Raw genomic sequence first — 72,089 nt, 5'->3', positions numbered from 1 at the left:
TCAATGTAAATCACAAATAGCTTGTGGATTTTTGTTATTATCAACATTAAGATTGTGTGTAAACAAAGATGATTCTTTACCTCCTCAAAATACCTTTGATAGCATAACAATAGCCTGATAACCTAAAGTTTTGGTGTTTTCTAATAAAACTTTATTTACTAAGATAGAAGCCTAACATAAAAGATACAATAAAATGGATGTGATAAATGAATCTATAATAAATGTTTGCATAGATCAGTATGCAAAGTTGGCTATTTTGTCTGAAGCCTGTGAAAAGACCTTCTATGAAACAAAAGGGGCAATACAGAAAGATTAAATTTCTCTTCATGGCTGCACAAAATGTAGCCAACACTCCTGAAAAAAAAAATGACTGATAAGATGTAATTCTTATCGAGGTAAACACTTATGAACATTTGCTAAAACACTTTATAGCACAATTCATAAGAAATAGGTGGAAGTATCCAAGTTATTAATTTAATACTGAGGGAATACTTACTATTTGAGGCTATTTGTGGTTCTTACGTTATTGAGATCTAAATAATGGTAGGAAATTTGAAAACGTTGGATACAGATACAAGCTATGCCCCAATGCACCAATTTGGACATAACCAAATATATTTTCATACAGTTGCTGCTTTCTCCTATAGATTGTGAATATTTATTGTTGATAGCATATGTAATATGAGGGCCTAAGTCATTCAAGTACTGAATGCTATCACCTCATTACCTAAAGTGTTCTGCCACTATTCTTTCATATGTGAACAAAACCAAGGCTAAATTGCTATCACATGTGTGTTATCTATGTCAGCAGAAGATCCCTCTAAGGCCCAGATATGACTTCGACCCAAACTTCCTTATTCCTCTAGGGAATATAATACAAGCCCAAAATGTTAGACCAGTATTCCATAGAATAAGCATCACTACTAAGGAGCACAGACTAGTTGGTCAGATAACCTTTTTTTTTCCTTTGTTAACTCCAATCCCCTTCTCGATATTAAGATTTTTTTCTAGAATGAAGTATCCACCCTCAAAAAATGTAGCCATTGCACATGGTATCCTGAGCCCTATCACGTGTGAGGTGGTTACCCAGCTGTTAACAGCTCAGCAGTATACCATTTGTTTGACTGCTTTCCTCCATTATTGCTTAGCTTCCTCTCCTCTCATTTTTGAGTCCCTGCATGAAAGATTTGTTTTAATTACTATTGTAAGAAATCTAGGCCAAGACAATTGATGCCAGAGGGCACCCTAAAAATAAGTAATCAAGCCAGAATTTCCAAACTGCATGGTCTACCTGTCTGAAAGCAATAGGAGCCCTCTTGTTGGCGAGAAGGGAGCTAGTCCTTATCTAGCAACATTCCCTCAAATTTAATAGAATTACAAATTTAAAAGGTTTCAGCTGTGATTAATTAGGCTTACATGCAGGGAGAAAACTATAAAGAATCTTGTGTTTGGTGAGTGCTCTGAAGAACATGAGAAGTCTTGCAAAACTTAAATGATGAACCCAAGGTATCTGTTTTCTAATACATGCAATTCGACAAAGACAATGAATATAGATAGTAGCATTAAACAATGATCTCAGAGCACACTACATAAAATGTAAGGATTAAAAAGAACGCAGTATTGCAAAGAAGTATGACAATAAAAATTCTGAAATAAATAAAAGAGACAGACAGGCTGACAGACAGGCTGACAGACAGGTAGATGTTCTTTCAGTGAAATGGTGGAGCCCTTAGATCTATGGAAAAAAATACCTGAGCATTTTTACTTCACTTTCTCCTCCCTCATCATTTAATTGGCAGATATTACTTCTACACTGTAAGAAACTTCATTTTTACATGTTAATACATATACAAAAAGATTTTATTTGTACTTGTCACTATGATTTTTTCTCTCTTGTTCTCTGTCCCTTCCTTACATATCTTCCTTTTCTTCCTCACCTAGACTCCATTGATTTTCTTGAAAAATAATAAAGTTTAATTATTATTTGTGACTGAAAAATAACTACATCAAATAAATTTTTCCTATAAAAATTGATAGATCCTTAGGCTTAGTTCATAACTTGGTTATCATGAATAATATTGCAATAAACTTGAATAGGTAGATATTTGAATAGCAATTTTGATTCTTTGGGGGATATCTGTAAGTGTCACAACTGAATAAAGTTTGCTTTAGTTGATATGTTTTCATTGACCTCTTGGTATGAAAACAGTGGGAGTAACATAGTATCTTGGCCTCAAGATTATCTAGTCCCTTTCTCATGGTTTATTGAGCAATCAAGGTCAGCTTACAAAAACAGAAGAAAAAAAAAGAAGAAAATTGCATTCTACAACATGCCTGCTCTTTTAACCAGGTTGGGCTTTAAACCTAAAGACAAAATTGAACTTCTCAAGCACAATTAAAACAAATGGAGAACATACACAAGCAGTCAAGGACACAGAGTTTGGATATTAGTTAGGTTGATACATGCCTACAGGATAACAGCCCCAATCATCCAAATGCAGGTGAAAGAAATCTAACGCCGGAGGAAAAGGGTAGAGTTTATAAATATTAACTACAGATTTCTGTGTCAGAACAATAAGTGATGTCTAAATATGACTGGAAAATATCAGGGTAATTATGTCACACTATTTTTTATGCTCAAATTTGTGTAGGGTTTACCTGGGCAGCTTGTGAGCTCCTCACCACATCAACTGAGGAACCCAAGTGGGAGTAGCTCACACCCTGTTCTTATGACTTATTACTGCAGCTTGTAGGGAGAAAATTGCTGTTAGCTGTCATCTAGGAGCTCAGCAGGGCTTTTCCTCAGGTATTCATTTTTCTCTACACTGTTGTCTTCATTTGGCTTGTTTGACTTTCTTAATGCTATCAGCCATGGTACAAGACTAAGTATTCCAAAGAGATTACAGTAGTTCTGCAAGTCATTATTTGGCCTAGACTTGAGTCTGTTGGAGCAGTTCGCAACCTGTGGGTCATAACACTTTGGGGGTTATAGATTAGATATTGTGCATAACAGATATTTACATTATGATTGATAACAATAGCAAAATTACAGCTAGGAATTAGCAATGAAATAATTTCAATGTTGGGGTCAGTACATGAGGAATTGTATTAAAGGGTCATAGTTTTGGGCAGGTTGAGGACCACTGCCTTAGAGGGATATCTTCTTCATTGGATTAGTCAAGAAAATCACTATGAGGAAGCCACATTTTTCAAGAGGGAAATTGGACTTTGCTCCTCAAATATTGGAAAAGAAACAAATCTGTTAGGATCAACAACCTCAGTCTCGAAGCCAAAAATAACAAAGGAAACGGTTTTCCTGTACCCATCCACTCTATGGCATTTGGTGGGAGCAGGGTAGGGGCGAGGGGGTGACTGTGAAAGTAAAAGTTGGGAAGTTTCTACTACAGTATTCAACCAATCAGAACAGCACAAGCTGGAGTTCCATTGTGCGACTTCCCAGGTATTTCGACCCTCATCTACTCTCTGGGCCTGAGCTATTGCTTTGGTTTCTGATCTGGGTGAGTCCAGGAGAAAGTAAACTCCTACTGAGTCAGTCCCCAAGAGGTGTCTCCTCATATTAGACTTGGACTTGCCTCCATTACTCCTTTTGATCTTGAGACCCACGAAAGTTCTAATTCCTAAATTTAACTTACCTGGATGACAGAATTCATAACTTATAATGGGTGGAACTTTATGTAGGGCTACTAAGACATAATTCGAAAGCTATAAAATCTAGACATTTAATTTATGCAATTTAGAGAATGATGTACTGTCCTCAACACACAGTTGCATGACCATTATAACTCTGATTTTAGAACAATTCCATTATCCATAATTTGAATTTTGACCTCTGCAGTGCGGAAGAGAGGACACAGCATCTAGAGGTTAAATTGTTTACCTCCCAGCCTGTGAACAACTGTTCTGAGGTGTAGTAGTCACACATGGCCTCTCTTGAGAAGATGTCAGCACTGCGGCAGTTTGTATAGGACTTCCCCACTACTGGTCTCTCTCGACTTGTCCCAAGCTCCTTGTCTCGGGAGACACCAATATCTAACACTGTTTGTATTTAAGCTTTGCCCCAGATATGGGTAACGCATAGGGCATTTAGAAAAGGTTCACATTTTTACTTTCACCATGTCACCCTCCAACTATACATCTAAGGCATATTGCTCATTACCTTCCAAATACTTTAGGCTATTTTTCAATAGCACCTCACTTCTTTTCCTATGCTAGTCCTCCAGTCTAAGATATACAACAGACATTCATAATTATACACCAATAAAAGTCTTGGTTTTCTTTTAAAGATGGGAAACACCTATGAGTAACTTGATTTTTTAAAATTTTTCCTGTCAATTTTGCTGGCGAAGCACAATTATAGTCAGCCCTAAACAGCTGTTAGATGTTATCGCCTGCCCCTTCACCTCTCCAATATTAAGGTTGACATAACAACAAATTTTGTTTATTGCAGTCTCACTTTAATTACTTACATTCCATGTGGCATTGTCTTGTACACAGTGGGATATCAATAAATGCCGAATTGAAAATCTTGCTGCATGACAGGAAAAAAAATAGTACTTCAGATGAATACATTACTATCAATTACAAATTAGCTTTCGATGGCTACAGTCATCTTTTTTGCCCTATGGGTTTCAAGTTATTAAGCCTTTAAATCTTCAAAGCATATTTTCCAGAAGATGAACATTATTTTATTTTATTCCACTCATTTTATTTTTCTCAGCATGCAGAAAAATCATGTTGAAATGGGGAAAGCAAAGGGCTTGCTACATCCAGCTCTGTCCTAGATAAGATTGCTAAAACTTCTGTTCCACCGAAAGCTGTCTTGCGTGTGGCTCCACAAAACATCAAGAACATGAACACTGTATAAACCTCACAGAATTTCAGGCTGCCTAAAAAATATCACGCTTTTTTTCTATTAACTTTATTTTTCTCCTTATGGGGAAAAATCATACTAAAATAGGGAAAACAAAGGGCTTGTTACACCCAGCTCTGCCCAAGATAAGATTGTTAAAGCTTCTTTCCCCTAGAAAGCTGTTTTGGGTATCTCCAAAAAACGTTAAGAATATGAACATATAATAAACTTCATAGAAATTCCTGCTGCCTGAATAAATATCACAGTTTACCCAGAGTATCATATTTGTTTTTCAGAAAACTCAATATTCTTTTGCATAAAAATATATGGTTATGAGGTATTATGTGGTGTTGAAAGCTAAGCCACCCCTACAAAACCTTTTGAAGAATCCATTGCCTTTGATGTTCCCTGCTTTCTAATATTAGATAGAAACTTTGTAGCAAAGAGCTGTGAATTATTAAATTGTGCTGTGCTAATTATATTTTATTTGGGAAGAATACAGTACTTAATGGGATTTACTAACATGTTTCATTCTCATTGCCAGGACAGTGGAGAGAGCTCAATTCATTACATTATGCTGATAATTAAGTGGTGGCTCATTTAAATGATAGCAAACAGCTGCTGGTGACAATGCCATCAGTCCCTGCCTCATCCACACCACAAATTCTAATTACCTGCTACTTAGAAAGCTCCTGGTGATCACGAAATAAATGGCTCAGCAGTTAGAATCTAGTCTGTAGAGTCCTGACTGTGGGATCGGCTAACAGAAGGCTCAGAGCCCAAGTGCAGTTCAGGTCACTATTTCAAATGCTAGTCAAGAATCTTCTAAAAAATCATTCACCTCTTTTGATTTACGATCCTTAGAAGATGCCCAAGGGAGAAGCATAAATGTCTCCTTTTAGGGAAAATCAAAAAGGCCCAGAAATTTACTACGGCCAGAGAGTTATTCATGTCTCTCAACACAGATGGAAACATGAGAGAGTTTAGTCTTTACAAATAAAAGTCTTACAGTTTGGAGGACTGGATTGAATCACAAACATATTTTTCAAGACTCGCTTTGGTTGACGTTCAGATTGGATTCAATTTTTAGATGTGGAATTTGTTACAGGACACTGACCTTGACTTAAAAGTTGTAGATTACTGAGCTCATAAAAACTGCTAATCACTGCTAATTCTAAGTCACGTGTCATCCATACTTGGCCATTTTCTTTACCCTGTGGGAGCCTAGGTCTCATTCTACTTTCATTCTTTCTGAAATGTCAGTCTGAGAAAGTTGTTAATGTCAGTCCCATGAGAGCAGAAGCCTTTTGTCTATATCTAGTTTTTTTCCAAAGATAAATATCAAGTAAACAGCACAATGTCTCGGATATAATGGAAGTTCAATAAATATTTGCTGAAGGAAGACTGGAAGAATACAGGACAAAAGGTCAGAATGGAAAAAAATATTCTTGATATAGTCATTATTTTTTTCATGTAGCTATAGTTTTGCTTTAGTAGTAAGATATTGGGGAATATTAATATGAACTTATTCGAAATTTAAATTAAATAAACAGTGAAATTAACAACATGGTGGCAAAATATTTCGAGGCTTCTTGAACAATATTGAACATTTCCTATGATCCTTATTTTTGTGTTTTCTGCCTACTATGTGTAAAGCTTCACATGGGTGTTAAAGTCTTACTCGATCAATCTGAGGAAGAGAACAAAGCACAATAGCTTAGACCTCGCTTCTGGAAAGGCAAAGAACTTAGACTTTTGTCCAGCTTAAAATTCAGAACAAAAAAAACGAACATCTTTGGTTGTTCAAAGTTCTGCCATCAGTAGTAACCAGTAAGGAAAGTGACACACTGAAAGATTTATTTCCCTCAGTAGGTTAATGTAACAGATGATTCTCAAATATCACATTAAGATAAAAGAAAGAAACTAGACTTAAGCCAGTTGTCAATTCATTTCCCTACAGCTATTTAGCAGAACATTTTTCAAAATGATGTCACACCTGCTGTGTGAACGTGTTATTCTCCAGGTACACAAATTAATTTCTTATTAACATCCTGCTCACAAGAATCTTAAGGTGTATCTTTATAGAAAAGAAGCAGAAATGAATATTCGGCTGAGCCCAGAAGGTGAGAAATGCAAAACACTGTTTAATTTTAAATAAGGATTAAGATGACATTTTTGTATAGACATAACATGAAATCATTGACATTGTTGCAATGAACAAATATTGAAACATATGGCTTTTAAACACTGATTCTAAAATTGCTCTTTTCTGACATCAACAATTCACAGTTCAAAGATGGCGATGAGCAGAATGTGAACTCAACACTAGGTACCATATATTCTTATCCAGACCCAGGGTATGGGACCTCTCCTCAGTGTTTCATTTACATTTGATTCCCTCTTTTTCCAATTATATGACATTTCTGATAAGTGGGCTCTTTCCACCAATTCCATGAGGTTTTCCTTGGGGAGAGGAACATATATATCTCGCAAATTTGTGAGAACTAAACACATATAGCACTTAGCACAGTTTCTGACCAACAACAATAGCTCATAACTACCAGCTAATGGCTTGTGAATCTCAGGAAGTCTCTCTGATATCAACAAAATAACTGAAATCTAAGTTGGACTACATGCTTCTTTTATATACTGTTGGGTTATTGCAATTTCTGCAGTAAAAACAGACTTCCAAATACTACCAGATCCTTACTAGTTTTATTGGGCAGCAAAATTTTTGTAGAGACAATGACATCAAATAAAATATGATCCAAAATAAAAAATAAGTAAAGCTAATTTAATTATACTCTATAAAATAATAAATCACTTTATTACTTTATTATAACAAGTAAAATCCTGAATGTTATTAAAATACACACTTTAATATTGTTCTTTTATTGATGATTCCAGGGAACTCTATTCATATAGTTATTACCAAACTCACAATTGGTTTTGCACCGTTAGATGAAAAGATTAAATTGTATTCTGTAATTAATAACACTAATTTGTACCAAGTATCACTCTTGACCACATCCCCAAAACATAAAATCATACAGGACCACCTGGGACTATATGAGAAGCTAGAGTTCCTGAACACACAACTTATAACAAAATATCACAACTAACGTCAGTTCAAATAATTTCTATCACTAATGAATTAACTTATTGATTCATTGAGCACTGACTTTATACCTTATGCCAGTCCTTTATTTATAGTTGGTAATATAAACACACATGATAAATGGCATAGTCATTCAAGAGTATAATAAAAAGTTTGTACATATATCGGAAACTAGAGAAAAACAAGAACTTATCCAAATATATCTTATTAGTAGAAAATTCTGTGAAAATCTGTTACAATCTATTCTTAATGTATCTATGTGTGGAGTGTTCATGCATTTAGTGGTGAGTTTCTCACTTGTGCTTGAGCATGGACAGGTCCTCCTATATTTCTTTCCATGTTAATTTTTTAAAAAAAACCTTGAAGGTCACTAGTTATGCTATGTGAGCTCGCCACTGCATTCCTGTCTCTGCCTCCAGCCCAGGGGTTCAAAGGCACACTATTGGGCCTTCCACATGGTGCATTTGTCTTTGACACAACAAGCTCTGATTGATTCAGCTACCTCCTAAGACTGTAAACACGTTTTCTAAGTCTTAAGGTATAACTAAGAATTTCCCATAAATAACAAATACCAAGAACTTATATAGCTCTATGTTATAAATATTTACTTAGTGAAAGTCATTGAACCCCTAAGTTCTTGTTCTCAAGACAAATCCCAAGGAAATAACTTATAACCTTGGCATTAGTTCTTTTTCTTTAAAGCTTTATGCAACCTTCCCTCTACTAATATTGTGTCCCTGTGTGCTGTCAATATTTTTTATATAAATGTCCCAATGACCTTTACCATTTCATTAATCAAACTAATCCTTTCTGGAGGAAGATAGTGTTCCTATAATATATGATCTCATGATCAACTATTAATTATTTAAAAGTTGTCCTAAAGTATAAAATATTACAGGTGGGTTTTATAGTATTCACTACCATTGTGCTAACATAATAAAAATTCTGGATGAAAAATTAAGTCATGAGATATTCCAACCGAAAATTTACAATGGCAAAAGTGTGAAATGATACATTACTGCTAGTGGAGACTCTGCTTTTTTGTTATTAAATTATATTTAGTTAAAAACATAAGCACATCTAGCTTTGGTATGTCCATAAACAGACATTTTATCTACGGGATGTGAGAATTTTTCAGTACATTAAACATAAATATATTTTAGTGTAGCATGATACTACCAGCATGAAATACCAGTCAATATTAAGAATTGGGGAATGAAGATAAAATTGGTCAGGGTCACCCCAATCACATAAAACGTTCAGGGGTAGCCTGAGCTACAGGGGACCCACACACCTTCAGAAGAGTAAAAACCAATTGCATTGGAGGGAATTTAGTGTTCATTCCATCTATTTTATTTAAAACAATTAGTCATAAAGCAAAGTTAGAAGAGCATTACTTTGAAATGCAAAAACAAGAGTTTTTATGTAGTTTTCTTGTTACAGTATTAAGAACAACATCAAGATAATTCTGACATTGATTTTGAAGTCTCAATGTATTTGTCCTCACTGATGCCATATTGATATCTCACTTTTCATATAGAAATTTAATGATTAAAAATTTGAATCATAGGAAATTACAGAAATTGGTGGAAAAATTCATTTTATAGCTAGAATGTTTAACACAGGTGAGGAGTGGACACACAAACATGATATGGAGCCAACTAACAAGAGTTGCTGACACCTGGATGGGAAGCATGCGCTTCCTCACTCGTGAAAATCTTATTTTTCTATGATTTGGCTCTTCAGACAGTGATCTATGGCAAAATAATTGGGCGAGAGAGGGTTTGCTGAAGGAGGTTTGTGTCATGATTCGAGCCTACATACTGACAAAATTATTTTTAAGATGATTCTTAAAAAGGGTCAATTCCATACCTCAGGCCAGGATAAACTTTGAAAATAATTAGCAAACTATGTAATGCATTTATTTTTCTGTCAGCTTATTTAAATGGTCTTTAAATATACCTTAAACTTGACTACAAAAAAAATGATGTGTGTGTGTGTGTGTGTGTGTGTGTGTGTGTGTGTGTGTGAGTGTGGTGTTCCCTGATTATTTGGAAAAACAGGAAGACCAAATTGTATTTTAACTTTTGCTCATCTTCTTTTACAAATTTCTATTCTATGATATCAGTTAGTATATCAAAATTTTTATATGTGTAGAAGAATGTGTACAGTGATTGTTCACCTCTAATTTTAGAAAAAGCATACTGCCTTGCATTGTATGTAAACAATTTGAAAAATCCTGACCCACACATTACATAATACAGCAAGGATGGCTAGGGAAATTCAAGTCCTGAAAATTTAGCACACTGATAATTATTAAATAATTATTCAGTTTTAAGGGGCATTTTACTATATCTCTCAAACAATATATAATTCAATTCTATTAACGTCTTTTTAAAAAGTGCTGTACAGCTATCTCTAAGTAAATACTGTGACATTTTAAGAGGATTTTTCAAGGAATAAGTTATAATGTTATGTTTCTCTGGCAATATAAATACCTAATAATCAACATTTATTTTAATTTTGGTTGTTTTAATTATGCCAAATTATAACAAAATATTGAAATTATATCTTTACAATGCATCATAGAAAAGTCAGACTGTTTATTCATGAAGTTTATCTTGAAACTACACAGAGATTCTGCTTAGATGAAATCTAAGGTTTCTTTGATGTTAGTTCTATCCAAAAGTGATGCTAGAAGTCACATTTCAATCTTGCGTTTTCAGAAATGACTTATGTTCACTGGGTTTCAGTATCTTCACATCCAGAATCAGCAGAATTACATTTTGTTTTATTACAGTCAGCTAAATAGCCCTAAAGCCAAACCAAATCCACAGATAACATAATAGTTTTTGTATCATCTATATTTGTGAAATAGTTCAAGTAAACCAGCAAAATATACAAACACAATAATTTTGAGACATGCTTTTTTCTCATACTATGTCTTTACTCCCCATCATTCTTGCTTATTCCCAATCTCCCCTACTGAAACCATTCTTTTCAACAAGCCCTGTCTTACTTTGATATTCATTTTTATACACTTAAATTATGATTCCTTACTTGAGCACAAATGGAGGGTTATCTACTGGAACATGCACAACACCCCTGAAGAAAATGGCATCCATCTCCCAGCACCAAAATCATGAACCCTTTTTTCAAGCATAATGAAATAATTGCAGGTCCATCCAACCTGTTCAGGTAACAATTATAGTAGTGAGCACAGAAAGTGGGAGAGGAGAAGAAACAGTGGAGGGAATTTAAAACTCAGCATATATGATACAAAATTGTCAAGGAATATTTCTGAATAGAGAACTTGTTTGTTTCATTTTGTTTGTTTGAGACTAGGTTTCAGATACCTCATGTGGGTCTCAAAGTTGAGGCGATTTTGAAGTCCTGACCCTCTCCCCTCCTTCTTCAAATGGAAATATTGCAGGCATATGTCTTCATGTGCTGCTGAGGCAAGATTTTTAGTCTAAGACAAAAGTGGCTGAAGTATTACATGGGTTGGATTTCAAAGAAATGAATTTTCCCTTAAGTAGATAACAGAAAATCTATAGATTACACTTCCAGAAGTTAACAAAAAACCAAATGTATATTGTTCATCAGAATAAAATGCGAAAAAATGAGAATCCAAAGAAGTTGTGTAAATAACTTTAAAATTCTCGTGTCAAAATTTTGATTGAACCTTACAATTTGTATTTTAAAAATTTAGTTGGCTAGTTAATAATATACTAAAACCTGGGCCAAAATAGTTACAAAATCACAGATATATACTTACATATTCTTTACTTCTCTGAAGGAGTGGGTGAAATGTCTCTGCTAGTTTAAGAGAATTTTCTAAAAGAGAGACTGCATTAGACATGGAAAGCTGGGAAAAGTAAATACAGGCTGTTAAGTTAGAGACAGGGTTATACAAAACGCATATATAGTGTTCATTATGGTTTTGCCAAACCTCAGGGCCTTACCAAAAACCACTCTGTAAGAGATTGTTTAAATAAGTTTAGTTGCATGGATAAAATTTAAGGGTGTCTGAGTCTCAGAAAGTAATGGAACGTATTTTCTTCATTTGTGTGTGTGTTCGTGATTCTAGAGAGAAAACAAGTTTCTTCAGATTATCAAACCAGCCCATAATCCAAAGTCAACCTGTGCATATCACAGGAGAAAGAGAATGAAGGGGCAAATCTTTCTGCAAACCATGTGTGGACACTAGCCACGTTAGGAACAAGAAAAGTGACCAGAATGCTCATGTGGAAAGTACGTATTTTAAAATGGTTTACACATGCTTCACAGAAGTACATATCCCTCATCAAGGGAACCTCACAGCTTTTGTAGGCAGACAGAGCTCTTTTGTTACTGCATTTTAAACAAATCCTATGCTTATCATGAAGGGCATACCCTGAACCTGAGCATTAAACACACTTTACTGAGACTGGAGAGAGATGCTGTAATAAAGGCCAGCATGTTTAACTGACATGAAGAAATTGCTTCCCAAAATTTTTCAAAAGTAAAACTTCTAAGACTTTAGTTCAATGTTTTGAAAAGTATATGTATTTTCCTATTTTCATGAATCATATCCTATAGTATCACTATTTATAACTGCAAATGGTAGCAAAGCACTGAAGGAAACTTGAGATACTCTAACACAAAAGTTATTAAAGCTATTAATGATGTCTCAATTCATTTATTAAAGCACAAGAAATCCCATTCTTTAAAATAGAATGTATTCCTTTTATTAATTAATAATTTTATTTATTTACATCCCAAATATTACCCCCCCCAACTTGTAGAGTTCTTACCCCCCCTTTTCCTCCCCAACTCTGGGTATCCCTGGAGCATCAAGTCTCTACAGGATTAGGCACATCCTCTCCCACTGAGACCAGACAAGACAAGATGGTCCTCCGCAATATTTGTGCCAGGGACCTCAGAGCAGCCCGTGTATGCTCCTTGATTGGTGGCCCAGTCTTACAGATCTCCAGTGGTCCGGGTTAGTCGACACTGTTGGCTTCCTATGAGGTTGCCATTACCTTAAGTTCCTTCAATCCTTCCCCTCACTCTTCCATAGGGGTTCTGAAATCAGTCCAATGCTTGGCTGTATCTGCATCTATTTCAGTCAGCTGCTGGTAGAGCCTTACAGAAGACCCAAATTGATCAGAAAGTATTGGGTTCTCCATGGCCTTGCCCTAACTTATGAACAATCAACCTTCCTTCTCATTTGTCATAGTTAATGACTTTATATGAAAATATGTCTCTCCATCAAAGTTTACCAATTATTTTAATATATATTCTTGTGTTGCACATTCTATAAATTTTAACAAATGTATGATAAAATGAACCTATCAATATAATATCATTCAGAATAATTTCACTATCCTAAAAATCCTCTGTAATACACTTTATCTTTCGTATTTTGTCTTGGCATTTGGCTAACTCTAATTTTTTCTATCCCACCATTTTGCCCCTTTTATACATTGTACCATTAAAATTACACAGTCTCTCAGATACACTTCTTTCCATTAGTAATAGAGATCTAAGGTCCCTCCATGTGTTCTCCTGGCTGGATATATCATTTCTTCATGATGAATAATGTTCTGTTGTATTATGTAAGGTACGTGATCTGTTCATATACCAAAGGACATCTGCCTACTTCTGTGTTTGTGACTCAAGTAATTTTTATCATCATGCAATATTTAAATAACAGGCCAATAAATGCTGACTCTAAGTGTCTCTATCCAGAGGCTATGGAAACATACTTGTAAAATTTTGTCTATTTACTGTGCAAATTCTATGAAGTCTTGTAAATAACAACATTTGATGGGAAAAAAAAACTCTGCCAACATGCTCTACTACAAAAATAAGAATTACTAGAAGAATTCTTATGTAAAAGTATTCATCCTTACATATAAATAAATAGTGGATATTAGCCCAAAATCTCGGAATATCCAAGATACAATTCACAGACCATATGAAGCTCATGAAGAAGGAAGACCAAAATGTGGATGTTTCTGTCCTTTTTAGAAGGGGGAACAAAATGCGGGAGGAAATACAGGGACACAGAGTGGAACAGAGACTGAAGGAAAGGCCATCCAGAAACTCTCCCACTTGGGGATCCATCCCATATGCAGCCACCAAACGCGGTCACTATTGCTGATGCCAAGAAGTACTTGCTGACAGGAATCTGATATGGATGTCTCCTGAGAGGCTCTGCCAGAACCTTACTGATTCAAATTAAGACGCTTGCAGCTAACCATCAGACTGAGCACAGGGACCCCAATGGAGGAGTTAGAGAAAGGACTGAAGGAGCTGAAGGGGTTTGCAACCCCATAGGAAGAACAACATCAACAAACCAGACCCCACAGAGCTCCCAGGGACTAAACCACAAACCAAAGAATACATACAAATCGACAGACCGATGGCTCCAGCTGCATATGTAGCAGAAGATGGCATTGTCTGGCCATCTTCGGTAGGAGGAGAAGCCCTTGGTCCTATGAAGGCTCAATTTCCCCAGTATAGGGGAATGCCAGTGTGGTGAGGTGGGAGTGGGTGGGTGGGAGGGAAAGCAGCCTCACATAAGCAGGGGAGGGGGTATGGGAGAGGGGATAACATCTGACATGTAAATGCATAAAGTATTAAATTAAAAAAGAAATCTGCAGTAAAGCTTAGCATGATGTGGTTGTATAAATACAAAGTTTTATTAAACTGACATTGTTTTTCATCAAAGGTTTACACCTAGGTACAGTGGGCCGGATCTGTCTTTCACTGTGTGTTTTTATTAATAAAATTTTGTTGGAATGTAGCCACCATCATTCATGTATTGTCTACAGCTGCTGTTGTGGATTTAAATAGTTGTTATGGACCATCTGTCCTACAAAATATTTATTATCTGGTCTTTTACAGAAAATTTCTGCCAGCTAGTTACATGTAAAAATAACTCACTGTTAGCCATGGTGCTATTAGTGGAAGAAATAAATGGGGCCTTGTGGAAAGTTTGTTAACTAATAGAGACTATAATTATTTCAGCAGAAGATTGGTACAGGCTCCAGAATACAGACAAATACTTCAGAATCTAACTTGGTCAGATAAAGCTCCATTCAACCAGACCACATCTCCTACAGCAGAATAGGTGACTCCGTGTTTCGTGCCAGTTAGATGTTACCTCTATATTTTGATATTCTTGGGTTACACCTTCTACTTACAGTCTGAAAGCCACCTTTCACACTGAATCTTAACATTGCTCAGGAAAAATTATTAACAGTTGTGCTCTGTGTGAAATATAGATTAAAAAAAGAAAATGAAAATATGCACAAAATATTATGAAAGATGAATTCTACAACTTACTTTTCTTACTTTATCTCTCTCTCTCTGTCCCTCTCTCTGTCTCTCTGTCTCTGTCTCTTTCTCTGTCTCTGTCTCTCTCTCTCTCTGTGTATGTGTGTGTGTGTGTGTGTGTGTGTGTGTGTATACATCTTTTAAAAAGTATTCTTGCTGAAGGCCCAATGAAAAACATTCAGAAACAATTTTGTAAAGGGCTAGTCAAATTTTCACAGTTATATTTAGAAGGTCTTTTGCATTATTTTTTTCTCAAATAGCTAGAATGATTATTTTTTTTACCTTAAACAACCAAATTTATTATTGTTAGTGCACAGAAATACCAGAAGATTAAAACAACTGTTTTATATGCTCAGATCACCAGCAATTTCCATAAACTGGCCATTTGTTTGAATAACTTTACTGGTTCATAATAGCAAATATGTGTTCTCTAATGGTGACACTGTCACTCTTATTTATTTCCTGTGGAACCAAATGCTCATTGTAAATGGATGAATATTGCAGCTGTTTCTACAAAACCACTCAGTTTGTTTAATTAAATTTATTTGCCTGAAGGACATGATATGTTGTAAAATATTAGTAGTCACAGCATTTCATTTTAAAATATGTTACCTTAATTTATCTTCTTTCATTAAAATTCTCATGAATAAGCCAGAGGTTTCTCTCATATTATAAGCTCAAACTAATTTCAAGGCATCCTCTAAAGAGGCAATCTTTAAATCCAACTGCTATGTTCTTCAAAAGAATTTATTTCAACAAGCATCTTGTTTTGAAACGTTAGGACTCAAGTTTAAATAAATGGACAATACAATTTCCCTTTTGATTTTGATTCCAATTACTATAACATCAGAGAAAACCTATCAATCTTAACAGTGACAAAGTAGTAATGGAATCAGATGATTTTTGGCTTTTATTTAACTATAGCATCTTCTTTATGAATTCCTATCCATGGCCTCTGCTATACCTTCTAAAAAACAATGACAACACTGTAGTAGTATAAAATCCAACTCTGGAAAGCCAGGCTGTCTCTGCCTCCTCTTACCTTGAAGCCATGGGAAGATCAGCTTGTCTCTCTAAGTTATTTACAACTATATTAGTTAATTTAAACTGATAAAATCATTAATTTCAAAATTTGCATAAATTTCAATGTTAATTCTTTTCAGTTCTTAGTGATGTTTTATTGACTTATTTTCAAAACTACATATTTGTATTGAATTATTATTTTTACTTATTTTTTCTTAGAGTTTATATTACATGATTAAAGATTATATTATGTGAAAAAGGATTGAAATATCATGATGGATATAAAATGTCTGAACATTATTTGACTTATTTTACTTTAAACAAAAGTTATAAATATCCTATTTTCCATTTCAAGTTTCTGCTCAATGACTTACAAATATAATTTATAGTAAAAATTTATATTAAAATATACTGAGTAGCAATTTTTTTCATCTCTGTATGAAGTATTTTCTAAACACATTAAAAAAAATAAATGCATAAATCTGAAAGGTTTTGTAAGTCTTAAAAGGCACAGAGTAAGAAAATTCATTTGGACACACTATGTGCATCTACAATACACCAAAAATATAGTAACAATGCATAAAATATATTAAAAAGTCCAATGTATAGTGTAAGCCTTTGATCCAAGCTCTTGGAAGTCTAAAACTAAAAGCTCTCCAGTTCAAGGCCATCCAGGGCTACATAGGGAGACATAATAAGGACAGAAGGAACAGAGGAAAAAAAAATTCGTAATACCAAGCAGAGGGATGAAGCAGAATCAAGTCTAGGAGAACAAACAATACTTTTCACAGGAACCCAATTTCAAACTGGAGGGCAAGGATAAAAGAAAAAAGAGGAGGAAGAAGAGGAGGAAGAGGAAGAGGAAGAGGAGGAGGAAGGGAAGGAAGAAGAGGAGGAAGAGGAGGAGGAGAAAGAAGAAGAGGGGAAGGAAGAGGGGGAGGAGGAGGGGAAGGAGGTGGGAAAAGAGGGGAAGTAGGAGTGGGAGGATTGGGGAGAGGAGGAAGAAGGAGAAGGAGAGGAGAAGGAAGAGGAAGAGGAAGAGGAGAAAGTTCAAGTTAGCTGACAAATAATACTCTAGAAAAATTAAAAAATTAAATAGAAAGTTTCAAATTGATAGAGGCCTGAAGATTCATTTTATTGTTTCACAGTCTGATTAAGAGAGGTGAGTCTATACTAGCATCTCTACCCAGGCCTGACAATAACTAGACTTTACTCACAGTCTCAGTTAACTTTGTTTTACAGACATTCATATATCAGTTTATCTGACGCAGAATATTCATTCCTTTCCATTGCTAAAAATGTCGAAGATAAGCCCTATTCTAGGTCATAAATTAAATCTGAAAGAAAAGTACAGAGTGTAGATAATAGAGAGTACTTCCTTAAAATTACAGTAATTAGTAATACTAGGTTATCTATGAAAATACCAAAGGATTCAGAGAGGAGGAAGGTCGTATGTGATTCCAAATACTTGTAAGGAATTTCTGAATCAAAGAAAATTGAGGAAAGAATTTTGAAATATTTTTACTAAAAGATATTAAAATTTTGAAAATGCATTCTAAAAAGAAAATTCACATCAAAAGTGTATATAGAAAGTGTAGGGCTGGAGAGATGGCTCAGAGGTTAAGAGCACTGACTACTCTTCCAGAAGTCCTGAGTTCCCAGCAACCCCATAGACCACATAGTGACTCACAACCATCTGTAATGGAATCCCACGTCCTATTCTGAAGACAGCTACTGTGTGCTTATATAAATAGAATAAATAAATCTTTTAAAAAGAACATGCATATAGAAATCTTTGCTTTATGTCTATTCAAAAATATAATACAGAAAATAAGGCTCACTGATTCTCTCCTATAGTTTGATATATATGAAATATTGAACAAAATTGATGCATATGGTCATCAATTAGAATATGATAAATACTTTGAGGAAAATAAAGAGGAGAGGGAACCACTTTGAAGAGTGCTGTAGGTGTTTGGGTTTAAGCAAACTTCCAGCAAGATCATGCTGAAAAGACCTAAAGGAGGGGACGACAGGCGAGTGTGTGAAAAATTTATTAGGAGAAATAGGAGCAAAGGCTGAAGTGGCTTCAGTCTTTTTTAAGACCACAAACACAACAGTTGACAAAAGGAGGAACACAGGGACCGAGTTCAATAAGGAGGAGACGAGTAGGCTGCTACAGAGTCTCATGAACCATCGATGATAAAGTCAGGGTTAGGTGCCTGTGCACGGGAGAAGCCCAAGTTGGATGGTCTTTCCTTCCGTGTCTGCTCGATTTTCATTCCTGCACTTCTTTTAGACAGGAACAACTCGGAGTCAAAAATTTTGAAGATAGGTGGGTAGCCACATTCCTCAACAGGGAACCCTGTCTATATTTACTGGAGGTGATCTCTTTAGATTACATCTCCCTACTGTTGGACATTTCCTCTAACGACAACCCCAATGGGTCCTGGGAACCTCTCACATATCTGGTGTCTGGGACTTTCTAGAGGTTCTTCCCACTCTACCATATACTGTGCATATTTCTATTCATTCTCCTGGCCCTCTGGATTTCTCACCTGCCTCCCCCTCCCAGCCCCGTCCCATACCTGATCCTGCCTTCCTTTTCCCCTCACTTTCCCCTCTCCCGCCCAGGTTCCTCCCTCCCTCTGCCTCCTGTGATTATTTTATTCCCCTTTCTAAGTGGGATTAAAGTATCCACACTTGGACCTTCCTTCTTTTAAACTTCATATGGTTTGCAACTTGTATCCATGAGTATTTTGGTTAATATACACTTAACTGTGAGTACACACCATGCATGTCCTTTTGGGTCTGATGTTAACTCACTCAGGATGACATTTTCTAGTTCCATCCATTGCCTGCAAAATTCATAATGCCCTCATTTTTAATAGCTGAGTAGTATACAATTATATAAACGAACTACATTTTCTGTATCCATTCTTTGGTTGAGGAATATCTGGGTTGTTTTCAGCTTCTGGCTATTACAAATGAGGTTGCTATGAACATAGTAGAGCACATGTCTGTATGATATGGTGGAGCAGATTTTGGGTTTATGCTGGGTCTTCAGGTAGAAATATTTTCTGAGCAACCACCAGATTGCTTTCCAGAATGATTGTACCAGTTTGCAATCCCATCAGCAGTGGAGGAGTGTTCCTATTTCTCTATATCCTTGCCAAGCATGATCTCTCTCTCTCTCTTGAGTTTTTGATCTTAGTCATTCTGATTGGTATAAAGTGGAATTTCAAGGACATTTTAATAGTATCCTTTGAAATGACAGTATGCTGTACTTGGCAACTATAAATATAGGAAGAAGAGCATCCAGTAATCCAGGTCAGAGAGGAGGCAAGGTTGCAGAACACCAACACTGTTACAAAAGGAATGCAGTTGAATGCTTTGGAAATTATGAATAGAGAAAAAACATAATTTGCAGAGGTACTTAATAGACAATCTGAGAAGAGGATGTAAATTTGCAAAGACTGATTATAATGATTCTTTCAGAGAATATTTTCTGTAGAGTGAGATAGCCTGATCATCAGTAGCCGAGACTTAAGTGTAGAGGCAAATTTTAAATGTAATTTGACTATGATAAAAGTATATGGATAGTTTGAAAAATACTTATAAATGTATTTTAATATATCTCCAAAATATTGGGAAGATATTAGCATGTAAATGTTAGACTAAGAGAAGACAATCTGCTCTCACGAATGTAGTTAAATAACATACAATTAGGGCACATAGAACAAACTAAATCGTAGACAGAAAGTGATTTTTGCTTTATTCTGGAACTGGGGCACCTATCTATTTCATCCTTGAATAGAAAATTACAAGTTGTTGAGTCTTTGGAAATTTGTACATCTACTATTAGCCCCAGATTACTGGTGTCAGGTCAATGGACTAAATCATAGCACCAGCATGGCTCTGAGACCTTTGATTTGATCTCAACAGCAGTCCTTGCTTTCTGGTTTCTCTAGGAAGCTAATAGAATATTTTGGAACTTCATGTCTCTAAATACTCCAAGATTACTGGAGTCAATTCACATAATAATGCCCCTCATAATATATCTGACATTATGAGTTCTTTCCCACTGGAGAGCACTAAGAGACACACATATTAACAATGAGAAGACATTTATTTTTAAGATAAGAGAAAAAAATTACAGTTTTGTACACAGATAAGACCACTCATGTAACGAATCAAATACTGATAATGTGAGAAGGAAAACAGAGTAAAAAGTTTTCATAGCTTGTGAGGGCTATGGAATCAGGAGTACACTCAGAAAAGGTACTCTTGAGAATCCAGTGATAAACCCCAATGTAACAAAGGAGTCTTCTCTGAATTGTGAAATCTACTTAAATGTCATCTTCTTTTCTTCTTCCTCCTTTTCCTACTTCTCTCATTCCTCTTTATTCTTTTCTTATTCCTGTTCTTATTTTTTCCTTTAATTCTTCCAGTAAAATAAGGGTAAAAGAGCATATTTCCAGAAGAGAAATGGAGGGAAGAATTTATTATTAAAACAATGGCCCCTTGGTCCTGCCAAGGTTGGATCCCCAGTGTCAAGGATTGTAAAGGGTGGGTGGTAATGGAGGGAGAGGACACCCTTATAGAAGAGGAGGGGGAGAGGATAAGGGGCTTATGGACAGGAAACCAGGAAAGGAAATAAAATTTGAAATGTAAATAAAGAAATATCCAATAAAAAATAAAAATAAAATAAAAAACAATGACAAGGAAAATATGTTGAGGTCCTTTGACTCCAACTTTGAATTGTTCCTCAATGAAAATACCAGGATATAAATTTACATAGTTCTTTTTAAAACTGTCATCATGTATTTGAAATATGGGATTATTCACTGAGGAAAATTCTCTTAACATGCTTTCCTTTGGTTAGTAAAGCAAGTAATCTGGGCACTGCTGAGGAAGAATTTTGTAGATGTAAACTACCATTCCAGGTTGCTAGGAAACAGGAACTGAATGATAGACTCTTCAAAGCAGGCAGTTTCTGGTAACAGAAGAAAAAATCAAGAGAGATTCAAAATAGTAGAGGCACTTGATCTGACTTTGTTAGTTTGAATACAGATGAAGCTGGAGAAAGGAAAGCAAGTAGGCCTACTAAGTACAGGTAACTCCAGTGGACTTAAAGCCCTATGTTTGCTTATGTTAGGTGTGTATGGTAGGCTCATTGTGCACAAAGAGGGAGTTTGCAATTGAAACTCACCTTTACCTTCATCATTCTCTCGGTAGAATGAGCAGAATTTTAAAAAATGACGTTTTTATCTTATTATAGTGAATGGAATATCATCGTTTAGCATGGATTTCTAGGATAACTCACATTTCAGCCTCACCTTCACCCAGTTTACCTTAACCTGTAGTTAATAAAATATTGGTAGCTGTTCACGGGAGGAGGATGGGGAGGTGAATTGCATGTACACAATATAGACAACCAATAAGCAGTGATATTAATAATTACTAACAGCATTGATAATATCCTTGAGTAATATATTTTCCACTTCTACTGAAAACCACTTTCAATCTTCTGTTAAGTCAAGTGGAAGATCTACTGTTCTACATTTATTTCAGCTTTCTATACCTATTGAAGAGTGTTGAAAGATGAGTTTTCTCAATAGGCCTTTTAGCACCATCACAGCATCAATCATTCTGTTTCCACTTCATTTGTTCAATTTCTTCTGAGCTCTTTGTTAATCTTCATTAGTGCATTGTATGCTGACATTCATAACTAATTTACTTTACATCTTAAATGTGTCCAAGACATCCAACAGAGGACACTGGTATCACTTTGTCTGTCATTAGTCTCACTGCATCTGAAGTTTTAATAGGAAGTCTGCTTTCCAGTGTCTTACAATTCTTTTCATTGAATAACTTACCTGGGCAGCTGAATGAGATAGAATGTCAGTTGTAATGAACCTTTTCTCCCCACCCTACATTTACTGAGCTACAGGGTGATGATTTGTTGTACACAGATACTATGCCATGAGGTTCCAGTCAGGCTAATTAACATATCCATTATTTCACATAACTGCCTATGTGTTGTGCTTGTGCACCTGGGGAGAATATTTGATATTCACCTTTCACCAATAACAAGGAGACAATCCATTGTTATTAGCTGTATTAATTAAATTGTTCATTATGCTCCAAGTTAATTCATCTTACAACAGTCGGTCTGTACCTTTTAACTGTACCCTCTCCTCCATTTTCCAAACACAGATCATTAATATTTCTTTGTCACTTTCAGAACAAGTTCTTCAACTATTTCTGTAAGTGATATCATATACTTGCTGTTTTGTACCTGGCATATTTTTGACAGTAAAATGACCCTGAGTTGTGTCCATGTTTTACAAACAGAAAGATTTCCTTGGTTTGGTGGCTGAAACATGCTCTTATATTTCCTGTTCATTTGTGCATATATGCACACTAGATTTTTTTTCATACCTGAAGTATTGTGAATCATACAGAAATGAACATGAAAATGCAAATAATTCTTTACGATGGTGACTTTTATTTCTTTTGGGCAAATTTTCATAATTAGGATTGTTGAGTAATACAGTGGATCTATTTTTAAATTTTTGAGGTACTGACTTAAGGTTTCTACAATGTCTGTTATTTCCCTCCCATCCCCAGCATACAGGAGTTTCCTTTCATATACATTTCTGTGAACACTTACATTTTGACTTTCCATTAATAGACAGCTTTACTCAGATGAAGTGGTGTATTTCAGTTGTTTTTAAATGTTTCCCTGGGGGCTCCTAAAACAGAGTAGGTTCATTTCATAGGCCCGTGGTAATTTAGGTATGTCCTTCAACAGACGATTACTTATGGCAATTTTTACTTAAGTTGTTTTCTACTACTGAGTTTTATGAATTCCTTATATATTTTGGATATAAAGTCTCTGTTGGTTATATGATTTTCAGATATTTTATCTACTCAGCAAATTTCCTTTTTGTTAATAGTTCGTTGTGCAAATCAGAAAGACTTTAGTTTCATGTAATTTTACTTTTTATTTTGCTTTTATTACCTACACATTGCTATAATGCCCAGGAGGACATTGCCAAGGACAATTATGACTGTCTTTTCTTATAACAATTTTACAAATTTTGGTCTGATAGAGAAGGCACACATTTAGTTTGAGTTGATTTCTGTGTGTTATAAAAGTCAAAATTGAATCTTTAGTATGTGGTCATCAAGTTCTCCCATGGCATTTATGAGACTAGCCTTTCCCAATATGTATTTGGAAATACTAAAAAAAACAATCAATTGATGTGTTTAAATATAGAGCTATTCTAAATTATCTATTATTTCCCATTGGTCTAATATTTATTTTTTTACCTTTGTAACACAATTTGGAACAAAAAGTGTAGTGCAATATATTTTGTTCTTGCTCAAAATGACTTTAATTTTTAAATTCATGTGTTTCCATATGAATTTTCCAATATTTTCAACTTCTTTTTAGAAATTTCATGGTATTTGATTAGACTGTCTACTTTACTTTGGATCACTTTGATATTATAAAAATATTAATTCTTTCAATTTGAACACAAGATACCTTTATATTTGTGTGTTTCCATTTTCTTTGATTAGTGGTTTATGGTTTTCAGTGAACAGACCATTTATGTCCATAGTTAAATTTATTCCTAAATAATTTATTCATTTGTTGACATTATAAATGGGGTTGTTTTCCAGAGCTCTATCTTGGGAAGTCCCTTGCTGGTGTATAGAAGCCCAGTGTGATGCTGCATGCTGTCTGGTATATTACAGCATTACTCTCTGTTTATTTATTCTATGGTTTTGGTGGCTTATCTAAGGTTCATGACATTTGAGCAGATATGATTCCAATGTTTTGATTTATATTCCTTTAAAATTTTTCTCTTGCTTGAATTCTCAGGCAGATCTTCTAGTATAAGTTTGAAAAAAAAAATGTTGGTGAGCAATTCTCATTGTGTTGTTTCTGATCTTGGAGAAACAGTTTTCAGCTGTTTACTCTTGAATAAGATGTTAAATGTCTGGCACAAACCTTTGATCCCAGGACTCAGGAGGCAGAGGCAGATTTATCTCTGAGTTCAAGGCCAGCTTGGTTGACAAAGCTAGTTCCCTGACAGCCTGTCTCACAAACCAAAATGAAAAAAAAATAGATTTATTACATGTAGATTTAAGTTGAAATTGAAGCACATTTCTTCTATGACTAATTTGTTGAGATGTTAAATGATAAATGTTTAAATTTTTCAAATATTTTTACTGCCTTTAAAAAAGAGACTGCAGTCATATGTATTTACTTTATTGGCATCAACATCTATGAGTCAGTAAAAAATGATCATGAGTAATTGTCTGTAAATTTTACATCTTATATCAATTTTTCTAAACATCCTAACAGTCTATAAAACAGTCCAAATACCTGAAGTATGTTGCTTGGTTTCTAAATAAAATCATTAATTAAAAGAGTAATAACTGTAAAATTTCTTAACATATGCAGATTTGTAATAATAAAGAGAGGTACTATATATAATCACAAAATGCAAACAGTTCATAAAGTGCTCTCTTAACCACTAAGCCAACTTTCTAGCCTTAATCTTTGAATCCAGTTTATGAAAGCAGGTATATATCTCAGTTTGATAAGATTGGAAGAAAGCATGCAAATTTGGGCATTTCAGGTCTGTACATGGTCTAGATTTGTGAGATCAAGGAAAAGCATATAACTTTACCACTAGATATAACAAATAATCTAGTCTTGGCATATCTATAGAAAAGATCCTGAGAGAATTTCAAAATTCATTACTGGAATGACTGGTAAATGTATTTCCCCCCTAAAGCTCTCTAGTATGCACCAGCAAAGATGATCCCTTCTTTATGAGATAAAATAACAACACATCCTACAAAGACATGAAAAACCAATGAAACATTGTTCCACTAAAGAAATAATTTCCCTATAAGCAGCTCAAAGGAAATGGAAATCAAATAGCCTGACAAAGAATTTAAAATAACTGTTTAAAGGATGCTGAGAGAATTATAAAAGAACAACACATTTATGTGTACCCTTAAAGATGGCCCAAATACATAAAACAAAACATTAAAAAAAGCAAGTGATTCAACAATGACGCAGAGATCTTTAAAGAGCCCATAAATTTTAGTACAGAAGAACAAAATACACAATAAAGAAAAAATATCAGATTATCAAGTTCCCACAGAAGACCTGATTACAGAAAATATAAATACAAATAAATAAATCTACAAGTCAAAAAGATGTTTTTCTAAAATCTTTAGTCAGTGAAGAAAGAGGAAGGATCAATAGAGATAAGCTGATGTTGGGTAAACAAAAGATAACTAAAATGTACATCCTAGAAATGTACATCACAAAGTGAGGAAAAAAGGGCAGAAATCTTAAAGAAAAATTCTAAATATGTGAAAGCCTGCGGAGAGGTTTATGAAGCTCAAAAGTTCCTAAGAGAATCTATCTATTGAAATATTCACTAGTATATATTATAGAAAGTTGTCAAAACTCAAAAAACACATTCTGAAAGCTTCAAAAGACTTGTCATATAAAATAAACCATCATAATATTATCACTGGATTTCTCAATACAATCTTTTCCCCTAAAAGAGTAGGCTAATATATTATGAGAAAAAGGAGGAACATGAAAGAATGTGAAGGGAAACAGAAAAAAAAGGGAGGAAAGAGGAGTAAGAGAAAGTGGACAAGAGGAGGAGAGCAAGGAGGAAGAAGGAAAGGATAGGAAGAGGAAGAGCAAGGAAGAGGGGAAAGAAGGGGCAGAGGAAGATGATCAGAGGAAGGAGAAAGAGGCCTAGTAGCAACAAAAATGAAGAAAGGGAAGGAAGGGGAGGAAGGAAAAAAACAGCTCTCAACCAAATATACTTAAAAATGATCTGGTAAAACTATTACTTATAAATGAAGCCCATAATCATTAGGCATGTTTTTAAATCGTGCTAAATGAAGTTATATAGGCTGAGAAGAAACCAAACTATTTAATAGCATAAAAAATGTCATGGAAGATTAGACCTGACTTTTCAAAAAGAAATATGGTTCAAGGGTCATAGGAACAAAATAACTATAAAACAATAAGAAAAAAATATACAAAATGTCAGCGACAAGACCTTATCTATCAATAATTCTCTAAATTTGAATTAAATGTCTTAATCAGAATATTCAGAATAGATAAATAGACTTTAAAAATAAAATTATACTAAAAACAACATCTATGTTTATGCTGCTTGTAAGAAATACACTTTAAATTTAAGAAAATGTATAGTGTGCAAATGGAAGGTTGCTAAAAGGTATTTCATAAAAGGTAGAGAGCCACCTATGCACTTTAAAATAGACTTTAAGTAAAAATCATTCTGGTTGTCAAAAATAATGCCAAAGAATGATCAAATGGTACTTCATTTGATCTTATTTAAAAGACCAAAAGTAATAATGAAGCAGTAACCCCATTAGGAGAATACAACAACCGGAAATGTCCATGAATATAATTTGTTAAATAAACAAATTATTAACTGAAATGAGGTAAGAAAGATCATTGCAATAACACAAGGGTTTAATTTTCACAATGTGTACAATACTTGTGCCTAAAATCAACATAGTACTATTGAACTTGAGGGACACCCTGGGCTAAATTTACTTAACAGAAATACTAGATGCAGGTTAAAGATCTCAAACCCAAAGAGAACACTTATTTTTTAAGACTGAGTATGTACTAAGGCACAAAAGTCTTAAAATGTTTCTGAAGGCTAAAATCATATCTAGTAACCTTTCCAAACACAGTTTCATAAACTTAGAAGTCAGTAACATGAGGAAAGCTGAAAGTATTATAAACACATAAAATTTAATATTATACTCATAAAAACAAATGAATCAAGAAACTTCATGGGGAAATAAAAGAAGCATTTTTCACAGATATAAGTAAAAACAACAAATTGAAATTTGCAAGGTACAGCAAAAGAAATTGTAAGAAATAGGACTGATGCATGCCTTTAATCACAGTAATAGAAGGCAGAGGCAGACTGATCTCTGTGAGAATGAGTCTAGCCTGGTCTAAGTAATGAGTTCCAGGCCAGCAAAGGCAATGATAAGTCAAAACAAACATATAAACAAACAAATACCAGTTGTTAGAAGCAAAGTTAGAGTAATGAATAGAATAGACCATAGATATAGTCTAGACGATTATAAAATGAGTAGCTTTTAGTTGTATTTCTAGAAATGATAATGTTAACATACTTACAGCTAACAAACAGTGACCCATGGGATTATAGGGCTTCCAGGATCTACAATGAACAATTAAAGGCCAACAAGATGAATAATCTAGGAGGAGATAAATTCCTAGGTGCCTGTCATTTACTGAGATCAAATCATGTAAAAATAGAAAATCTGAGGAAAGGAATGAAGTTTCTTTACTTTAAAGTTATTTTATTAATTTACCTTGAGCAATTCTCAACTTCATATGGAAAAACAAAAGAAAAAGAAAAAGAAATCTAACAAACCAAAGAAATAAACAAAACAACCAGGATTCTGAACAACAATTCTTAATAATAAAAGAACTTCCGGTGGAATCAGCATCACTGACCTCAAGCTGTATTAAAAAGCAATAATGACAAAAACTGTGAGATGTTGGTACAAAAACAGACAGGCTGGCCAATGGAATAGAATCAAAGACCCAGAAGTGAACCCATATGCATATGGACACTTGATCTTTGACAAAGAAGCCAAAAAGCGTACAATAGAAAAAGAAAACATCTTCAATAAATTGTGCTAGTTTAACTGGTAGTCTGCATGTAGGAAAAAGAAAATAGTTCCATATTTACCATTCTGCACAAAACTCAAGACCTAGTTGATCAAGGACTTCAACATAAAATCAGAAACACTGAATCTAGTAGAAGAAAAAAGTGAGGAAGATCCTCAAACTCACTGGCACAAAGGGACATTTCCTAAATAAAACACCAATGACTCAGGCTCTAAGATCAACAATTGATAAATGGGGCCTCATGAAACTTAAAATTTTCTTTAGGCAAAAGATATCATCAATGGTACAAACCAGCAATCTACAGATTGGGAAAACAATTTCACTAACCCTACATCTGAAAAGGGCTAATATCCAAAAATGTATAAAGAACTCAAGAAGTTAACATCCAAACCACCAAACAACCCAATTTGCAAATGGGGTACAGAGCTAAACAAAATTCACAAAAGAATCTCAAGTGGCTGAGAAGCACTTAAAGAAATGTTCAGACTTTAGTCATCACAGAAATGCAAATCAAAACAAAACTCAAATTCCACCTTACATCAATCAGTATGGCTAAGTTAACAAACTCAGGTGACTGCAGAAGCAGGCAAGGATGTGAGATTTAAAACTGGTACAACACTCTGAAAATCAATCTGATGGTTCCTCAGAAAATTGGAAATAATTCAACCTAAAGATCTAGCTATACCACTTGAGGGCATATACCCAAAAAATGTCCCACTATAGCAGAAGTACACATGCTCTACTATGTACATAGCAGCCTTATTTGTAATAGCCAGAAGCTGGAAACAATCCAGATGTCCCTCAGTCAAAGAATGGATACAGAAAATGTTGTTCATTTACACGATGGAATACTAATCACCTACTAAAAAGGAGGACATCATGAATTTGGCAGACAATTGGATGGAACTAGAAAATATTATCCTGAGTGAGGTAACCCAGACCTGAAAGGTATGAACTCACTGATAATGGATATTAACCAAAAAGTACATAATACCTAGGATTCAACTCACAGACCCTAAAAATTTAACAATCAGAAAGGCCCGAGTGATGATGTTTCAATCCTACTTAGAAGGGAGAACAAAATAATCACAGGAGGGAAAGGGAAAGAGGAACTTAGATGGGAGAAGGGTTGGGGTAGAAAACGGGAACAGGTTCAGGTAGAAGGACACGATAGAACCCCAGAAGACCAAGAGAATGAACTGAAATAAGCAACCTCAGGGGTGAGAGGTGGGGGAACCCTTTAGGAAGTACTAGAGACCTGAGGAGTGAGAGACTCTCAGGACTCAATGAGGGTAACCTTAGACAAAATACCCAACAGTAGGGAGAGGGAAGTCGAAGAGTCCACCGGCAGTAGATAGTCAGGGCTTCAAGTAGAGGGACAGGGTTACCAACACACAGTCAAAATTTCTGACCCTGTGTTGTTCCTGTCTAAAAGAACTGCAGGGACAAAGATGGAGAAGAAACTGAAGGAAAGGTGGTCCAGTGACCAGTCCAACTTTGATCCATCTCATGGTGGTAGGAGAAGCAAGAGTGTGAGGGGGAGGAAGGCTTGACATGCCTAGCATGACTGTCCTCTGAGTAGTCTAACAAGTAGCTGAGATGGATGCAGATATTTTCCCAACCATTGGGGACCCCTTCTGTTGAATAAGGGGAAGGATTGAAGAAGCTGAAGGGAAGTCGACCCTATAAGAAGGCAGCAGTCTCAACTATTCTGGACCCCATGGAGCTCCCAGAGACCAAAGCACCAACCAGGCAGCATACACAGGCTTGTCTGAGGCCCCTGATACATATATAGCAGAGGACTGCCTTGTCTGGACTTATTGGGAGAAGATGTGCCTAATCCTAGATGTGGCCCCAGGGAATGGGGATGCCTGGTGTGTGGAGCACTCTCTTGGAGGCAAGGGGGAGGAGGAATGGGATGAGGAACTATGGAGGAGGGGTGCCTGGGAGTCAAGGCAACAGCTGGAATGTAAAAAATAATCTTTCTAAAGAACATAAAAAATTAGAGGATATTGAACCTAATCATAAAAATTTTTATAGGAAATATTGGTTAACTGATTTACCAACATATTGCTCTTCCTACATAATAGATTCTTTTCACATGTCATAGGGTTAAATGCTTTAGCAGATCATTCAAAGCTACTGTACCTTAGCCAATGACATTTGTGTATAAAGACCTTGTGTTGGTCTTTATACACCTAGCAGTATATAAATTTTCTATTTTAAGGTCTATTAGAATCAGAATAATAATGTATGCTATAATATAATAGAGTACTAAAATCAATGTTGAGAAGAGAGTCAAAAATTATTGTTTGAGATTTTTTGATGTTGAATTATGTTGTTATTGTTTGAGTTTTGTGTGATAGAGTCTCACTATGTAGTCCTGGATGTCCTGAAAATCACTCTCAACTATGCTGGTCTTAAACTCAGAGATCTCCCTGCCTCTGCCTCTGCCTCCTCTGCCTCTGCCTCTGCCTCTGCCTCCTGCCTCCTGCCTCTGCCTCTGCCTCTGCCTCTGCCTCTGCCTCCTGCCTCTGCCTCTGCCTCTGCCTCTGCCTCTGCCTCCTGCCTCTGCCTCTGCCTCTGCCTCTGCCTCTGCCTCTGCCTCTGCCTCCTGAGTGATGCCCTGCCAGGAATAAAAGAAGAGAGTACAAATATAATGGATTTTGGTATAGGCAACTTAATATTGGGATATATGGAAAAGGTAATTTTCATCCCCAGAAAATCATTTATATGTTAATTGAAAGTATGTCTCTAGTTCAGTGGGGCAAATTTTGGTCTATAATTTGTCATGTAAAGAATAATTTTCCTGATTCAGCGTTTTATAATTATAAGACTATTGGAAAAGCAGAAATGGATAAAGAATGCAATACACACTTATCTGTTAACCTCAAGGAAGGAAGTGGCATAAAAAGAGTGAACTAATAATGAAGCACTTCACTCAAAACTAATCAAGGAATTTAAATTTCATCCAAATTTAGAATCATATCCTATCTAATGCTCCATAACTAAAGTCTGCTTTCCAGGAAATCAAAGAAGAAATAAGAATCACAGGCAAGACCATGTGTTTGCTTGTTACAATTTGTATATGAATTTTAATCTAGAAGAGAATTTCTTTTCCTCATCACATTGATCATTGAAGAGAGAATGTTAGCTCTGTATATACTTTTACACATTTTAAATTTTTCTGCTAATATTTTTGTAGAGAAATTTTGCTCTTTTGTTGTTGTCTATATTTTACGAACACTGGAAATTAGGTGTAAAGGATGCATCATATCATAAAGTACTTAAAGCCAGTAGGCTTCTTATTAGTGATTCTGTAATTGCCAAGGTCAGGGTGACAATATCTGACTCTTCGATGGACTTTTCTATTTTGTCGTAGAAGTTAGCAAAGCAATCTTCTCTATCTCTGTCTTCCATCAGTGCCCTTGAAAAGAACTGCCAAAGTTCTCTTTCTCCTAAATAGTCCAGAGTTGTTAGCTTATGTAGGAGAGTATTAACCTAAGTTCCATTTTACTTAAACAAGGAAATTCTTTCGTTCACCATACCACCACATAGCCTATCAGTCTCTCTGACAGTTAAGCATTCTGATTTTCCTTTTTTCAAAATTCACAATTCTAAAAAGATTGGATTTGGATGGGTTTAGATAGAAATACATATTCAAAGAAATATGTTTATCCCAACAAAAGATAGCATAAAATGTATAGCAACAGTTATAAGCATGACAATTCAAGAAATTGGTACATAGTAACTAGATAGTTGCCTCACACTGTGCAAGCAAGCATATAAATAATTGGATCCAATATCGAATTCTAAGACGCAAACCTGCTTTTAATACAAGAGCAGCTGTTTTGATAAATGGTATTTGTGGACTTCAATCCCACCTTAGATCATATAGTTTCCAAATAAAAAACATAAAAACTTCATATTTATAAGAAGTCTTAAAAGTACTAGATCTGGGAAGATATCAATATGTATGCATTTGCTGTAATACAAATAATGGATACCATTTACCACGGCTTCCTACTTCATCAGGCGGCCCCTGACTATCAAAAACAATTTTCCTTCTAGTTCATTGAAATGCCTCAGATAGACAAATGGATCTTGGAACTAGAAAATATCATCCTGAGGAGGTCAAGCTACCAGACCTTGGGATACTAAGAATTTAGCATTTGAATATAAGCAGTTTCAAACTAATCTACTACAAGTAGCAAGCACCCTTAATCATTTAGCCTTCTCTCCAGCCCAATTCTCTTTATTTTTTGATTGGATATTTCTTATTTACATTTCAAATGTTATATACTTTCCCGGTTTCCCAGCCATAAGCCCCCAATCCCATGCCCTTCCCTTCTTCTATAAGGGAGTTCCCCCTCCCTCATCATCCCCTCTTCCTGCCTCCTACCCCTCATATTCCCCTACACTGGGAAGTCCAGCCTTGGCACAACCAATGCCTTCTCCTCCCATTGGTGCCCAACAAGGCCATCCTCTGCTACCTATGCAGCTGGAGCAATGGGTCTGTCCATGTGTAATCTTTGGGTAGTGGTTTAGCCCCTGGGAGCTCTGGTTGGTTGGTATTGTTCTTGTGGGATGGTAAGCCCCTTCAGTTCCTTCAATCCTTTCTCTAATTCCTGCAATGGGTACCTGGGCATATACTCAAAAACATTCAAACAAAGACACATGTCCACTAGTTCATAGCAGCCTTATTTATAGAAAAGAACCCAGATGCCCTTCAACAGAGGATGCAGAAAATTTGGAGCAACTCAGCTATTGAAAAACAACACTTGAAATTCATAGAAAATGGATGGAACTAGAAAATATCATCCTGAGACTGACCCAATCACAAAAAATACTTGGCATGTACTCTCCATTAGGCCAAAAGCTTTTCCACAGATCAATGAGCTCAAAAGAAGGATAAAAAAGTGTGGCTGCTAGTCCTTCTTAAAAGAGGAACAAAAATAATAGGAGTGGATATGGAGTCAATGTTTGGAGCAGAGACTGAGGAATGGCCGTTCAGAGACTGCCCCACCTTGGGATTCTCTTTATTTTCTGATGAGCTAAAAATAAACTGCTACATACAACACACAAAAATAATTGTAGGAGTCATAGATGTTGCATATGTGACACCAAATAAGTTCATATTTTCCATAACGATGATGAAAACAAGAGAGAGAAACCAGTCAGCATTGGAATGTAAAGCACCATGTCTGAGCATGTCCTTTCTGGAGACCAGGTATACCAGAAGTGAGTTCTGGTTTCTGGTTTCTTATTTCCTCTCCTAAGTGGGCATCTCTGCCTACAAGCTGTTAAGTGAGGATGCTCCTGAAACTGAAGAGAGGCATGCTGACACCTTGTAGGTGAGCCAACTTAACTGAGCACCTCCTCAGGCACAACTTCATTTTCACCATCAGTTCTATAGAAAAGATAAACAGTTAGGTGGTACCCCATTCCCTGAAACCAGTCTTGCTATACAGAACTCCATTCATTCTTCCTACCTTCCTTTCATTTTTTCTTTTTAGTATTAAACTAACTAAACACTGATTTAAAATCAGAAAAAATGATGTCATTCAAGACTTTTGCAACAAAGGACAGAGGCACTAAAATTGAGCTTAACTCTTGTAACACCTACATCAGGAAATTTCTGTGTGCTAAAGTGAGTCAACAGGGAAAGACTAAGGGACATAGGGTGAATATTTGCATGTGACTAGACTATCTGTATTTTCTAATTGTTGCTTAGGGAAGGAAGCTCCCAAACCTCCAAAGAAATTTGGACCAGGCTTCTACTTCTACCTAGCTCAATAATTGTATTTCAAAGGGCGAGGTCTACAGGCTTGTAAGGAAGCCATTTCTGGATCGCTGATATATGTATGTATGTATGTATATTTTTTATATATATCAGAAGGCAGAGAGAAAGTCTGAAGGTGGTTCAGTGACTTTGCTATCACTCCTGACCACTAGAATTTAGTCCCCAGGAACAATTTGGAAGACTAGAACCAGTTCCCATAGAATGTTCTCCACTATTGTTCTCCACTATATAAAATTGTCTCACCCCACCCCCACCCCTTGCCAAAGAAAGACATACACTTACATACAGATGTACAAAGTAAGTAAATTAATAGTTTTAAAAAAGAGAGACAATTTTTACAAGTAAGTTTTTAAAGTAAAAGTGCTAAGAAAAAGAAGGTCAAAGGTAGACAGGCTAAATACAGTTACATTTAAGGGAATCTTAAGAACATCTGCATCAAATTTTATGAAATAGAGACTAAAAGCAATGTCAATAGCTTGGGGGAAACCTTCTGGATGTACAGACTGAGGCTATCAGTTATATATTCAGCTGCACTAAAAGCGTAAAGGAAATAAAATCAAGTATTTTTATGTAATGAGAAAGTAAAAGCCAGCAGAAGAGAAAATGATTCCTCAATTTTCGATTGTTAATTCTCCTTGAAAGTCTTCAAATCTAAGCAAACTTGTGAGATATTCCAGTAATGCATTCAAGCAGAGAAACGGTTTTCCCTTTGCCTTAGAAGCAGAAAATTATTTGACATGATATTTTCTAATTGTTGGCATGAATTTTCTCAACTTACCCATGTGCATCCTTTCTCTGCTCTATGTGAGCACGAGTGGCTTAAATAGTAAGACTTACAGAGAAGGAAACCACTCAGCCAGACAACGACACTTGGACTTCCAAGGGGAAGGATCTGGTGCCACAAAAAATAATAAATAAATACTGCTTGAGGAAAATAGTCAGATACTAAAATGACATTGCACAATATTAAATTTTGGGTGTTTTTTAAAAATTTTTATTATTTGTATATACCAACCAGTTCCCCCTCCCACCTGTCCTCCTAGTCCTTCCCCACAATCTTCCCTGTGCTCTTGAACCTCAACCCCCAATCTATTTCTCCTCCATTTCTCTTCAGAAAAGGGATGGCCTCCTATGTATAGCAACCGAGTATAACATATCAAGTTGCAGAAAGACTAGGTACTGTCCCTCATCTTCTGTCTGGAAGTGGCAACTCAGTGTGAGAAAAAGGGTCTTAAAACAGGCAAAAGACAGACATGGGCCTAGGTCCCACTGTTAGGAGTCCCACATAAAAGAGCAAGCTACTGATCTTCACATGGGTCTGTAACTATTGAGGCTGGAAGGCTACCCCCAAAGCTGTTGTCTGTCTATGGGATATGTTCTTCTAGCTGGGTTGCCTTGTCTGGCCTCAGCAGGAAAGGATGGGCAAAGCCCTGAAGAGACTGCATGTGACAGGGTGGAGGATATCCAAGGGGGCCCACCCACTCAGAGGAGAAGCAGGGGAGAGGAAGGGAAAAGTATCATGGGAGTGGGTAACTCACCTAGGAGACAATGAAGAGAATGTAAAGTGAATATGTTAAAAAAACTACACAACTGTAAAATATATACGGAGACCTGGTTAGTTAGTTGAACCTGTTGTATACTTGTGGTGCCCTTGACCTCTTTGGCTCCTACACTCCCGCTTCCTATCTTCTTCCTCAGGATTCTCCAAGCTCTGCCTAATGTTTGTCTGTGGATTTATGCATCAGTTTTCATCAATTGCTGGGAAAAGCCTCCTTGATGATAATTGGACTAGGCACCAATCTATGAGTACAGAATATCATTAGGAATCATTTCATTGACTTTTCAGTGTTATTTGTGTGATCCTAGGTCAGGAGCCATCCAGCCTCTGGGTCCTGGCCCTCCAGGCAGTGTTACCTGTCAGTCAACAGTCCCCTGCCCCAACAAGGAAAATGAAAAAAACATTAACACAAAGAGCATATGTTTTAGATATGCTAGGAGTCAGAAATCCTGTGACATGCCATCCCTGCTTTGGTACCCAGAAAAGTGTGAGATTCTTCAAGGCTTGGGGGAGTTCAAGGTCATTTTGGGAGGACTCCTTAGGGTATTGCTTGATCAATCCAATGGGTATGGAGTAACTTTCCCAAATCTTGTGCTGATAGTATATTAAACTAACTCGTAGGCTACACTTTGACCCATAGCTTCTGACAAATTGAGATTGAAGAGTATGTTCCCCTGACTCCAGCTCAGATGTCAGTCAAGTGTATTTACTTCCCCTCAGTCCTCAGAAGAAGCCAGCCCTCATGATTACTGAATGATGCATTTCTGACTTTCAGAGTTGTAAAACCATCCTTTGTTTAAGCCATACAATATTCTGAGGAACCTCCAATTGTTACAAATTTTTTTCATTAAATCCTAATGTCTAAAGATAAAACTTGTGATTCTTAGACTTTTTATGAACAAATATTTGATATATCAAGGCCATTGAGTAAAAAGTTAAATCTGTTCTATTTGGATTAAAAAGAACTTGAGTAACTCAGCTTATACACATATATACCTGCATATACATACCTACATATACACACATATAGGTGCACATAAACTTACATATACACACATAAATCTATGGTGAATAAGAGTTTCCATATCTAGATAATACAATTGACTTTTCTACTATATCAAATACTTTCAAATATGTAAAGTTTTACTTGGAAATTCACATAGATTATATATGTGTGTATGTATATATGTACTTCTGTGTATATATATAATTATACACTTACATAAGATTTTACTTATACATACTAATTCTGAAAAGAATGTAAGGCATAAAGGTACATTCATGCACTCAGAACATTGAGGTAGGAAGATTGCTACAAGTTGGAGATCAGCCTAGAATACATACTACATTCAAAAGCAACCAAGGCAAAACCAAGCAAGAGAAAACAAATCAAAGCAAATAAAGATAATTTTATTAAATGTATAAAAGCATAGTGTCAAACCAAGCAGCATTTTAAAATTATTTAACTTAATGTATAACCCATATTATGGATTTTAAAACATACCAATTCTTCCACTGTTTCTAAGGAAAAGGAAGTTCAACCTGCCAGTCCTTGGCTGTGGCCTTAAGCATTCACTATGATGGAGACTAGAAGAATACAACTGTCAAATAGGTTTACTTAAATTTATTTGACAAATGATGATCTTACATCTTTATAGAGTGTAAATATGTTAGTAGGTATAAATATTATGTTCCTTTATATATAATGAAAAAGACTTATAAATAAATAATTCAACATTCAAGGCCTTGATACTGTTTGTTTTCTAAATGATAATTCTTTCAATTATGTTTTTTTAACCTAATGTTGGTGACAAACACCAAGAATACTGCAGAAGCCTAGATTGTGAAATCCTTAAAAAAACAAAAGTAATCTGAAATCGTGTACTTTTGCATTTAAATAAAACATTATGTTTGGGTTTTTTTTTTCAACTTTAACATGAACTAAGAGGAAGCAGGAGGGATTTTTGTTTTGGTGCTTTCGGCCACATGTCACGCTCTCAGAATTATTGAGATGTTATTGTGTATAGCCATCGATGGTGTACACCTCTTTTGGTGGTGCTAATCGATTGTCTCTGTATCTCATTTTAGACCTTTGTGAACTGCCTAGAGCAAGTAGCTGTTCGAATATTCATTATCAGATAGTGCTAAAATACACAATCGAAGGAAGAGTGGGATGGTGAGACAGCATCTAGTTTCACCTTTAACTTGTCTTCTTACGTTTCTCTGAAGGGCAAGGAAAACTGACTGAACACTGGTGTTCAAGGATAAATGTCCTTCTCCAGGGCTCTTGACACAGAGCAGTAGTCCCAATTGCTTCTTCATGGACTGTGCCTTCCTGCTCAGTGAACTCTGTCTCATTTATAGCAAGTTTTCTCAGACTTTGACTTCACAATATAGAGCAACAGAAGTGTCCTGTTTTGACACAGCATTTGTCTTCTATGGCAGTTGAAGTCTCCTTGACTTATCATAGTTTCCTCCTTTCAAAACTCCTCTTCAGTTTTAAACATAACTCATTCTTTTATTTTGTTTCATTTGCTGTTCATTACTTTTAAACCATTTCCTTATTTTCTATTTGCTTTATTGTATTTTTTTTAATATTTACTAAGAACAGCACTGGGCAAACAATGAATACAAGTAGATATGAATAAGTTAGGTGGATGATTAGCCACAGAGAATTAGAGACCACAAAGCCAGCTCTAGACACCCCAAGACCGAGTTCTTAACAACATAAAAGACTTATTTGTCCCATGTGGGCAAAGGGCAGAAATAATGGGTAAAGACAGAAGATAGAAGAAGAAGGAGAAGGAAAAGGAAACAAAGGAGATGGGGGGAAGGGATATTTCAAAAAGAGGGACAAAAGACTTCCTCTGAATAGAAAAAAGAAAAAAGACATTTGGCCCATAGGCAAATGGCAGTTTATGAAGGTAAAAATGAGAAACCCTATTTTAGGATGACTTGGTTAGTTTTGATTGGGGATGATTATTAAGATGGCAAAACAGAGGGCTTTTGTTTGATGGACTTCAATACTTTGATAGCTAGGCCATAGTAGTCAACATCAGGAAAAGGAAGTAGCCAAGTAAGGAACGGACCTTGGAAGCTTGTTGATATACTCAAACTGATGAAAAGAGACATCAGGATTTGTTTCCTATATCGAAGGCCTGTGATGGAGCTCAAGCAGTTGTGCAAGGCCCACACGTCTGAGCTGGAGTCAGACTCAATTTGTCAGAAGCTATGGGTCAAAATGTAGCCTATGAGTTAATTTAATATACTATCAGCACAAGATTTGGGAAAGTTACTCCATACCCATTGGATTGATCAAGCAATACCCTAAGGAGTCCTCCCAAAATGACCTTGAACTCCCACAAGCCTTGCAGAATCTCACACTTTTCTGGGTACCAAAGCAGGGATGGCATGTCACAGAATTTCTGACTCCCTAGCATATCTAACATATGCTCTTTGTGTTAACTTTTTTTTCATTTTCCTTGTTGGGAGGCAGGGGGCTGTTGGGTCTTATGTCTATCAATGGTACATTACTAATAAACCTAGCTATTCCCAAGGAGAAAAAAGAATGTAATCTAATGCTTTTAGCAACTCAGAGAAAATGGGGGTGGAGGGGTGGGAGATGGACAAGGCCTGCCAAAGCCATGCTCTGGCTGGCTAGAGCCCCTTCAGAGAGGAGTGCTTTTTGCCAATTCCTGTTTCCTGGACACACAGGATCTCTGACGAGGAGTATTGGAAAACCCTGCTTAGCTCTCACTCCTACAGTGAAGCATTGTGAGGAGCCTTGTTACCAGAGTAGTTCTAGGTATCCTTCCTACCCTATGCAGGTTTTCTGCTACATAGAAGTCAACAATGTGATTCATAATAATGTATAAGATGTATCATGTATCAACATACAAACAGTTGGAATGTACTTTTAATTTAGGAAAATCTTGGGTATATCTAATATGGGTCAGATAATATAAACAGAATAAAAAGAAAGGTAGAAAAGAATGAGGCAAAATAAAATGAAACAAAGATATACACAAACTAATATACCACACCCACAAACCCAGAAAAGAATGACCTTTGGAAGCTGTATCGTCTAACTGTGTGAAGCATTAGGTTTATAGCAAAGCCATCAACAAACAAAAGTAAATGAAAAGCAGTACTTGAAAAGAAACTGCAAACTGATGTTTACTATGAACACAGACACAAAAATTCATAATAAAACACTTAAAAATTAAGTCTGACAATATATTAATTTAAGATTCAAAGGGCAATCAGTGCAATTCACTATTATGTTCAAGCTGGAAAAGAAAATTGTAAGTAGAGTTATGTTTATCATTAAAGTAGAAGTTGTAAATGTAGCTGCTATTTTCTCAGATGAAGTGATTTGATGAGAGCCATACCTAAGCTATACAAACACATGGCTAGGGTTGAGCCCAAAACATTTCCTTCTGTGTTCTAACTATCCTGAGGCCTAGGCCTGGAAGCTGCTAGCCTCCACACAATCAACCTTTCAAGAATGAGTGATTCAGTCCAGTTTCTCTTGGCTTCGGACTGAATTTCTCTGTCTTCACGTTAATTTTGACAGTATGTTCTAATCTTCTGGTTTCTTCTCATTCTCTGAGCTCATTCTGTTTTTACCTGTGTCCAGCTTGTCCTCTCTATAACCTATTAGAGTAAAACTGCCACATCCATACGCCGCCCACCACAACACACCTTTTCTTCTCTCTTGCTGCTCTTAGGTAGTCTCTCTTTCTTTTCTGTCCTCAAGTGTATTGGACATATTCTATATCTGACTCATTCTACTAAATCCTTCTCTGATTTATCAATTTGTCTGCTCCTCAATTAGATGTCACTTTTAAAGACGGCTGCTTCCTTCGTCCTTGGGGATTAAAGGTGTGTAGTAAGGGTTTGTCTGTATTCCAGTCCAACCATGCTGTAACTCAAGACTTGTTTGCATTCTGGTCAGATCAGATCTTTGGATGTAATACCTTGTCAGAGTAGCCATGTTGCTGAATTAGAATTCCTCTACACATATATTACAGGGGAAGTTTACCAACTTAATCAAGGAAATCAATGTAACATAACACTAAGATTGAACAATCTTTCTGGAGATTAAATGCATGAAACTGCAGGGAGGTGTGAAAGAACCCTTTCTTTCATCATCCCTGGGCAACTTACTAAGGGAAGATCTAGCCAGTACTGTACATGAAAAGGGGAGAGAAAAATAAGAGAAGAGAAATTTTGGATGTTCAAAGATGAAAATACAAGTAAGTTCACAGATACTGAGATTATTAGGAAATAAATTACAGAAAAGTTAATTAGTGGGGAATCTAATAGTTACAGGTATTTTTTCCAAAATTCATTTCTATAGATTGACAAACATTTAAAGTGTAATTTAAGCAAGGTGTTTACTAAAGCATTAAAAAGTGTACCACTTAGAAGTAATCCTAACAAAGGAGGTGCTAGATCAAGGAAGTTTTGAAAATTTTCAACAGCATCAAGTCATTAAAAAGATACAATTACTACATGTTTGAAAGGTTAACATTAAAAGGAGTAAAATTATTAGTTTGGGATGGACTGTGAATACCAGGAATATTTACCACTCTGGGCAAGGAGTGTGTCCTTGCAAACATGCTTAAAAGAATACTTTGGTTGAAAGTCGATTTTATTTGATATATGAATGGCGACTCCAGATTGTTTCTTGGGACCATTAACTTGAATGAATTTTTTTCCAACCGTTTCCTCTGAGGTTATGTCTGTTTTGTCACTGAGGTATGTTTCCTATATGCAGCAAAATGATGGGTCCTATTTACGTATCCAGTCTATTAGTCTATGTCTTTTTATTGGGGAATTGAGTCCATTCATGTTGAGAGATATTAGGGACCAATGATTGTTGTTTCCTATTATTTTTGTTGTTAGAAGTAGAATTATGTTGTGTGGGTATCTTCTTTTGGGTTTGTTGAAATTAGATTACTTTTGTGCTTTTTCTAGGGTATAGTTTCCTTCCTTGTGTTGGAGTTTTCCATCTATTATCCTTTGTAGGGCTGGGTTTGTGTAAAGATATTGTTTAAATTTGGTTTTGTCATGAATATCTTGGTTTCCCTATCTAAGTTAATTGAGAGTCTTTCTGAGCATAGTAGCCTGAGCTCACATTTGCAGAGAAAGTGTTACATTTACACAATGTTTGGCAGCAGTGGGAGGAGAAGGCCTTGGTCCTGTGAAGGCCTGACGCCCCAGTATAGGGGAATGCCACGGTGGTGGTGGGGGCATTCTCACAGAAGCCGAGGGAGGGGAGATGGGAGAAGGGTGTTCCAGAGGGGAAACCAGGAAAGGGGATATCATTCGAAATGTAAATACATAAGATATCCAATAATTTTTTTTTAAATTTAAAAAGAAGAAAACATTCTCAGGTCAAAGATAAAATGCAGGGCAGTAAAGCATGTACCAGAGCACACTGATGAGCAATGTACTCTTGGGTAGAAAGTCCAGTTGCAAATTTCTTCTGGAGGTTTTGTATGGAAATATTGCACTTGGCCAGAGGTAGAGTAAGATCTCTGTAGGCTGGATTTCAGAATTTATGCTCACAGTATTCTGTTTATTATCTCTCCTTATTTTGTAAGGATTGATGTCCTTTCCATTGTCTATTTTAACGTTGTATGTCATATATGGGACAGCATTTGACCTATTTTTCAAATCTATGTATCATTGTATCAAAAGAAACTGGAAACTGTACTCAAGTATCCATAACTATTTTAAATAATTAAATCTAAAAATGTCAAATCATCGTTAAGTGGAGTAAAACTTTGGGGGAAGAAAGGAGAAATTAGAGTTTCTTGTAGGAGAATTTTACAAAATTTGTGGCCTGAGAAAGGATTCTCTCTTACATATTAAAATTGACAAAAATTCCTTGGCACACATTCCAGCAAATGAGTGGTCAGGCTGATTTCTTCACTATAAATTTTGACTAATGTAAGATTGATTTGACTAACAAAACACACATTTATGCATATATTCTGGGCCCAGCTTCTCTTTAATGAAAATAAACCACCTTCAATCAGAAGTTCTGAGCATCATGGAATAGGTCTGGTTACTCTACTGGGAATGACTATTGAGAGGACCTGAGAATACTAAAGCATGTTGGCATTACATTTTATATCTATGTTCAGTTCCCAGACCAGATTACTCAATAGCAGTGACAACAGTCAAAGCCTTGTACAGGAGTACACAACAAAGCCCTTGTCTGAGGACTTGACCCATAGTGCACTGTAATACATAAAGGTTAGCTATTACTTACTATACTTTGAGGTAGACTCTTGCATATAGAACATGAAAGGAAAATATGTACGAAAACAAATTGATGAATGGAAAATTACACAGTACCTGAATCCTATGGTTACCAGAAATCTGAAGAATATTATTTCTATTACTTAGCCTTGTAACTTTCAAGGTGTAAATGTTATTACAATTTATCCCAAACACTTTGAAGCATCTTTTTTATGTATTTCGATTAAATCTAAAAGTCAAATAATATAAAACAGAACAAATACCTAAATCCCTCATAGGCATTAACCACTGCAGAAAGATTTGAGAACAGCTCCTCAGTTTTGAGTATTTGAGCTGTGACAATGTCCCATGTTTATTAGAGAGACTGTACTCACAGCCATTGCCTATTTTCCAAGGGCACATCATTTGTCTCCAGATACCTTTAAAGATAATCCTTGTGAAACAGCGACCGAGCTGCAGGGATGTGTGTTAATTACGCTTCACTGGTGAGTATAGGCGACAGAAGCTGAATTCCTTTGTGATGAGGAAAAGTGTGAAGGGTTAGTTTAAAATGAATATTATTAATAAGTCAGAAAATTGTCTTTCATAGAGACGCTTCTGTCTTTGTCTCAGTAGTGTTAATTTGACAGCCTGAAATGGCTAGTCAAAATAGCAAATTATTCAACAGAAATGATTTTCTCCATGTGATTACTCCTCATTCGTTTTTTTCCCTTGAGAATATTTTTGGTAAATTATCTCATTTGTATATATTTCTGTGTGAACTTGAAAGAATATACTTAGCAAACTGGAATGGTCTATGTGAGATCAGTTTATGCCTATCATGGGCCTACTTCATGTGTGGGTAGGGTTTATTGATGTCTGTGACTTCACATAAACTATCGGAAAGCACTTTGAAATACAGTAACAAATGATCTCAAGCTCATCCCTTTTGCTTTCTTTATGAATGATAAAGTATGAACAATGCTATCACTTTCTTCAACTTGTAAATTCTGAACAGTTGACATAAAAATGATGCCGAAACAGAGACAAGGTAATGTGGCTTATCAAATCTGAATCACAATTATGGAGACTCTGAAAACAAATGGATTCACTGAGGGAGAACTATAAGCTTGAGACAGTGAAGGACCCCTCTCTTTCTCTGGTGGATTAAGTGACAGGCTGCTAAGGTGAGCAAGCAACCATTGTTAGCTTAGAGTTTTGCATTTGCACTTGAATGGTTTTCTTACACTCAGAGTGTACTCAAATGAAGTTGTTTTGTTCATTCTTAAAAAATGTATCTGTTCTTAATAGCAGCAACACATTCTGCTTATTTAGTAGAAACCTAAATAAAATTTACAGACTAGCTGCCAAACAATTAAAACAGGGAGATATTATTAGAAAGTATGTTGGGTGACCTTTATCTGTAGTTTTAAGTCATGATTTATGCATGTACCCAGAAATATACTATTATTTTTATGTCTAAAAGTACAGAATGGGTTAAATAGAATATTGTTAAATATTTTCAATTGCAAATGTTCATTGTTATTGGCTTATTTTTGAGATTTTATTTCAATTACATTTTCCTTCCCTTTTCTCCCTCTAAACCTCCCCATATACCTCTCTCCAGTCATGTCAAAATTTGTAGCCCCATTTTCATTAATTATTGCATATATGTGTGTATGTGTGTGTATGTATGTATTCCTAAATATAACTTGCTGAGTCCATATACACTACTTATATGTATGGTTTTAGGGAATGATCATTTGGTTAAACATCTGTGTTCTTGGAAGGAGGGGACTCAAGTTCTCAGATTTATTCAGTTGCTTGTAGTTATTTGTGTGTGATGACACAAAAATAATTGCCAGAAACAAGTTTCATAGCATGGACAAACCCATTTATAACATGAAGGAACCCAGTAAAGCAGTAGTGGATCCTCTGTGGGATCAAATGAACTTTTCACAGGGGTCCCCAAAAACCTTCAGAAAACACAGATATCGAATTATGATTCATAGCAATGGTAACATTACAATTATGAAGTAGCACTAAAAGAATTTTATGGTTGTGGACCACCACAGCATGAGGAAGTTGACTAAAGGGTTGCAGCAATAGGAAGGTTGGTAACCTCTGCAATAGAGGGATATGTTTGAAAATTTGGCAATATAACACTGAAGAAGCTTTCAGTTGCAGAGATGTGTAATGTCATAGGAGATTGCAGAAGGAAAATTCTCCACCGTACTCCCATTTCTCTACCTCCTAGGTCCCACACAGCCACCTCCTCACCCCCAACCTCCCACCACTAGCATGCCTTTGTTAAGTTTATGATGATTTGCAAAACGGCTGCCAAGGAGCATTGAAAGGGTTTGGGGAAGACCAGCACTGCTCTGCTGTGGAAAAGCCTACCCCAGAGTACAGAAAGCTGCAATATGAGATTCTAAAGAAACAAGAGCACTGGTGACAACTAGAGATGGGACAGACTTCTCAGTCCTATGATAGTAAATGGCTACACACAGTAGTATGATCATGATAGCCACAAGTGCTCCTGGACATGATCCCTGCACTCATTCAGAGAAAAGGATAATACTTACATTATTCTTCAAAAAATTTTAAAGTCAGTATTATGAGGTTAAATGATACAACACAACACAAGCATCAATGATGCAAGGAGTGTTTGGACTGTTGTGTACTATGATTTGGGTTTTTCCTTCTCATACACAAGAATCTGCAAACTACTCCCCTTTTCTTGAATTTTCTACAAAAAGAATTAAAAGGTATACATATTTTAATCTTGTTTTTATTTTATTCACTCCACATATACTTTGAGACTTAATGTTTGTCAGTTGTTGGCTACTTTTGATTTTTTTTTTCCCCATTGATTGTCACATGGCAATATTACAATGGTTCTACTGACTCAGCAATACTTGAGATGACTCAGTTCTTGAGGAATTCTTGACTTTGAAATGTTGTGAGTTTTATCCTTCTATAAATACATCTGATATGAATAGTAAGATACACATTCTTGTTAGACAAATACTTTATCTCTCCTAGGAATGAACTATCATCCTCATTATGGCCAGTATTTATTCAATTTGCAACAAACTGCCAAAGTATTTTTATTGGATATTTTATTAATATTTCAAATGTTATCGCCTTTCTTGGTTTCCCCTCCTCAAACCCCCTATCTCATCCTCCCCTGCTTCTATGACAGTGCTCCCCTGACACACTCCCACCTCCCTGCCCTGGCATTTTTCTACACTGGGACATCAAGCCTTCACAGGACCAAGACCCTCTTCTTCCATTGATGTCTGACAAGGCCGTCCTCTGCTACACATGCCGCTGGAGCATTGGGTCCCAACATGTGTACTCTTTGGTTGGTAGTTTAATCCCTGGGAGCTCTGTGGGGGGTCTTCAGAATTGATATTGTTGTTCTTCCTATGTGGTTGCAAATCAATTCAGCTCCTTCAGTCCTTTCTCTTAACTCCTCCAACTGAGGACCCGGGCTTAGTCCTCAGTCCGATGATTAGCTGCAAGCAACCTCATCTGTATTGGTAATGCTCTGACAGAGCCTCTCAGGAGACATCTATATCAGGCTCCTATAAACAAGCAATTCTTGGCAACACCAATAGTGCCTGGGTTTCTATCAGACCTTCAAAGAAAACCAAATATCAATAATCTTCAAATTAATACACACATAGAAACAGAAGGAACAGTACCCAATTCTTTCTTTGAAGCTACAATTACGCTTATATGTAAAGTTCCTATGAAGAAAAAGAACTTCAGACCAATTTCCTTCATGAATATCTATGCAAAAATACTCAATAAAATTCTCAAAATTCAAGAATGCATCAAAATGATAATTCAACATGATCAAGTAGGCTTCATTCCAGGGATGCAGGGATGGTTCAATATACAAAAAGCCATCAATGTAATCCACTATATAAACAAACTCAAAAAAGAAAAAAAAATACATGATCATCCTACTAGATCCTCAGAAAGTACTTGACAAAATTCAGCACCCCTTCATTGTAAAGTCTTGGAAAGATCAGGAATTCAAGGCCCATACCTATACATAGCGAAAGCAATATACAGCAAACCAGTAGCCAACATCAAACTAAATGGAGAGAAACTTGAAGCAATCCCACTAAAACCAGGGACTAGACAAGGCTGCCCACTCCCTCCCTACTTATTCAGTATAGTTCTTGAAGTCCTAGCCAGAGCAATCAGACAGTGAAAGGAGGTAAAAGGGATAAAAACTGGAAAAGAAGAAGTCAAAATATCACTGTTTGCAGATGAAATGATAGTATACTTAAGTGACCCTAAAATTTCCACCAGAGAACTCCTAAACCTGATAAACAACTTCAGTGAAGTGGCTGGATATAAAATTAACTCAATTAAATCAGTAGCCTTCCTCTACTCAAAATATAAAGAGGCTGATAAAGAAATTAGGGAAATGACACCTTTCACAACAGTCACAAATAGTATAAAATACAATGGTGTGACACTAACCAAGCAAGTGAAAGATCTGTACGACAAGAACTTCCTGTCCCTGAAGAAAGAAATCGAAAATCTCTGAAGATGGAAGTCATTTCTTTTTTTTTTTTCAATTAACTAGGTATTTCTTATATACATTTTTTATAGAGTGTTATTCCCTTTCGGTTTCCTTGGATATTCAAACATCCCCTCCCCCCCCCCTTCATATGGGTGTTCCTCAACCCTCCCCCATTGCCCCCAGTGGACTCCCCCAACAGTCTAGTTCACAGGGGTTCAGTTTCATCTTATTGGGAGGACCCAGGGCTTCAAGTCCTTCCCTTTTACTGGTGGCCATCTTACTAGGATATTCATTGCTACCTATGGCCTGTGGGAGTCCAGGTCCAGTCCATTTTTCCCCTTTCCTCCCCTATATAGTCTTTCCACTTCTAGGTGGCTTAGTCACTGGAAGCTCTGGTTGCTTGTTCTGCATTGTTGTACATATGGGGTCTCAAGCCCCTTCAAGCTCTTCCTCCTTAGTTCTTTCTCTGATTCCTTCAACGGGGTCCTATTCTCAGTTCAGTGGTTTGCTGCTGGCATTATACCCTCTGTAAAAAGTTTGCTGTATTCTGGCTGTGTCTCTCAGGTCCTCAACAAAATATGCGTCATCTACATCCGGCTCCTGTCGGTCTGCACTTCTTTGCATCATCCATCTTGTCTAATTGGATGGCTGTATATGTATGGGCCACATGTGGGGCAGGCTCTGAATGGGTGTTCCTTCAGTCTCTGTTTTGATCTTTGCCTCTCTCTTCCCTGCCAAGGGTATTCTTGTTCCCCTTTAAAGAAGGAGTGTAGCATTCACATTTTGATCATCCGTCTTGAGTTTCATTTGTTCTAGGCATCTAGGGTAATTCAAGCATTTGGGCTAATAGCCACTTATCAATGAGTGCATACCATGTATGTCTTTCTGTGATTGGATTAGATCACTCAGGATGATATTTTCCAGTTCCAACCATTTGCCTACGAATTTCATAAAGTCATTGTTTTTGATAGCTGAGTAATATTCCATTGTGTAGATGTACCACATTTTCTGTATCCATTCCTCTGTTGAAGGGCATCTGGGTTCTTTCCAGCTTCTGGCCAGAAGCTGGAGATCATTTCTTAATTTCCTACTTATTTTCAGGCTGCAAGGATGTTCTCTCTTCCTGGAATCGAGATAAAGGCGGGAGCACTCTGGAAGAGGAGTGCAGTACCTCACAGACATGGCATATTTCCTCCATCACTTTTTTCTCAGGCCAGTAGAATCTAAGGTGAGGGGAAGGACTCCACTCAAAAAAATTCACTGTAATTTTAAAAAAAATGTTTTTTATAGATTGTTTTGGAATCCTGAGCACCTTCACTTCCCAGTCTTCTAGGCTCTGCCACTAATCCTTGGGACCTTCTCTCTCTAACACAACAATTGAACTGAAGCTGGGGGCCCCTGTGGTTGAATTATGGGAAGTTTTGAAGAAGCTGAAGGGGAGAACAACTACATAGAAAGACCAGCAATCTCAATTTACTCAGATCTCAGGGAGCGCCCAGAGACTGAGCCACCAACCAGGAGAAAACATGAGCTAGTCAGGGCCTCTGGCAAAAATATAGTAGAGTTCTGCCTGGTCAGTCCTCAGTGAGAGATGTGGTTAATCCTCCAGAAACTTGAGGCCACGAGAAAGAAGGGGACCTAGTGGGGGGAGCACCTGGTGGGGAGAACATGGAGGAAAGGAGAAAGGAGAATGAGATGAGGAACTATGGGGGAAAAGCAACGACTGGAATGTAAATTAAATTTTTTTTTTTTTAAAGATGGAATTCAGTCTGAAGATGGAGTAGGTTTGGCCTCTCAAATGAGATGGAACTGTGCACCCTGGAGTCACGTGGTGACTTTTAACATTCAATTGGATCAACATAAATGTTTATTTATAAAATATGTAATAAAGCAATGTATGTAATATAATCAACTATATTACCTGATATCTGAGAAGTCAGATAAAATGGAAGTTTCTTTTGGGCATTAATTCTACAAAATTTAATAATGTGTGGTACATAAATGCTATTTTATCCTTTACTCATTAACAGTTTATATATTTTAGTTTCAGGTCTTGGTATAATTTTATATAACAGACTATTATTGCTAGGCATTCATATAGTCTACAATTTATGTCCCTTGAATCTTGGACCTTAAACTTTTCAATTTACTTATTTTAAGTGTTGTCCTTTTGAAAACATGTTGTTTGCCCCCATCAGATTTTCTTTTGTGTATGTTTATTTTCTTAGAGAAAGATTATCTCTACAGATACTTTTTTCATCTGACAATCTTATGATGTTGTGAAGCAGATATACAGTTTATTTAATTAGATTTTTCACTCTTTCTTGAATTGCTTTATCACTGCATGGAGCAAATACTTTTTTTTCCCAAATATTCCTTATCTGAGTAACCATAACACCACTTTCTAAATGTTTATTATTATATGTATGTGTGTATGTATGTATGTATGTCTTTGTGGGTATATGTACATACATGAAGAGTTGTCTATAGAGACAATAAGACAAATCAGAATCCACGGGAACTGGAGTTGCAAGCAGCTGATTTTTATTATAAACTTTATTATGCATGTGATTGGCTATATTTTCTTTTCAGCATATGTTTAGGAATGGAATGCCTAGCGGTTATAATATAGAAGGTTTATAAGGGTTCCATTTAGTCTGCTATAGTACTCACCATTAAGGAGTTTTCAAAAGAGATAATAGAATTCAGGTTTTATTGATGATGTTATAAGGTCACCAATTTTCCGTAATCTCACCAATAATTCACTTCATTCTAGCCATTGTGTTTCGTGAATAGCCATATTTATACATGAATTTAACTTTTTAAAAAAGCTAATGCTATCAGATAATTTTTAGTGTTTATCCATCGTCTGGTTACATAGTTTTGTGAAAACAACTATCTTTTATCTACTTTTCTTTTTATGTTTGTGATCTCTTTTATGGGTGGGCAAAAATTATATATTCTAGATGTACAGATAATTTGAGTCATCCGAGTTCTGTACTATTATGTATCTGCATCCATGAGTGTTCTCACTCCATTGAGCATAACATGTTACAATAGCATCTGCTGGGCCCATCTGCCCAGTAGACCAGCTTGCACCTGTCTACTGCCCAACCAGTTGACGTCACCAATAACATCTTTCTTAATATCTCTTCTGAACAACAGGTGTGCTTTTTCATCTTCCTCAGTGGGGGGGGGTGGTGACCAGTAAAGAAAACTGACTTGTCAGAATGCTGGGAAAGTTTCCATTTTTCTGAGTATGGAGGGAACCCTGTATACTGCTAAAGATGTCTGCTCTGACTACAGGGAAATTCAAGAAAATGAGCTCATTGGAGCCCACCGAATCCCTAACAAAATCTTCCTTTCTGTGTTTATATTTTCACCTGTGTCTGGATGATACATTGTCAAACAGTCTTCACAGCTAAAATGAGTCACATCTGAATCCCACTGCAGACAAGGAAAACCCCATTCCTGCTTTCTTCAGATACTTATTACGGCATTTGTGTAATTTCCAAACTGGCAAAACATGGAATTTATACACTATTATTCTTTCCAAGGCACTTGATGTCTCTAAAGATGGGGAAAATGATATTACGTGTATTCCCGGAAAATGAGGCCAAAGAGCTGAGTATCCTTAGGTGAGCCTTGTCATATTGCTGTCATGTAGGGTAAGAAAAGTCCCAGCAGAAGATTCAGAATCAGACTGGCTTCCACATGGGGAGCATCCTCTGCATCACATTCAATTGAATGAAAATCTGTGTCATTCGAAAGTGAAGCAGATTCTAGGAGAGTTCATTCATTCTCTGCTACAATATTCTTATAGTTTGTTTTAATTTTTTAATAGTCTCTGAATTTTTTCTTAGCATTTTGTTCTTGGGTCATAAATTCTCTCCTTTTCTTTCTGTGCGTATTCATGTGTATTGTCTGTTTATCTTATCCATTTCTTTCTGTTCTATTAGGCATAACCTTGCTGCAGAGCCAAAGCTGACCTTGGATTCCTGATTTTCTTGCTTGCTGATGATAAATATGTGTCACCACGCTCAACTTGAAGCTCACTAGAGTGAGATTCATCCAAGCATAAGAAAGAACTGAGAGCAGTATTGTTTCTTCCTTCTCCTAAGGAGAAGGCAAATGCCCCAGAGATGCTTCTAGTTTCCTGCCAAGGGATAAAAGTCTGGTTATCCATGTATTAGAAGCTAAATGGAGCAAAGGAAAAGAAACACCAGCATTTGCATATAAATTGTTATTTCTGCTTCTCCTATAACAATATGCATTAGCACACAAGAAGAATGTATATGTGTGTACAACCACCCTCTCCAGACACCAGTATCTCCAGTACACAAATTTTTACCTGGGATTTATTATTAAACATCATCAGAACTTCTTTAATGACAAATTGCTTCACTCCTATTTCCATATTCACTACTAGTTCCTAATTTCTTGGAAATATGAGTTTAATTTTAGTTCTTTCACAATGTTTTCTATTTCAAGGTTAGTGTTAGCTAAGTGGGCAACCCATGGCCATCTGCTCCCTAGCTTCCAAAATGCAACCATAATTAGTTGCTCTGTCTTTATGAATCTAGGTCCTGAAGAAACTTATTTAATTATGATCTTAGCAATGTTTGACAGAGTAAATTGTAGATGTATCTTTATTAAATATCAACTCTTTTATAGAATTCTACAGGGAAAAATGTATTTTATTATAGAAAGAAATTTTAAGACAAGTTATTCTCACCCAGAAAGGTAAGATCCTATTATCTCCAATGCTAAAGTATAAAATATGATCTAAAATGTTTAGCAAAAGTAATTATTGAATGAATTCCTTTTAATTGCCACTAAAAAAATAGAAATTGAGTACCAGGGACTGAGATAAAATACTAAAGATTTTCTGCTATGTTTCCCAAGCATCTACTGTGTTTCTGCAGATAAGAGTAACATCAAAATAAGAAGAAATTGAAGAATTTATGGAACAACAAAAGTATACAATCCTACTGAAAATAAAAGTCAGAGGCTATGGTTGTCATAAGGACACAAAAAATATGCCACCTGATGTAGGTATCACTATGTAGTAGACTTAGCAAAGTATTGAACAAAAATATAGTCAATACTAGAATATATATAGCCGGAGATGTAGAGAAAAAAATATATGTATTCAAATAGTGGATGTGGAAAACAGTATCACTGTTATCAATGATGGTTTCAGCACAGGTACACTTACAGTAAATGGCCACAGAGAAATTATCTATGCCTGAATTATACCTTCTGTAGCATTTTAAAGTTTGGCTTGTCTACTAATTTACATTTTAAATAATCAAAATGTAAATACCAACATGAAGTTAAGGACAAATATATTAGACTATAATGCTCTTTCACCCATTTCTTCAACAGGTAGATAGCACATAAACAAAGAGAGGGAAGGAAAAAAATTCAACTGCAGACTTTGCATATCAGCAAGTTAAAAATGTGAAAAACTAAAACATGTGACTGAACATTTGGGGAAAAGTGATCATGTGTAATTAATGATGCTAAGAACTAATTGTTATTTTGCATATGATCGGGGTCTGTGGTTACACTTAATAATATTTTATATGAAACATTTATATAAATATCCATCAATTAATTTATAATATTGCTTAAATTTGTTTCAGCAAAGTCCAAAATGAAATAAATATCCAGACAAAGCAAGGAGCAGATGAAACAAAATTGTGATTTGTTTATTGTTGAAATTGGTGAAGGATCTATATCGCATATGTATTACTCTCAAATAAGCGTGAAAGCCAGCACTCACTAACATTATTACTTTAATGCCCTATTCAAGCCCCAAATATCTGGACTGTATTATATAACTAGGGCTAGGATGCCAGGAGGAAAAGAAAGAACATAGTCAACTTTTTCAAAAAAGTTCTATGTAGACATTGTGTACAGTAAAAGAGAACTTTTTATTATTTGGAATAATTTATGAAGTAATTATTTCATATTTTATGAAAATGTTGATGGATCAATTAGTAGCCTTGGAAATTTGCAGACACTGAAGCTACAGATGCAATTGGTACAAAAATACACATCCAGTCAAGGCACTCTTCTTATGTCCCATTTAAGGTTAAGTAGAACATAGTTTGTCTACTGTGTGCTCAAAATGAAATTTTCCCTTGAGCAGACATTCACTCATCATAATCATTTGGAGAACCCTTAGAGGGTGTCATTGTATCTTAATAATTGTAATCAGATAGAGCAGGTGAAATTCATAAGACAATAGAAAACAAAGATTGTGGCAGATAAAATGTTTCTGAACAGTCTCTCAAAATTGCCATGTGAACTTTAACAAGTTTAAATGATTAAACATCTTAGTTCGATCACTAAACTCAGGATTATACCTTTACCTTTCTTTTACTTCTTTATGATATTGTCCCAGAATAGAGGGCAGAGTGCAGATTACTAAATACTGTAATTAGCAAATTAAAATATTCTATAACTCAAAACTTGTACTAATTTTATTCTTATTATCTTTTTTAAATTGCATTTTATTTACATTTTAAATGCTATTCCATTTCCTGGTTTCCCTTACCAAAACTTGCTCTCCTTCCCTCCCTGCTTCTGTGAGAGTGCATCCTCACCCATCCACCCACTCCCTCCCACTTCCCAGTGCTGACATTCCTCTACACTGGGACATCAAACTCGAGAGGACCAAGGGGCTCTCCTCCCATCGATGCACAACAAGGTCATCCTCTGCTACATATGTGGATGGAGCCATAGGTCCATCCCTGTGTTCTCTTGTGTGTGTGTGTGTGTGTGTGTGTGTGTGTGTGTGTGTGTGTGTGCGCGCGCACGTGCGCGCACTCGTGCATACCTTTGCACACATGGAGGCCCGAACTTCAGGCATCATTTTCTATTGCTTCCCATCTGAGGTATTTTAAAGTCATGGTCTCTCACTGATCCTATGCTTCACTCTAGGTCCCTCAATCTGTCTGTTCAGTTCCCTATCTTTAGGATTACAGGTGCATGTGGCCATATCTTACGTTTATGTGGGTACTGGTGGTCTAAACTCAAGTCCTTATCCTTGCCCAAAAAGCACTTTACCCCCTGAAAATCATAAACCAAAAAATATAGGTTCAATGAGTGCTTCATTTCCTTAAGTTTATGCACAGCTGTGCTGTAGGCTTTAAAGCTAATTTGATCCATCTAAAATAAGGTTTTCAGTGTCACCCCGTCTCCTCATCTATCTCGCTTTTGTGTAGCTTCTATACGTATAGAAGGAAAGGAGAGGGAGAGGCAAGGGAGAGAAAGAGAAACTGCCAGTCACACATTCTGCTGAGGATGATGGTTAAATTATTGCCTAAAATAGAATGCCAATTATAACCAGAGATTTCAGGAAATGAGGATGTGTTTGTTTCCTGGGGCTGCTGTAGCAAATCACTACTGACTTAGAAACTCAAACCATCACAAATGCTTTCAAAGGACTGACAAGGTTTATTCTATCCCCCTCTGCAACCAGCTCTCTGCCCTTGGTCTCTGTCTGTGTGGTTCTTCCATATGAAACACTCTCCTTTGTTTAAGAGGGAGCATATATAACCTTACATCCCCTCAAACTATCTACCAGTCATCATTTCTTTGTCTTCTATTTTTAAGCCATGTTACCAGTGTTTGCAGTACTGTAATTCCTTTGTCAGTGACCTATGTATGTAGTAGCTAAACATACCAGTGGAAAACATGGCTGCATAGTGAGTTTCAGGCCAGCCTAGGCAATATAGTAAGACTGTCAAAAAGGCATAAAAGGAATACAAAAGGAAAGTAAAAGGAGCATAGGGGTAGTAGGTTAAGGCACAATGGGAGAAGGAAAAAAAAGAACACTCTACATCCCTCCTGGATAAGAGGTTCCCAGAACCCAACAGGGAGAACATTAGGCAAAATACCCTAAAAAGGGGAGATAGGACCCGTAGAGACCATATCCAGGGGATAGGCACAGACCCTGGTTGAGAGATGGAGCCACCCACCCACCTCAAAAATATGAATCCAGAATTCCTCCTGTCAAAAGGAAATACAGGGCAAAAGGTAGAGCAGAGACTGAAGGAAAGGCCATTCAGAGACTGCCCCACCTAGGATCCATCCTATCTGCAGACACCAAACCCAGACACTATTGCTGATGTCAAGAAATGCTTACTGACAGGAGCCTGGTGTAGCTGTTCCCTGAGACGCTCTGCCAGAACGTGACCAATACAGATGTAAATGCATGCAGTCAAACATGGGACTGAGCACAGGAATCCCAATGGAGAAGTTAAGGCAAGGATTGAAGGAGCTAAAGGGGTTTGCAAACCCATAGGAAGAACAACAATATCAAACAACCAGACTCCAACCCTGAAAGCTCCCAGGTACTAAACCACCAACCAGAGATACACATGGGGGGGACCCATGGCTCCAGCTGCATACATAGCAGAGGATGGTATCACTGGGAGGAGAGCCCCTTGGTTCTATGGAGGATCAATGACCCAGGGTAGGGGAATGCTAGGGAACTGAGGCAGGGCTGGTGGGGGAGCACCCTCAAAAAGGCAGGGGAAGATAGGGAGTTTGTGGAGGGAAAACTGGACAGGGAGATAACATTTGAAAGGTAAATAAATGAAATAACAAATAAAAAGATTTTTAAAAGAGCATCTCTATTGGCATTTTTAGGAAGGTGGATTGGATTCACGAATCATACACAGCAGACATTTTCTTGAAAGCCATGGGTCCTCTCTCCTGAGCTCACTTTAGAATCTAGATAGGCCAGTAACCTCTATAAATAATCAAGTGCTGGTTCCACTTTGTTACAGCTTCATCTGAATTTATCTGCTTTGCTCTCTCCTTTTTTCATGATGTAAGTAGAAACCAAACCACGTGTTTTGTACTTTATTCAGCAAAATATGTGAGCTCACTGCTTGCCAGTTCTGTTTTCCTGTCAATAATAGAAAACAGTTGTGCCAGGTTACCACCATATGGTAGAGAACAGTCTTCAATATCAGTTTTCAATATCACATTTCTCATTTCCTCCTAAGACCTCAGAAAAGCACAATGATGTCCATATTTCTACTAAGTTTCCTCAAGGAAATGTAGACTGCCTTCTATAGCACCTCGGAGTACCTCCAGTTTCTAGCCATGGCTTCATTCAAAGACTTTTCTACAGTCTCAGCATTTCTACAGCAGCATCCCACTTGCCGGTATGAAATTCTATCCTGACCTCATAGGATTGCGACAATTCCTACAAACCCAATGAGCTAAAGCCACAAAAAAAAATTTGTTCTCTTAAAGCTAGAGGCAAGGAATCTGAAATCAAGGTGATAGCACTGCTACGTTCCCCACAGGAAATACGTTCTCTTTTCCTTCCAGCCTCTGTTGGCAATATTCTGCATACTTTAGCTAGCAAGCCAGCTACTGCCTTCCTTGGTTTCCAAATCTGTACATGTAGATAGCCCTACTGTGTCTTTCCTGAACATACACACATTTCTTGTTTATTATTCCTAAAACAATAAGTTATAATAACTGCTTACATATGTGTATATTACCTGTGTGTGTTATACTGCCCAATGCAAAGGTAATATACATGTTTGTAATATTGCCCACATATATGTACATATATATTACATATGAGGCTGTTTAAGGTATACAACAGAATTTTCATAAATCATAAAAGGAATATTATATATTTTCCATGGGGACTTTGTACTCTGACAAGTTTTGCTAGTTGTGGGGCAGATAAAACTGAGAGAAGTCCTTGGCAGATGCCAAGGGCAGACTGGGTACTTCATAACTTCTACATCTGACACTGCATCATCTGCTTTGTCTCCTTTCTCAGACCACTCAATATAATGTTCTATATAGGTATGTGTTTAAGGACTGTATGCATGCTAGCAGTCAATAAATGAAGGCAAATAGAGCTGATTATACTTCTACAAGATTGAAATGAACTGGATATGAGAGAAGCTCATTGATGATATTAAAGTTAAGCCTATATATGAACTTAGTATATTTTTCAGTCAAAACACCATATTGAATCAGATAATATTTACAGAAACAGAGAAATCTCCCACCAAATTTGATAGAGAGTGATTGTCAAACTGAAGGCACATGTGAAACCTACCATAATTGAAACCAACCAGACATGCTTCATCTTCTCAGGAATGACGATTGTACCTTATTCCTGTTAGACAAGTAGTAAGTATTTGTTCAAAACATGCCAAATTTTGATTGTAAAATACATGTCAAGATGAAAATGAATTTCAAAGAAAACAGCATTTCTCTTGTTTCTTTGTGCTTGAAAATTAATACACAAGAGATATTAACTCTTGAACTTTAATTTATTCTAATAGAACTTTTCGCAGTGCCTTAATTCCACCACACTAAAGGTTTAAGGATATGTGTTGAACCCTAGCTTATATGCCTGCAGAGAGGATTAAGCCCAAATTCAGATTTGGAGGGATTGTGACTTGGGAGGGATGCCATGTCAAAGTATTAATGCTCTCAGAAAGGTTACTTACATTTCAAAACCTACATCCATCTCATTTCTTGAAATAACTGTATTATAGAAGTATAACTCCTTTGTGAAATAATTTGAAAGGAACAATCATTGCTCAACATGGGAAATTCTTTTTACCCTCAACAAAACAAATGAGAATAGTTTATTTTCCTAGATTCTGGTTTGAATTTTTTCTTTGTAGAAAATTGCCTCTATTGAGAAAATAATTTTTCCCATTGAAATCTGAGCCACAAGGTTTGATAGTGTTTGCACTGATACATTGTGAGAAGGAGAATAGAAGCACTGCTTATTAACACATAAGAGTAGTACATAGCTGTTCCTGGGAAGGAATAGAGGAAAAAGACATTGGAAGAAAAGCCTAATACCCAGAAGGACCCTATCCAGGAAAACAAATGACAATTCACAGATTGGAACAATATATTTTCAAAGCATGTATTTGATAAAAGTCTAGTATCTATAATATACAAAAAGCACTTGCACCTCAACAACAAAGACAATCCAATTTAAGAAAGGACAAATTTGTAAGAGATATTCTATTCTCCAAGTACAATAGGCAAATTCACAAAAAAAGTTCAACATCACTCATTTTTGTTAATGAAATTAAAACTAAATTGTGGTATCATCTCATATCCACTTGTTTGGCTTAATTATAAACAAACAAGAAATGATAACTAATAAGGTGGTGGCAAGAATATGGAGAAACTGGAGCCCATGTGAATGGCTCATGTAAAATGATGCTGTTGCTAAGAAAGCTGACATTTCCTAGTTCATTGAATTACTATACAATCTAGAGAAATGACACCTGTGTTTATAGCCAAATAATTTTAAGTCAGATATTGAACACAGTGTTGAAAACACTACTATCAACAATGTCCAAAAAGTAGAAGAATTAAAAACTCATAAATTGATCAGTGAATAATCAAACTATGGTTCATATAAACAGTGGGATACACAGCAGTCCAGTGGAGATATAGCAAAGTCCTCCCTTCTGGTCTGTTAATAGTGAGTATAAAAAATGCTGTCACAGCTTTCTTCCTTATAAGTATTTATGTCATCTGCTCCTCTACAGTGACAGAGCCTACTGACATTAGAAAATCTTGTCTCCTTGATAATTCTATCCTTCATCTTTTATCTATATGTAATAACCTAGGCTTCAAGTTTAAATAAGCACAATAACCCCACCTCTGTTCAATTCTGGATAACAAACACCCTGACATTTAGACATACTGAGGCTTCCCAAGGCACAAGGTCAGACTGCACAGTCCCAGCTTTCTGTTCCTGTACCTCTCTTTTCTTTGTTTCCTCCCTGACCCAGTAAGATCAGTCCATCCTTGGTGCCATGTCCACTAGGACATTTGACTACATGGTTTTTTATGCAGACAGAAGTCTAAAAAGCTTAATAAGTTTTTCTTGGCTTCTCTTTCAAGTTGTTTGTCTTGGGTCAAGTAAGTGTTTAGAATATATGGAATCAGGGGCATCTCCGGGTTTTCTCTCTGAAAAATACAACTCAGATAAGCATCCACATGTGCTGATAATCCTGATTGCTGGGACCATGTTTTGAAACAAGAGAAGTATTTCTCAAATGATATCTCTAAAAGTCTCAAATTACACTATATTTCTGTTCTAATGCATATTACCTTGTTTAACATCATGTAAATGATTATGGCATTTGGCAAAATGTTTAAATTGGGTCATCATATCCTACTATATCCAGGTTGTCTACCCTGTTCCTGGGGTAATGATAACTCAAATAAAGATACTCATAGTTCCCAAATACAATAAAATTTCCTCAAGAATTACTTGGTTATGGAAGCACTTTCCTATAAATGGCTATGTAGAGTAATTTCATAGCTAGTATGTCATTCAGGTTGCATAGATCCAGAGGAAAGTGTTAGATGAATTGTGGTCACATTTGATTAGATTTATACCTAAGGGAATAATTCCATACATCAAGGTAACTGGAGAATGAGCTCACCTCTAATATTTGTCCCTGATGAATTTCACTCTCTACCGAACATGAACAGTTAATTTTTAAGGAGGATACATGCATAAGACTGTTAGAGGTGAACATATTTAATCTCACTCTTTTCTATAAAATGAGTTTCAGACCTAATCACTGGATACCAGAAAATAGCCTCTGCTATTAAAGTAAGTCAGTAATTTATTGGACTCTGACAATTTAAAATTGCCTAGCTTGCAAATCTAAGGGAAAATTTAAAAATTAGTAACACAGGACGATATATTCTTGTCAGAAAATAAACAAATACTCCAATTTATATGTGAAATATTTATGATGATCTTCATTTTATTTCTTTTTTCTTTTATTTGTATTTTCAAAAAAATTATTAATGTTTTCCTTTTCTTATAAACTCAAAACTTTGCAAGGCAATGCAATCACGGTCTTAGTATATTCTAACTATTATTTTAATGGAAACAGTAATAAATGAATTCAAAGGAGAATCGAAGAGGAAATAAATTTTGTTTTATGGAACGCATTTTGTTAAATGATTGATTTATTTCTGTCTCATTATAACACTTAACAGGAGGTTTTCAAGGTAGCTGTAAAAGAATTTCAAAGCAGAATTTCTTTGGTCTAAACTAAGGTCCTGATGATAGAGAGTAAAGTAAGTGCCTGAATAAAGTGGATTAACCAGGAGACTCATTCTCCAGTTACTTGTATGGAATTATTCCTTTAGGTATAAATCTAATCAAATGTGACCATAACGTAGCAGCCATGCTACTATGCTATACAGATATAAGCTCAGAACACATCAGTGACAGGGAAGTTTAATAAGAAAAGGGATGGGGGAGAACATGGAGAATTTCTTTAAAAGGAAGTGATAAAGTGCTAAGGAACCCATTTTAGTGAGGTGATAAATACTACTCACCAACTCACTGTAAGCCAGTGAAATAAAATTTTCACACACACACACACACACACACACACACACACACACACATTCAGAATTCAGAGAGAGACAGAGAGACAGAGAGACAGACAGAGACACAGACACAGAGACACAGACACAGAGACAGAAACAGAGAAATTTGGAGCTACAAGCTGAGGCTAACTTGGTTGTTTCATCCCTTCAGGCTAGCTTTCATAATGCTAAAGGGTGACATGCATGTTATCAGACAGGAAAAGGACACATGAATATACACATAGCTATGAACATGGTCAATTAAAAATCAATTGGCTGTCACTGGTGCAATAGTGGCAGAAGTGTTGTGGGTGTAGCAAATTACTTTCTGAATGGATTTAACTAGGTCCACAAAATGAACCCCATACATAACATCACTAATGGGGCCAAAACCTGTGTCTACAGAGGGCATGAGTCCTAGAGGAAAATCTGTGACTATTATTTTATTACATCAACATAGCATTAAACCTACGTCTAATGAGCTCCCATTATACCCATGGATTAAGAGAGCTCTCAGCCTTAATCAAAGAAGCTTCTATTTAGTAGACTGTAATTAACATAAAGACTTACAGCCTATCAGGATACAAAGAGTAAGAAATAGCACGAGAACATACCTAAATGGGACAAATACCTCATTCCCTCTCCCTCCAAGACTTGAGTATAATTGTAGGAAATTTGAAAGAAAGACTGTCAGAACAAGAGGTTTTGGGTAGCTATAAGTAAACACTGTTTTCTGGACACAAAGAACAGATGCCTACACAGACTCATAGCATTCCTGACAGCACACAATCTCAAACAAGCTATGACATAACAAATGAACACCAATTCCAGCCCACTGTGGTTTAAAGACCTCTGGCCTCCTCCTCACCAACCTTCCCAAAATTCTATGCTTAAGCTTTTCAAGTACATTTTCCTGCAAATAATCATTTGATCTCACAAGAGTTCTAAGGAAGAGAGAATAATTATTATAATGGTTATTTTATCACAGCGGAAAATAGAACCTCAGCTGAATTATTTGAATAACTACAATGGTATGAATTGTTGGAGGTAGACCTTGAACATGAATCTCTGCCTCACAGTAAAATATTCTTCAGGGAAACTTAAGAAGATTAAAAGAAAGTCTTTGTAGTAAAACAGATTTTTAAAAAAGGAATTAGATAACCATTTGTGTAGGAAAAAAGATATGCCAAATAATTTTCAGTTTTCACTACTTTTCAGTTTAATATTTACTATAATTTAGTCTCTTTTCCTTTAGCTATACAAATGCCTCCAAGACTCTTTTCTGAGGAGAATTGTTTATTTGAAGATTTTGACTAACTTCTTTTTAAAAATTCTGTCTTTGGGCTTTCTTAACTTTTAAGGTAGAGAAATACTAAACATTTTTCAAGTTAACTTTTACAGCTTAAGTCTCTGGCTGTTGCCAAAAGTCAGTAATATGTTGTTGTTTCCTAAGGGAATTTTCTAAGGCATTGTCTATGAAAGTTCCAAAAGACAGTAAATACGGAAAAACAATTCAGTCAATGAAACCAAAAAATGGATTTTAAACAAATAGGTTTAAATTTTTCTGTCTTTATTAAATTATCATACAGATATTTTAGTTGTGATAAAAATCATCACTAAAAATACTCACTTAATAAAATGACTTTAGGATTGTTAAGAGTTTGACATATCAAAGAATCTTTAAGAAGTATAATTGTCTATTCATTTATGTTATTGGTTTGCCTACAACCACTGACCTGTTGTTAGCATTGCAATTGATTTTATACATTATTTTATAATAATATGATCTATCACTTAATGAAACTGAACATATGACAACTCAGGGGCTGTGAATTCAGCAGTTGGAACATGGAGACATTGGATTCTAAAAACAAGCTGACTAGCTACACTATTCATATCAATGAAGTCTGTGTTCAATGGACAGACTCTGCCTCCGTGAACTAGGTATCCTTCAAGAGCATACATACACACACGCATACACACTAGAAACTCAGACATATCCAAAAGAAAACAGAAAAAAATGATGATGTCATAATGATCCATTTATACATACACACACACACACACACACACACACACACACACACACACACATCAAATTTAAGTACATATGTCCTTCATGGAGAATACACAACAATGTAATCCCACCAACTGACAAGTTCACAGCATCTAAGGAGCACAAAAAACATTCATACAATTGTTGCCTATTACTAAAATTTACATTACTATTTTTCATACTTATCATTTTTCACTGTGTTACCATCAAAGATATAAACATAAAAGAACTCTCTTTAATGAAATATTCACATAAAATGAGAGTCAAATGTTTTTCTCTTATTGCTTTTTCTCAATTTTATATTCTATTTGTAGCTAGATATGCAAATTTCCTTGATATTAGAAATATAGCCAAAGGGTTTTTCATCATCATAGAAATTACATTTTTAGAAGAAAATTAATGTAAATATCATTTTATTTTTAACCTTTTGCATTATGGGTATCTTTTAAGCACAAGGTAAATTAGAGTGAATCACATGACAGACAGTATTTCCATCCAAACCATGAACAGCCACTACTGTTTTATTTCTCCACCTGTGATCATTTTGAAACGAATCTTACTTCTCTTGGGGACTCTTCTGTAAATACTTTACTATGTAACCTAAAAAGATTACTCTTTCCAAAATTGTAACCACACTATCATTGTAACTGTTAAAATTAATGACCTCTATATTACCACTTTTCAGTCATTGTACAAATTCCAATATATTTCCCATGTATTTTCTGACTGCATGTTTATTTTTCTATCTGTTGTACTTATCATAAGCTCACAAACCAAAGTTAGGCTCTAAATATTTTTGTATTTCAAAATACATGTAGGTCTGAGAAGCCAACAAATGTTTCCCAATATCTCTGTAAATTGATGACTTGGACACTTTCTTTGTATATTTTCCCTGCTGTTGTACATATTTACCACAAAGTCACAGTATGAAAAATGCTGGTTATAATTTATTTCTGTCCTTTAACAACTAGTTGTGTATGTTTCTATACAGTAAAATATATTTATCTGCTACTTGTTTAGCTTTGGGTACAAATATTCCAAGAGGCAAATTATTTAATTTTCCATTCTATTACCTAGTATTTGGACTTAGATGTGTACATAGAATTTTCCAAATGTAATTAAAACAATGTTTAATTTTAAAATTAATATTATTATGTTTAATGCAATGAGTCATGTTATACCTATTGTTCTTTGTTACACCTCAAAAACCTTCAGGAATCTTCTCAGTTTCCAATAAAGAGTCTGCAGGCCTGAGATGAGAAACTGGCACCATAGGAAAGGTGGCTGTTCCACAGTTTGAGGATCTGAGTTCAGCTATCCAGCCTCCACAAAAAAAAAAAAAAAAAAAAAAGCTTGGTCTACAATCCCAGCATTAGTGAGGAGACAAGAGATGCATTGGTGCTTGAGGACCAGACAATCTAACTGAAGAGATGTGGCCAGGTTCACTGAGAGACCTGTCTCAAACAATAGCTGGATATCCTGAGACATATTAGAGGATCTGATGCATTTGGTAAGAACCCCTCCGTCCTCCGAATTCCCATAGCAGCTGATGGGGGCCAATGGACTCTGAGACTCACCAACTCCCTAAACCCCCAACCAGCCGAATACCAATCCCCTTATTCCTGGTCCTTTCTGCTGGGACAGACTGCTAGTTAGTCTGCTTCCCAGAAGAGGCTATATCCTGAGGCATAACACAGGATGTGCTACACTCAGAACATTTGACATCATATCCTGAGGCATACCAGAAGAACCACGGCACTCAAAATATTTGATATCACATGCTGAGGCATCCCAGGAACTCTGCTCCACCTAGGGCATCTGACACGACCACTGGAGACATCCCAGGAGATCCATTGCACCTAGGACATCATGGCTTGAAGGCATCCCAGGAGTTCCTCTGTACACAGGGCAAATAGGCAATTGACACCACAGACTGAAGACTTCCCAGCTGCTCTGTGGAAGGCAGAGCAACTGACACAAAAGACTGAAAGCCTCCATGGAGTTCTTCTGCACACAAGGAAACTGAAAACACAGTCCATATTAACCCCTCCAGAGTCCATTAACAGCTTCACTCAGAACAAAAGTGAGACTGCCCCTCCTTTGTAGACCCTGAAGGACCCTAGGGGCTTTTGCCAGCCTTACACCCACCATCTCAGGACAAGACTAGGCCAAGTTCCAATCTCCACCCACAGTTCTTGGGAGGATCAGGAACACTCTTGAAAAACCACAGAATGTACTGAATAACAACTATCAGTCATAACTTCACCCTCTGGTCCCATATAGAGTTTGAATGTATGTCATATGCTTGCTAGTCAATAGATTCAAAGGTCAATATGCTTAGCCAATAAGTTTAAACTGTAACCTTGCTGATGTAACCTGTACCCTTAAAAAGTATAAAAACTGCTTGTTATAGCCATTCGGGGTTACCTTCTAGTCACTCACCACAAGTGGCTAATTGAGGGTTGACTCCAAAGTGCCAGAAAACCTCTTGTCTTTGCATTGAACTCTGTTCTCATGTCTCACTTGGGGGGAGGGCAGTCTCCCAGTAGTTAACACTCACTTGGAGCTTTACAACCCAACAGTATGAAGGCCTCCAAGGAGATATCCTGCAACAAGGGCAACAAATCAGAAGCTTCTCTACCCCAGTTGGAAGGCCCCACAGGAGGTCTGCCACAGCCAGGGACACAGGCCTACCAGGATAACTTTTGCAACCCAGGGACAAAAGAGGCAGACTCCAGAAGGTCACTCAGACTAGCAAACACTAGGGAAGTCTACTCAGCTATTATGAACAAGGGAATTCTTGAGTTTTGTAGGCAGATGAATGGAACTAGAAAATATCATCTTGAGTGCGGTAACTCAGACCCAAAAGTACATGCATGGTATGTTCTCACTAATAAGTAGATATTAGCCAAAAAATAAGTGTAGAATACCCAAGATAGAGTCCACAGAACTCATAAAAGTCAACAAGCTAAAGGGCCCAGGTAAGGATGCCTGAGTCCCACTTGGGAGGAAAAAGAAAGCAATCACAAGTGAAGAGGGAGGGAGAGATAGGGGAGAGAAAGGGTATGGGGTAGGGAGTGAGGGGAATATGATCTGGTTTTGGGTGGGGAGAAAAGGGCTGAAGCCCTAAGGGCTAGCAGAAGGAATGGAAACAGGAGATCTCTGGAGGAAGTATGTTGGGAGGACCCCCTAGAATGTATCAGAGACCTGGGAAGTGAGAGACCCTCAGTATTTGAAGTTGGGACCTTAGATGAAAGGCCCTACAGTGGACAGAGGGAACATACTGAATCCACCTCCAGCAGAAAGACAGGTCATCAAGTGAAGAATGGGATTACTATCCCATTGTTTGAAAGAAATACATGGATGGAAATGGAGAAAAGCCTGGGGAAAAGAAGGTCGAGCAACAGGCTCAAAGTGGGATCCAGCTCAAGGGGAGACCCCAAGAACTGACATCATTACTGAGGCTATGGGGCATTCACAAAAAGGGACCCATCATGACTGCCCTCCAAAAGACCCAACAAACGCTAATAGAGTCAGATGCAGATATGTGCACCCAACCAATAAACAGAAGCTGCTGTCTCTTGTGGCTGAATTAGGGAAAATCTGGAGGAAGCTAAGGAGGAGAGCAACCAGTCTCAATTAACCTGAACCCTTGAGATCTCTGAGACACTGGATCACAAACCAGGCAGCATACACCAACTGAGATGAGGCGCCCAACACATGTATAGTAGAGGACTCCTGGGTTCAGTCCAAGAAGATGCTCTTAACTTGAAGAAACTGGAGGCCCCAGAAAGTATAGAGGTCTGGAGTGGTGGCTTGGGTGAGGGCATCCTTGGGGAGACTGGGGTGGGGAGAAGGTATGGGATGTGGAACAGTTGGCGGTTGGACCGGGAGGGAAATAAAACCTGGAATGTAAAAATAAATAAATGTTTTAAAAAATAAAAAAAAATAGCTCTCAGAGAGCAAGCAAGGAAGACACTCTACATCAAACTCTAGAATTCATATAAATACACATATATGTGCACAACTCCTGAATATATGTACATATCCTTACACCAACATGTACATATATCACATGAACACATACACACACACAGAACAGAGAGAGAGAGAGAGAGAGAGAGAGAGAGAGAGAGAGAGAGGAGAGAGGGCAGAGAGGCAGAGGAAGGGCAGAAAAGAGAAAAGAGACAGAGAGGGGAGAGCATGAGACTGTCATTCACTCTTAATGCACTTGCTTTCATGGAAGTAGAATCAGTCTTTTATCCAAAGATACCTGGAAACTTTAATTGAGACTTCATATATTTGCTCACTGACTAGTGAACTTTTAAATGACATTTTCAGATCTACACCTTTAAGACTTCATTAGGAATATCATGAAGTCAGAAGCCATATGTATTTCTGGAGAATTGAAGATTTCTTGTATTTTATGAGTACCTTTTGCCAAATACATATAATAATAATAATATAGTAATGCCTTCTATATTAGTAACTAATTATAATAACACTAGTTTTATCTTCTAGCTTTTCAGTTGGTGCTTGAATCTAGTATAGTATCATATAAATTAAATATAACTTTCATTTTCTTGAAATTTTATTATTAGTTCATCTGACAATGCCTTTATAATGCAAACAGAAATTAAAATTATCTTATTTGTATTTTGCTACAACAATGTGAGTTTACCCTCTTTTGTTCAAAGTTGTTCTTTTGCTGATCTGAATAAATTTTGCATTCTCTTTCTAAGTATAATCACTCTGTATAAGACTTTTATCTTTCACACTTAAACAAAGTTGAATATCTCTGCCCTTCTCCTGAACAATGAAAATCAAATTACGTTTAATTATGTATATAGTTTCCCCCCAAATTCCAGCTCTTCACTTTTATATTTTTTTATCTGTGATACCATAAATTGGGTGTTTTCTAGTACACTTCTCTGTTGCTATAATAAACAACATCACGCTAGGAGAGGACTTACTCCATCTTATAGATTATAGTTTATTATCCAGGCGTGCCAAGGTCAAGGTAGAAACTGGAGGGAGGAACTGAAGTAGAAGCTTGGAGGAAATGAGGAACACTGCTTACTCCCTTGTTCTCCATTGGCTAGCTCAGGCTGCTTTCTTTTCATACAACCAATGACTACCTGCCTAGGAATAGCACCACCATCAGTGGGCTGGGTCATTTCCAATCATTAATCAAGAAAATAGCATACAGATTTGCCTACAGGCCAACCTGATAGGGGTAGTTACTTAACTAGGGTTCTCTCCTCTTGGATAAATCAATTTTGTGTCAAGGTGAGAAAAACTAACCAGAATAAGGTGAATATGTGAATATTATATGTGAATATATGTATGTTAATATTTACAATGTTAACCTAATTGTATATATCATGTTGTTTGTCATTCTAGACAAGTTTTAAAAAATTTCCTTTTTATCCTCAAATATATAATTTGGAAATTTATCTGCAATATGCATCTAGATGCTCTCCATCTACCCTCTGACTGCTAAATAATTTTAAAGATTAGAGTAGAAATTTCTTCTCTGAGTCCTTGCTTATTATCAGAACCTCAACAACTGTAAACTTCATGGGGAGAGCAAGCAATAAAGGAGAAAGCCACGTATGTCTACCATCTGCAAGCTCCACCAGAACCACCCCCAACACAAACACTTTCCCTACTCTCAGATGTTTCTATTGTCCTCAAAGTAGAAGTGCAAACCAGAAAGCCCCACCATAAAATTTCATGCTATTCAAGACTCACAGAAGGGTAAAATATTCCTTCATAACCTATTAATAGCAATAGAACTTCTCTTCCAGCAAAGCAGTATGTATAAATAAAAGAATTATTAACATTAACAGATATATATGTATATATATATATATATATACACATGTATATAGAGAGATGGATAGATAGATATAGATATCTACCATTATGTCAAAAGATAGGAAAATTTACTTTTTTATCTATAGTTATTAATCAAATAGTCCAATTACCTAATTGAAAGCTCGTTTTTGTCTTTGGGCTTAGAAAATTACCTACTTCATTCTATCAGTGTTTTCTTCTTGTCTTTTTAAGTATTAATTGTATGGTCTTATTTCTGTCATTGCTTTGTCTTGCCTTTCTTGTTTCTTTAGGTTTTCTGAGTTTCCGTATTTGTTTGGCTTTGATACACATCCTTAAGATGTAGCCCAGATTTATCTCAAACTCGGGATCTTCAATTTCTCATGCGCTGAAGTACAAGCCTATATGCCTGCTGAACTTTCTTTTGAAATCTTATACACTGCACTATCTTTACATTATGCTTTAGTTCTCTTTGGTGTTCCACTGCCATAGAATAAATCTCAAGTCCATGTTTGTTTAAAGTATACCAGCTTTCTCCCCAAGTTAATTCAAATATTACTTTTAACCATTTAGGCCATAGTATGGACTCTGCCATCACCAATTTCCATGTCCTTAAACAAAAACTCAAATGCATATATGCAAGATGCACACACACATACACACTGTGCAAAACTATTGTTATAGTGCATTACTTTTTTCAAGGGTGAAGTCTATGGCCACAAACCTGACCCTTCACATAGCAAGGGTAATTCCCAGTTTCAGGATGATGTAGTTGTCGTGAGGCATGTGACTTCTTGTTAAAATTCACTCTATTAAGCTAACTATTAAACCTTACTTGCATTGGCACCACATTATGATCAATTAAATTAGAAAATACTATATAATTACTGAAATAAAAAAATCTAATCAATGGAAGAGTACTAATGATGTATGTATTATTCAGTTGTGAAGGAGTATTTAAGTGAACCCTAATTCAGAGCGATTTTAATGTATGATAAAGGTATAAATACAATCCTCTGCTCTTTTATGATTACTGTTAAATGTTGGAAGTACAATAAGGGAAGGCTTGTAGCAGTAATTTTATGAACACATGACTGTTCTTTCCAATGCCATTAAGACTTAAAAGTAATTTTAATCTTGATTATAAATTTTCTTTTGATATTACATCATCCAGTAAAATCTAGAAAACTATCAATACTATTGAATTGTTAACTCACAAAAATTAACCTACATAAATTATTTCTCATTCGTCATAAAGGTAATATTTAACAATTCAGCAAACTATAACTCTTATAGCATCTAAAATAAGGGCCCAACCAAAGAACATAAGAAGCAGCGAGACAGGCTAAGAACTGGACCAAAAGTCAATAATAAACAATGTTGGGTTTGTGGTAATATATTATTTATTAGCTTTTGTTATGTTGAGTTCCCTTTGAGTTTCTAATTTATAGTAAATATATAAATGAGTTTATCATTTATAATAAATGAAAAAGAGACAGATAGCATAGATTTAAATTGAGAGTTAAAAGCAGCTGTGTCTCTATTATATTTAAATATGACTCTGACTTCAACAGAATCAATAATACTTGGATAGTCATCAATGAAAAATCTTAATGAAGAATTGTTATCATTGATAAGAATTTAGTATAAAATTGGCTAGTCATTTCAGTTGCATACTGAGCTTATTGACTGACACTCATCTTTAAATTGCTTCTATGAGGTCACTGAAGCTCTTTTTATGACCCAATCTCTGATCTTGTCACAGAGAGACAGCTACATCAGTATTTTTTAGAAGGTCACAAAAACCAGAAAGTGTTATTTGATGTCTAATGCAATTGTCTTAGCTTCAGCTTCTAAAAACTGCAAGATGTTTTATGAGGAAGTCATTTCAAGAAAAGGACGTGATATCAGTGAAGAATGGAGAAAGGGAAGAGGAAGAATAAAGGAATTTGAGCCATGAACTGCCCAGCACTGTGGGCAGATAGAAGCTGATACCACTGAGGACCAATCAGGAGACCTAGATCCTGCTCCAATGTAGACCCCCAAGGCAGGAAATGAGAAAGGATGGCAAATGCCCTCCAGCTTCTATATCATGAATGCCAATGGCCGTTTCATGAGCTATTAATACCTTTATTCTTCTGGGATCATACATGTGCCTTGAGGGTAGCCCCCAGACGCAGCAAGGTTGCTTAAAGTGCTTGGTAATAGAAGGAGGTCAGTTCTCAGTAGGCTTGTCATAGGATGGTGCAAGTGAAGAGGATAAAGGAATGACAGGCCAGGCACAGACAGGATTCCAACAGCATTCTCAGAGGAACACTGTCTTGCTATGGTTTACATTCCTTGCCCGAGTGGAGTCCTTTTGTGTAAAACTACATATATGTAGAGTACAATCTCAGACAAAATTGAAAGCACTCAGGTTAGTATCTCCTGATTCCTCAATTATGACTAATTTCACTAAGCAGATCAAACACGGATGAGTTTAGTCTTTTCATAGAGCTTGCTGGTTTATTATTAACTTTCTGTACTACTTTTGTTAAATTCTATTTCCTCCTCTTCTGTTATTATTTTTGACAATTTCTTATGATTAATCTCTAAGTTACCTATTTTTTCACTTTTTCATTCATTTTGTTTAAAATCTTTACATTTATATGTAAATCTTGCTTTTATTTTGTTGCATGGGTTTAATTCACTCTTCTTTACTTTCCAATCTGACTTTCATTTTTGTTTACCATTTGTCATTATTTTAGTAGTTATATTATGATTTTTGTAGTAAGTAGATCTCAAAAAAATGATTCATGGCCTTTGGAAGTGAAGGATGTAATGAAGATTGTAATAATAGTTTCAGAGATTCATAAATCATCCAACCTCATCAAATTATAGATATTGAAAGCATACTAGGGGTTAGTATACCAACAATAGCTTAATAAAACTCTCTACAGCATTTTATGGAAATTCTGTTGGTTGTAGTCTTACAAAGATTGTAAATTACACCAGCTCTACTTTTTAAAAAATATATTTCTTAATACCCAAGTGTATGATAAATATTTAAAGACTTTCAACAGACAGCTTAAACAAATATGCATCCTGTACTTAATGAATAAGAAGTGGGCTATAGAGATGGCTCCATGGTAAGGGCATTAACTGCTCTTCCAGAGGTCTTGAGTTCAATTCCCATCAACCACATGGTGGCTCACAACCATCTGTAATAAGATCTGATGCCCTCTTCTGGTGTGCATGAGTGCTTCAGTGTACTCAAAAAAAAAAAAAAAAACCCTAAAGAAATAGGAAGCTATTATGACCATAAAATTCCTGTAACAGAGATAGATGGGATGAGTTGGATTTGGTATGTGTGCATATGTACCATCCTATAAATGCAAGTGTTTCTTTTCCCCTATTAGAAAAGTCTGATTCTATCAGGAACATTAAATCTATAATTTCAACCTGATTTTATTGTTTGCTTTAGATTATAATGTAATTATAACATTTCCTCCTATCTTAAGTCCCTCTGTACTCT

The 72,089-nt window shown here is 36.2% G+C and overlaps 1 long non-coding RNA gene across 1 annotated transcript; it reads left to right on the top strand.

Annotated features, from left to right (window-relative positions):
- Positions 1–21,361: 21,361 nt before the first annotated feature.
- LOC116905708 lies at positions 21,362–43,221 on the top strand. Its single transcript, XR_004388563.1, has 3 exons — positions 21,362–21,447; positions 22,285–22,291; positions 43,127–43,221. It is a non-coding gene; the product is annotated as an uncharacterized LOC116905708 (long non-coding RNA).
- Positions 43,222–72,089: the final 28,868 nt, after the last annotated feature.

Source organism: Rattus rattus, chromosome 7, assembly GCF_011064425.1.
Source record: "Rattus rattus isolate New Zealand chromosome 7, Rrattus_CSIRO_v1, whole genome shotgun sequence".
NCBI classification, from domain to species: domain Eukaryota; kingdom Metazoa; phylum Chordata; class Mammalia; order Rodentia; family Muridae; genus Rattus; species Rattus rattus.
Note: the sequence above shows the minus strand (reverse complement) of the source record. Positions and strands in the feature narration are given on the sequence as shown.